The sequence below is a fragment of the Nicotiana tabacum genome, chromosome 4 (genome assembly GCF_000715075.1).
Source record: "Nicotiana tabacum cultivar K326 chromosome 4, ASM71507v2, whole genome shotgun sequence".
NCBI lineage: Eukaryota > Viridiplantae > Streptophyta > Magnoliopsida > Solanales > Solanaceae > Nicotiana > Nicotiana tabacum.
The window spans coordinates 146,564,853-146,636,941 of NC_134083.1; the positions used below are offsets into that span (position 1 = coordinate 146,564,853).

General features: G+C 35.8%; 1 protein-coding gene and 1 long non-coding RNA gene across 2 annotated transcripts; both read right to left on the reverse strand.

Moving 5' to 3' along the window:
- Positions 1–3,495: 3,495 nt before the first annotated feature.
- LOC107802833 (uncharacterized) lies at positions 3,496–4,911 on the reverse strand. Its single transcript, XR_012708404.1, has 2 exons — positions 4,532–4,911; positions 3,496–3,640 (listed from the first exon to the last, which is right to left on the reverse strand). It is a non-coding gene; the product is annotated as an uncharacterized LOC107802833 (long non-coding RNA).
- Positions 4,912–18,889: 13,978 nt separating this feature from the next.
- LOC142180166 (uncharacterized) lies at positions 18,890–23,759 on the reverse strand. The gene is made up of 7 exons (XM_075251107.1): positions 23,703–23,759; positions 21,680–22,442; positions 21,498–21,604; positions 20,764–21,341; positions 19,864–20,074; positions 19,565–19,684; positions 18,890–19,360 (listed from the first exon to the last, which is right to left on the reverse strand). Exons 1-7 carry the CDS (start codon positions 23,757–23,759, stop codon positions 18,890–18,892), a joined length of 2,307 nt encoding a protein of 768 aa, XP_075107208.1.
- Positions 23,760–72,089: the final 48,330 nt, after the last annotated feature.

Sequence of the window (72,089 nt, forward strand, 5' to 3'; positions counted from 1 at the left end):
GAAAGTCTCTCTTGGGCAAGGATTGTATTGGGGATCATTTGGTTGGGGGATTATATGGAACTTGATAAGAACGGGCATTTCTGGAAAGTGGATCTCGGTTTTGTGTATAATGCAGTGGCCGTATGTAAGGTTGCACGTTCATCATTGCATAGGGAGGCGGTGCAACGGCCTGTGATGTGGCTTTAAAGGTAGCATAACTCAAGATTCGACCCGTTTTTTTAAAAATCATTTTCGATCATCTCCCCAATTTTGATAGCATCGGCGAACGGATTACCCATAGCGGACATCGTGTTCTGGAAGTAATCCGCCTCTTGGGCCTATTGGAAGACCGTAACCATTTCTGCTTCGTCCATATGAGTCTTTACGAAGGCGGCTTGTTTGCGCCATTTGACAGCATATTCACGAAAACTTTTCGCCGTTTTCTTTGTCAAACTGGACATAGAGTTCTCTTTTTTTTTCTTTTCTTTTCTTTTTTTTCTTTTTTTTTTCTTTTTGTTTTCTTTGTTATTTTTGTCACACTTTTTTTTTTCTTCTCTCTTTTTTTCCAGTTTATTTGATGCAATGATCGAATCTGATGGGGATTTCCTACGTATCATGACGCCGCATGAATCAGATCTTGCGTAGTTCAGGAAGATTGGGAATAGACTGGCCCATTTTTCATTTTCTTTTCTTCTTTTTATTTATAAAGATTTTTAAATATATTTTTTGAGTTTTTTTTCTTTTTTATGGAATTTTGAATTTTTTTTTTTTTAAAAAAAGGAATTCTAAAGAAGGAAGAAAATATTTTGGATTTTGATTTGAAGATTCTTTTTGTTCTTTTTTTTCGAATGAAAGGCTTCGGAAAAGAAGAAAAATATTTTTGGATTTAATTTTTTTTTTTTTGAATTTTCTAAGGAAAGAATTCTAGAGAGGGAATCAAGGAAAGGGAAACTATTTTTGAATTTTTTTTAAAAAAAATTGGGGCCGAAACCGATGAGGTTTGCCTACGTATCTCATATTCGGTGAGAATCAGACCCGCGTAGTTCGGTGGATGAGAAATAAAAAGGTAAACTAACTCTTTTTTTTTTCATATACAATTAATCCGACAAAATCTCCTATCAAAGAAAATCTTTTCAGTTTTTTTTTTGATTTTTTTTTTGGATTTGGAGAAAGAATGACTTCTAAAGAAGAAAAAAAATATTTTTGAATTTTGAATTTTGTTGAAAGAAAATATTTTTTTGGATTTTGATTTTTTTTTTAAAAAAAATTTTGGGAGAAAGACTTTTTTTTTTTAAAAAAGAAGAAAATATTTTTGGATTTTTGGTCTCAAAAAAAGAAACTTCTAAAGAAGCAATTAAAGGAAGATATCTTTTTGGATTTTTGAAAATTGGGGGCCGAAACCGATGAGCTTTGCCTACGTATCTCACATCCGGTGAGAATCAGAACCGCGTAGTTCGGTCAAACCCACTATTTTTTATTATTATTATTATTATTTTTATAAAAATTAATCTTTAAAAACCATATGCACTAGACCGCATCATTTTTTTCTCTGTTCATTCAACTAATTTATGCTGAAGTTGGTCGACATGCAAACTTCCCAAATAATGCAACAAGTAGCACATAACATGACATAATGGTCTCAACAAGGCACCTGTCCTAAAACAGAACTCGGCCCCTGCATCGAGCGATGCTAAGTCAAATGCACATGATGCAAATAAAGCGTAGCCTACTCGGGATATTCATTACTTGTGGCTTGTTCTTCTAAGTTTGTAAATCCTAAAGGAGATGGTATCTAGACCTGGCTTACCCGGGCGGATAACCCGAGCCGAGGAGTGTCAAGTGTCACCAGTAGTAGAACAACACTGGCTAGCTAACGGCTCTCCCGCCTAAACACGTGTGACTAAATCCTTCACTAGAAGCTGTTAGGCTAACTGGCTATATTTCAAGACAGAAATTTTGTGATGCTGGTAGGCAAACACAACATAACTAATTATCAGAAGTCTCAGAGGGATGCGAGAGAAGATACAATTTATATGTATAGTTCAACAATATCAAAACGGTAAAAACTAGACAAGTAATACATTAGGCCCAAATAAATCACAATATATACAAAAATTAATAAAGCCAAATAAAGTCAATGTACAAGCTCGAATTCTTGAAGTCCCCAGCAGAGTCGCCAGAACTGTCACACCCCTTTGTTTTACCCGCAAAATAATATTGTGTGGATTAAAGGGTTTTTCCAATTAAAGTGACAAAATTGAGTACGGATTATTTTATTTATAGAGTCGCCACTTAGAATTGATTTTGTTGGTGTTCTAAGTCACCTTTTATTTGAATCCCTAATCAAAGGAAGATTTGACTCTATTATTATTGGTCTGCAAAAATAAAGTCCGGGTAAGGAATTCTGTTAACCGGGGAGAAGGTGTAAGGCATTCCCTGAATCCCGTGGTTCTAGCACGGTCGCTTTAATTGACTAAAATTTGGCTTGAATTAGTTTTGGATAAAGTGTGTATTATTTGCCTTAAGTTACTATTGTCTAGTGATGCTTAATAATTAATAATTTTGGCCTAGGAGCGTGCAAGCACACAAAGTCCTTATTTGATTATATGTATTAAAACAAAGAACGTGTCGGTACACATGGTTTAAATACAATTAATATTGAAAAGTCAAGGAGCGGGAATGCACACATGACTACTTTATTAAAAATAAAATCGACCAAGGACCGTGTATGAACACATGGTCTACATCTCAAACGTGCCTAAAATTGCCTATCGCTTAAATTAATTAAAAAGCGCTTCTTTTTTATTTATTACTTGTTCGACTGAAAAAAAAATATTATTATTAAAAACAATTTTCACTAATGCAAGACATTAAACCTGGGTAAGCTTATGTTAAGCTTTCATGGTATTGGGCCACTTATTTTATTTAACAAAAGATAATTTATTGGTTTTAAAAAAAATGCCCATCTTACTTTCTATTGTTATTGGGCCTACAAATTTTAGCTTACTTGGCCCATGTTGCTTAAGAGGCTCGATGACCAAGACAACTCAAAATAACAAGTATTCTTCTAAGCCCAAATTGCTTCTTACATTGATGTCCAAACTAAAAATTATTTTTTTCATAAAAGAAACTTACATGCTAATTATTATCTTTTATCTTTTTAACCAACTATTTCTTAAGGACTAACATAATATTTCTACTCATCTACACCAATCATGGCACTAATCAAACTACACTCATTAACAACATAAAAACCACGACTAAATATAAAAACTATAAAAAACGGTAATACTTCAATGCTAAAGAGAATAACTATATTAAGTATAATATTATGTTGACTATAATTCAAAGCATCAAAACATTTGAAGCTAGAAGTTTTTCTTAGATAATTATACATGAACCATGAAAGTAACTCACGGAAAAGAGCCCAAACTAAACAAACATGGTTAAAAGTGGGGGTTTTATCTTTTTCTTGAACTAAGTAATCTTAACATAATGCAATTTCAATCACATATATAAAGAAGAAAACGATAATTTAACTAATTTTTAACAGATTTACATGATGATAACACTAATATAACATTCATCTTGAAACAAAATCAGATCTAATATGTTCCATCAACCAAACCGGGACCAAATCCTTCTTATTATTATCAAGAATCTGCAATATAAGAATTTGAAAGTTACCTGGTTTGTAGAATAATAAAATACAGCAGTGCAACAACAAAAAACTCGACAGCAAATACAGTAGAAACAACAGTAACTCAAGTGTTAAGACAACCCAGAAAACTCAACAAAGATGCTTGAAACTGGTAGCTATCAACTTCACAAATTGCCTAAGGGATCTTTCTATTTTTCTCGAGGTTTTTGCACTCAAATAATCCTCACAAAACTCTGAAATTTTAGCTTGTTATATGTATTAAGCTGCTGATTTTTCTCAAATATATATGTCTTTAAGCAACTCTCCAAGATGTGTCTCAGTATAAGATAGAGTGTGTAATAGAGTGTCCCTTTTTTTCAGTCAGTAAAGAGCCCTTTAAATAGGCCAATAAATCAGATTTTTTTGGACAGATTTTGGTTCACCAAAAGTCTGTCCAAAAGACTGACTTTGTGTGCTAAACACTGTTCAAAAGCTGTCAAAAAGTATTGTACTTGTCACCACACAATGACTTTTGAGTTTTTCACTCCAAAGTCTTTGCACAGTAAAAACAACCAAACTTGTACTATTCCTTCTTTAATTTCAGCTTTTATCAACACAAAAATTCAAATACTCAAATCCAATAAAAACAAATTCACTAAGCACTTGAAACTTCTACCATAAACTATCATGACTAAGCAAATAGCTATTTCAAAACTAATGAATAACTAATTACCAGTGATTAATAACTATGAACGACTAAGTAACATATATTAAATACAACTAATAATAAAAATATAAATAATAATAATAATAAAAATAAATAAATAAAAAAAATCAGAAATTATGCTAGACATAAACTAAATACAATACAATTAGAAAAAATAGATAAAGGAAATGAGAATAGGGGTATACCAATTGAGGGTGTTCGGGGTGGTCGCCGGAATTTAGCCGGATTTTTAGTTGCCGGATTTTCGAGATGGAGTTGACATCAATAGGTAGGTCTTGATGAGTTCTATCTGTTGATGTAGGTATTGTGGGGGTGGTAGTGGCCGGAACTTCAAGATTTTGGGCAAAAAAGTGGCGGCTAAAGTTTCCTAGATCTAAAATTCAAGGCGTTTGAGGGGGTTTTGAAGGATTTGGTTTGGAGATATGGAAAGAGGAGGTTGTAGAGATTACATGGTGTGAATTTGGGGGTGTTTGGAGATTGGCCGCCGCCGGTGGGTGATTTCCGGCGGCGGCGGAGAGAAGAGAGAGAGAGAGAAGAGAGAAAGAGTTATGGGGGAAATGAGAGAATTTTTCAGATTTTTGAGGCTTTAAATACCTCTTGAGAGATCAAATATGGACCATTAGATCAAGGGGTGATCAATGGGTGAGATTTGATCTTGGGTCACTTAATGAAACGACGTAGTTTTGAGGCAAAACTACGTCGTTTCGGACCCTTTCAAGGGCAGCCCCTTATCTTGCACTTTTGGCCACTTTCTCTTTCAAATTTGGCCCAATTTCTTTCTTAATCCTACTTATTAAACTAAATTTACACAAACAAATAAATTAATTAAGTAACTTATTCAAATGATCAATTAACTATATTAATTCACCAATTGAATAGTTAGTTAATTCCTAAAATGCACAAATAAAGAAAGAGCTATTTTTTGGTATTTTTATGATAGGAAATATGCAATCAAAGACACAAAAATTAAAAAATATAATTAAAGCAACAAAACACTAATGACTTTAGGAGGTGTTAAAATAGTACAAAAATTAGGTATTCACACCCAAACTTATCACATCGTATGACTTCTAGTAGTTCCCTTACTAGCCACGTATATCAAGCCCACCTTATATCACCGCATGCATTTCAACACCATGACCTTATATCACCGCATGTGTATCAATATCACAATATTTTACACATCGCACCTCAAGTGCCCAAATATCACAGCATAACACAACTTGCACCTCAAGTGCTCAAATATCACAACATACTATAAATTGCACCTCAAGTACTCAATTATCACAACATATCACAAATTGTACCTCAAGTGCTCAAATATCACGAAACATTACAAATTGCACATCAAAATCTCAAATATCACAACATCTAATAAATTGTACCTCAAGTGCTCAAATATTACAACTTGTCAGAGAAATCAATAATATATTATTTTCCACAATAAGGAGTCCATGGCTCGACCATGATGTGCACAAAATCTTAATAAAATATATCCGGAAGTGAACAACTCAATAGAATAATATTTCACAATTTAACACTTTTTCTCAATATGATCTACAACCTTTATAACTCAATACCAATTTCAACAACATGAACTGGAAAGTAAGTCATCAAGGAACAACGCCTTCTTTAATCCAAATTTTTGGCAAATAGATTAATGCCTTCTTTAAAACTTATTTAAATAAATTATTTGCAGATGGAAAATCCATAATGTAATTATTTCCAGGAAATATCAACTCAACAGGCACACGGAATTCACATAAAAAATCAAGGTAGCAATCACACCAAATTATCATATAAAACAAATTTGACAACCAAAGAATGAGGCATGACAAATAAGGATTAATAAGTGACAACAATTTTCAATGTAATACATAAAAATGCCTAAGACTTTAAAGCAATATAATTTGCACATATAAGCCCGAGTATGTACTCGTCACATCGAGTACACGGCTTTCACATTATACAAATGGCACATACGACTCAATGCCTAAGGGGTAATTTCCCCACTCAAGGTTAGGTAAGATACTTACATTTTTGAAGTTATGCCGATATTCCAAAATTGTCTTCTTGCTTGAATTGACCTCCGGACAGCTTAAATCTATCCAAATTAATTGTATAACTTCATTAAAATTTATCGGAAATAATTCTGAGTAATATAACGTCGACTTAAAATTTCTCATTAAAAGGTCAACTGAATGTCAACGCGGGGCCCGCCTCTCGAAACCCGATAGAATTTTTACGAAATCGAAACACTCATTCCGATACGAGTCCAACCATACTAGTTTCACTCAAATCCGACTCCGAATCGATATTCAAATCTCAAAAATTTATTTTTATGAAATTTCTACAAATTTTCCCAAATTTTCATCTCAAAATACTAATTAAATGATGAAAACAACAATGAATTCGTGTAATATAGCCAAAATCGAGTTAGAATCACTTACCCCGATGATTTTCTTGAAAACCCCACAAAAAACAAACCGAGCTCTCTAGGTCCAAAAATGAAAAATGAGATGAAACTTCGTTTATATGGTACCACATCTGACCTCTAAAGTGCACATTTTTTGTGCGGTCCGCACATCCCAGGTTCTGCGGCCGCAACCCAAATTGTGCGGTCGCAGTTCAGCAACATCTACACTATCAGTCTTTAGTAAATTGATCGTAACTTTCTATATAAATGTCCAAATGATGATTTATTTAACTTTCTGAAAACTAGACTTAAAGGGGTACAACTTTCTATTTTGGATCATCTCCAAATTCCTTGTAGATTAAAAGATATAAGCTTCCGAAGTCAGACCATCGAACCTGCAGATTCTCCTTTTTGCGGCCGCAAGTGAATTTCTACGATCCGCATGAGGCTTTGCCTCAGCACTCCAAAATGTGCCCCCCCCCCCCCCCCCGCACTTCTACTGTTCCCAAAACATCATTAGAGTCCGAAATGCCCAAACTCGTTCAAAACTCACCCGAAACATACCCGAGGCACTCGGGACCTCAACCAAACATACCAACAAGTCCTAAAAGATAACGCGGAGCTGCTCGAGGCCTCAAACTACATCAAACAACATCGAAACTACGAATCGCACCACAAATCGAACTCATAAATTTCTAAATCTTCCAACTTCCAAAACTCGTGCCGAAACATATCACATCAATCCGGAATGACTTTAAATTTTGCACACAAGTCATAAATGACATAATGGACCTGTTCCAATTTCCGAAATCGAATTTCAACCCCGATATCAATAAAGTCAACTCTCAGGTCAAACTTTCTAAAAATCTTCCATTTTCCAACTTTCGCCAAAATGCGTCAAATTGTCCTACGGACTTCCAAATTCAAATTTGGACATACGCCTAAGTCTGAAATTACCAGACAAAGCTATTAATATCATCAAAATCCTATTCTAGAGTCGTTTGCTCAAAAGTCAAACTCCGGTCAACTCTTTTCATTTAAACTTCAAAAATAAGGATTGTTCTTTCAATTTAATTCTGAACCTTCCAAAAACCAAACTCGACCGCACACGCAAGTCATAATATATATTACCAAGTTACTCGGGACCTTAAGTCGCTGAACGAAATGTTAATTCTCAAAATGACAAGTCGGGTCGTTACACCCGGTAGCTTACATTGGGGTGATCAAGAATATGTATGACGGTGCTAAGAATAGGGTGAGGACAGTGGGAGGAGACTCGAATTTTTTTGATGGAGTTGCACCAGGGATCAGCTCTTAGCCTTTTTTTTTGCTCTGCAATGGATGTGCTGACGCGATACATCCAACGAGAGGTGCCTTGGTATATGTTATTTGCAGATGGCATATTGCTGATTGACGAGACGCGTTGGGGGGTTTACGTTAGGCTAGAGGTGTGGAGACAGCCCTAGAGTATAAAGGTTTCAAGTTGAGTAGGCCGAAAACAGAATACTTGGAGTGCAAGTTCAGTGTTAGGATGCATGAAGCTGATGTAAAAGTGAAGCTTGATACACAAGTCATCCCCAAGAGAGAGAGTTTTAAATACCTTTGTTCCGTAATACAAGGTAATGGAGAGATTGACGAGGATATTACTCATCGTATTGGAGCGGGGTAGATAAAATGGAAACTCGCATCTGGTGTTTTGTGTTTTAGGAATGTACCATCAAGTCTTAAGGGAAAGTTCTACATGGCGGTAGTTAGACCGGCAATGTTGTATGGAGCCGAGTGTTGGCCAGTCAAGAAGTCCAAGTCCATAAAATAAAAGTAGCGGAAATGAGGATGTTGGGATGGATGTGTGGGTATACCAGGAGAGATAAGATTAGAAATGAAGTTATTAGAGACAAGGTGGGCATGGCTCTTGTGGAAGGCAAGTTGCGGGAATCGAGGTTGAAATGGTTCAGGGCATGTGAAGAGGAAAGACATTGATGCCCCAGTTAGGAGGTGTGAGAGGTGAAACATGGCGGGTGAGATGAGGTGTTGAGAGAGGCCTAAGAAGTACAATGGAGGGGTGGCAAGACATGGCGTTACTTCAGTTTACCAAGGACATGACCCTCGATAGGAAGGTGTGGAGGTCGAGTATTAGGATTAACATCTGTTAAAATTTTAGTGATTTTATATATATATATATATATATATATATATATATATATATATATATATATATATATATATATATATATGAATTTATTTATTTTTTAATTTTGTGTCAAAAGCATATTAGTTGTATGCATAGTATATATACATGACAAGGGACTAGAGCACCGACTATCAAACGTATGCTATTTTCACTCTCTTAATTAACATTACATCTATTTTTTTAAACTTATGCTTTTTGTTGAGAAAATGGAGGTTTAGGGTTTTGGAAAGGTTGTTTCGCCGTAAATATGGAGATGCAGGGGCAGTTTTAACTTTCTAAGTAAGTCGCCTGATGAAACAGCGACCTACACTGAGGCTTCTTTTCCCACAACGGGAGACGGTGACGCGAGAAGCATAATAAAGATTTATTTTTGGTCTTAATTCTGATGGTTTATTTATCAATCTTTTTCCTAAAACAGATGGATAATCAATTCCGATTAGAGATGATTAATAATTTTAAAACTTTAATACACTACTTAGGACAAAAACTATTATGTAAGATATATTTTCATAATTAAATATATTATTTCCTTGAAAGATTTTCACATATATTTCTATTCTATTGGACAAAACTTTTTCATCTAGTATAAAGTTTAAGATTTGAAGAATACGTATTAAAATATAAGTTTTTATTTTGACAATATTTTCTGTAGCGTGCTAAAGTGTACAGGGAGTGCAATTATCATGAATATTGAAATACTTGGTTGAGATGAAACCATGAAAGGTAATGGATAGACGAAATTTTCATGTAGAACTAAGAACATGGCCAAATAAAGACAAAGTGACTACGTTACTCGTACCTGGGCTGTAAATAGATTTTTAAAAACTGACTAAATCGATTGAATCGTATCGTACCGAATCGATTTTTAGGTTTCTTTTAATAATATCGTAGTTGTTTATATAAATCTATAACCGTACCGATAATTATGGTAGATTTTTATTTTATGAAAATAAACCGAAAAAATACCGAACCGTACCGAATAAATTTACATGTAAAAAATATAAGTATTTATTTTAACACTTAAAAATAATAAAGCATTAAATTTTTCCTTCGGCGTTGGAATTACGAAAAACAATTACAAGCCACAGGTAACTAAACTCAAAATTCTAATTCTCAAACCTATATTATGCTACTCCTATTGAAACAAAATTATTTTCAGCATATTCACTAGCAAGATACAAGGTATTCTAGCGATTATGAGTAGCAAACGACAATATGTTGAATATGTTTCCTCTCGCATGATTTAGATTTATCTTTTTGAATATTTAATCTTCTGTAGACTTTATTCTTGAGTCCCGATTTGGTTAAAATCATTCCACTCGTGTGATTTATATTTTTTTTTTGTATTTGTTTAGTTTCTTTTATGCTGCTGTAAAATAGTTGATGGATCTATATTCTCACCATCTTTTATGTTTTCTTAACTTATCACCCTTTAAACAGTAAAAGTGTCTAGAGAGTTTACTTAAGTCGTATAAAAGTACGAATGTTATTGCATTCTACTTCTACTAGTGAATTTTACAAGACATTTAAAAAAATATCAAAAATTAACCGAAACGATATCGAAGAGAAACTGATATGGTTGGGATGATTTCGAAAAGTCTAATTTTGGTTATACATAATAGAATAACCGAAAAATTGATATGTACAAATTTTATAAAATAACCAAGCGAACCGAACCATTGACACCCGTACTCGTACCTACCTAACTTGGCTGCTTCTTTGATTGCTTCCTCTAATGAAAAAGGATAGTGAAACTTAAATATTTGTGTTTGTGTCAACTCTTTTTAGATAAGGTTTCTCCTCTGGAGTTTTCAGTTCTGTCACCTAAAGATACTTATTTTTGTACTAATCATATTAAGGTAGGCCGATGCATAAAGTATTTCGTGTTCACATAGGGTTCAAAAAAAGACTACATCCTAATAGATGTAATGTAGAAAGCAGAGACGGATCCAAGATGTAAACTCTATGGGTTCAACTTTTAAAGTTTTTAGTATTGAACTCATTATACCCTTAAAGTAATGAGTTTATATCTACAATTTGTTGGGGGATCTGAACCCCTCTCCCATAGCTTGCTGAATATAATTTTTCCCTCCTAGATAAAATTTTATAAATTTCTCTAACAACAAAAGAAATTAAAAGAATGAGTGTTCTCGTTTTCTCACCAAATAGGCACCTCATCAATTCATTCATCAGTTCTGAGTTGATTCATTACAAAAAAAAAGATGTTATGCATTCACGCATTACTTATAGAAAATTAGTAGTTGTCTAAATTTAAAAAGAATTCTCTAAAACAACTGAGTAACTTTTGTTAGCATGTTGTGTTCAAAACAAAAAACCAGAAATATCCGAAATAAATTGGAAAACAAATAAATGGAAACATTAAATATTTTCTGCCCCACAAAATTTACTGTATGTCCTTAAGAAATTTAATTCTCTTACTGTTGCCTAAGGTTTAGATTAATTCCTCCTTAGAACGGAATACATTGTTGCCCAAGTTTCACATTTTATGCAAGAAAAGCACTCAGACTTAACTTCTTCAACATATTATTTGGATGGGGTTTATAAGAAGTTCCTTCTTGACCATAAAACAGGAATTAGCCATAGTTGCAACTTCTTTTTTTTCAAGTTTCTGTATATTTCATCAACAGTATCCCATTCTTGAATGGCTCTTTAATTGTACCAAATATAATTAGCTTCGCCACTCAAAATCCATTTAATGGCACAAATGCCTCAAGTAATTGACTGAAATATTCCTAGTTTCGTATACTTCTTTCCAATTGGAAAAGGGAGAAGAAAATAATTAAGTATAGTTTCTAAAAAAACGACGCGTCAACCTCTTTATATATAATTATGGCAATTGTATTCTCAGAAAACATATTGCTAATTTGCCCGTTTTGAGTTGAAGTATTCACTCATAGCCAGGTAACTTTCTTTCTTTCTTTTCTTTTTCACGTTGTTAATATTGAAGCTTTATTTCGTTTCAAATCTGGTAGAACGGATTATATTGGAAAATAATATATTAATTTCTTTTTCCCATAAGAGTAATACATGTTCTTGAAATTATGTAATAGTAGACATTCTTGAAGTTTAAATATAGTTCTCAATATGAAGTTTGTATTAATTCTCAACTTTTCTTTTCCTGGACTTTGGAGTTTGTATTTTATTAAGGCACAATAATATTGCTCTTCTTTAAATTGTATTGTTTTTTCCCCAATTAATTTTATGTGTTTTGGATTAATTGGAGATTATTTCTTTGAAATTTGTCAATAAGGAATAAAATTCTAATTTCTTGTGCTGATTGTTTCGTTATGGCTGATTTTTGTGAATTCTAATATTTATTTATAATTACCAGAAAGCAGCATCCACTCTTCACAAAAATGCTGACAGTATATGAATGTCTAGTTTTAGAGAAAGAAATTTAGATATTTGATGCCCTTTTTAAAATTAGAATTCTCAATCACCGATTTTCTTTTCTTGTTTTTCTAGCCATTAGGCAACATTACCGACTCTGTTTTTTCTTTTGACTATACTAAGCAGAAAATCAAGGTTATTTTCAGAAACTTCATTATAGTGTATGCTTTTTTTTCTTCTATTTAATTGTATATGTATGTTTTCTTGAACAGGCAAATTCAAATGGGAAGATCAAAAATCAACATGGAACTTATTCAGGATCACAAGACAAGGAAATCCACTTTCCAGAAAAGGAAAGCTTGCTTAATAAAGAAAATCTCAGAGCTCTCAATACTTTGTGATATCAAAGCATGCATGATAATATATGAAGGTAATAATTGTGAAGAAATTTGGCCAAATGATCCAAACGAAGTTCAAGAGCTAATAAATCTGTACAAAAACCAACCAATAGAAGACAGGAGTAAAAGAGAAAACAGCTTGTGTAGCTTCTTAGAAAATGAAAAGAAAAAGGCTGAGATTAAAATGGCAAAGTTGAAGACAAAAATCAAGACAGAAAAATACCCAACTTGGGATTCAAGATTCAACTATTTATCTGAAAAAGAATTACGAAATCTTGCTGGGGTTCTTGAGAAAAAGATGGAGAATGCAAAGGGAAAATCTGAATTCTTGAAAAGTAGTAGGAATATTAATCAAGAAATATGGGACTATCCTGAATTAATGGACAACTTCAACCAAAGTAATCCACAGCCTATTTCTTATATGGATAACCAGTTTTTTCAAGAATTGACAGCTGATTTTGATCAAGTAATTTCAAGCACTGATCATGTGAATTCAATGGGAATTTTGGATAATGGGCAGCTTAGTGTTGGTGACTATCAATTTGGAAATTCAGATTATATAAAGATTGAGGCAGAAAATTGGTTGGTGAATAATGGTATTATTGGTTCAAGTTCAAGAATGCAGCCTATGGAGTTAAATCAGTACTACCCTTTCATATGCAATGGCTCTACTCAAATGCCTTATGGATACTTTCAGTAGATTTTATTTAGATTATTATATGACAAACAATTGAAATGATATTTTTGTATATTTAGTAGTTCCGTCTTTGTATGCTTTAAAAGCAGTTGGAGCAAACAAATTGGGAACTTCTTTTGTTATATTAAATACTGCTTGTAATAGTATATAGCTTTAGTTGCAATCTCTTTTGTAATGATACGTATTAGTTATACATAATATTTCCTTTTTAACAAAAAGAAAAAGAAAAGAAAATAGTAGTTCTCAATATCCGAAACTTGAGGTCTTATTTTCTTCTAGTGCAATATTAGGAATTGCGACAAATTTTTTGAAAGTTTCGTATTGGGAAACTTACCCACTTCCAAAAAGTTTGAGATTAAAACTTTTAAATTAGAATATTAGAGATTACTTTCAAGAATCGCCAATAAGCTTTATATAAACTGAGGACTAAATTCTAGAGGCTTCCATCTCTAATTTTCTCCCTCTATTCTACATTCTAAGTTCAGCAGCGAGCCTCTTTTTTGTATATTTCCTAACTATTTGTAGTTGATAAAATTTGGATTGAGCATGAATCGATGAAAAATTATCTAGGGTTACTGTGGGTCGTTTGAGAGAGAAAGGAAACTTCTATCCTTGTTGATAAAATGAACAAATGAAATATTTGTCTCAATACAATAGCAACCGACCATCTGAAATGGGCCAGCCCGGTTTATATTAAAACTCACCTAACTAGCTAAAGTAATAAATAAATACAAGAGTGGGCTTCAGGCCAAAGTAAAAGAAGAAAGTAAAAATAAGAGGTCCAACCCGCTAAGTAACAACATTTTCATATATCTCAACACCCCCGGGCAAGTTGGAGGGTGAGACAACCCCCAACTTGCGAAGATGCAGATGATGGACAGCTCCACCCAAAGGCTTGGTGAACATGTCAACAAGCTGAGTTGCACTGGAAGTGTGTAGTAGCTAAAGCAGTCCCTCGTTCAACTTGGTGCGAACAAAATGGCAGTCCAATTCAATATATTTGTTGCGCTCATGGAAGACAGGGCTCTTAGCAATGTGAATGGCTGCCTAGTTGTCACAAAACAAACTAATAGGAGAAGAATTTGTAATGCCAAAATTAGAGAGAAGCCTGCAAACCCAAGTAATCTCAACAGTGGCGTTACTCATGGATCTATATTCAGCCTCAACAGAAGACAAGGATACCACAGATTGTTTATTTGACTTCCAACCCACTAGACTTCCCCCAGCAAAATACAAAATTCACTAATAGACTTCCTACTATCTAGGCAAGAACCCCAATCACCATCACAATAAACACTAAGAGAGAGGTCAAAGAAGGTATCATAGAAAACTCTCAAAATCAGGGGTACCCTTGAGATACCTGAGTAAACACAAAGTAGCCTGCATGTGAGGAAAGCAAGGTTTCTGCATAAACTGGCTTAAGTGCTGCACTGCAAAATAAATGTCAGGTTTGGTATGAGTTAAGAAATTGAGTTTACCAACCAGACATCTGTAAGTCTCAGGATTAGGTAAAGGATCACCATGATCAGCCTTCAATTTATCATGCATTTCAAGAGGAGACACCACTAAAGAACAGTCAGATGAGTGAAACTTTGTGAGTAAATCATGCACAAACTTTTTGTCACGACCCAAAATTCACTAGTTGTGATGGCACCTAACTCGACCCGTTAGGCCAGCCAATTAATAGTTAACATAATTCTAATAAAATAAAGGTGATCAACAAATAATATATTTGGATTCCATATAATATTTCAAAAACTGATAGTACAAGTCATGAGCTACTAAGACTGAATTATTATAAAAACTGATATGAAATAAATACAACTTCTGTTTGAAGTGTACATAAACAGGATTCAACTCTAAAACTACCCAGGGACAAGTGGCAGCCACACCCGGAAGGCACGAACATCTTCAGAGTCAGCTCCTGTCATCCACCGCAGCTCCACTCCAACATCTGTACGCAAGGTACAGAAGTGTAGTATGAGTACAACCGACCACATTACCCAATAAGTATCTTGACTAACCTCAGTGAAGTAGTGCCGATGAATTTTAGTTAAAAAATACTCACTGATATAACATGTGCAGTTGACTAACAATAAAAAAAGACTAGAACCTAACAGAAAAGAGTACAAAAAATAAATATACGAAGCAGTAAATGATTACTAGAAGAAATCACGATTAATATTCCTCAATATCACGATCAATCATTTCCTTAGAGCGATAACCAACAAACCACGGTAGTAAATTCATAACTTTCATAGTGTGAAAAATATACTCAAGGTATCAAATCAATGGCACGGCAACACCCTTCGTGCATTCATCTCATCCTCACTAAATATACGTATGACAGTACCAACCAGGTGAAATAAATGCCAATAATAGTAATGACAAAGTGGAAAATACCCCAGTAGCAATAACAAACAAGGCAGTACATATGGACAACGGTAACAGATTAGGTAGAAGGCATAGGAGTAATAACAGCAATTAGAAAAGAAGAACATAAATTTCACTAACTAATATGGTAGAAGACCTAGGTGTAGATATAACAAACAAGGAGGTAAAGCATGGTCTTTATGAGCTAACAAATAGAATGCATGAATAACTAACATAGTAGAAGGTTTATACGAAAGAGCAACAAATAAGAAATGGCATGGATGTACATATGACAACAGGAAGGAAATCATGATATTTGCAACTTAAACAGATAGAAGGCATGGACAACACAACAACAAATGAGATGGAGGACAAAGACCGAACAACAACGACAACCAAATAGAAAACATAGGTGCAACAGTAACAACTCAAGGTAAATGCATAAATGTATACACAAGGAAAAGATATCACATAGTGCATGTCCCTCGTCCTCTCCTGCACGAAAACACCCTTCGTAGAATACATGATAATATTTAAAAAATGATAATGTAAATGAAATGGCACAACATCACCCTTCATACTTTTACTCTCATCCTCACATGATAATGTAAATGATAACATGATAATATAAATGAAATGGCATGGCATCACCCTTCGTGCTTTTACTCTCATCCTCACGTGATAATGTAAATGATAGCATGATAATATAAATTAAATTGTACGGCATCACCTTTCGTGCTTTTACTCCCATCCTCACATGATAATGTAAATAAAATGGCACGGCATCACCCTTCGTGCTTTACAATCTTCCTCACATGATAATGTTTATGCAATGCCACGACATCACCCTTCGTGCTTTACATTCTTCCTCACCAAGCACATGTATATCAATAACAAGTAAGGTAGGAAGCATGAATAACATCAAGGAGAGTGTTTAAGCGAATATTCCAAATGAACATCAATCACAGCTTTCAAGCCAATAACAAATCAATAAACCTCAAGTAATTTATGGTTCAAGTATTTCAACAAGTCTCAAAAAAATGATCTTCAACTCAAGTATAGAATCCAATATCTCAAAAATAACGGTCGTAGCGAGATATTAGTGATTAAGCATAGTGATGACCGAATTTAACATATCACTAGTTTCTTAAAAATCTGTCAAATTTTAATCAAGTTATAATAAGCTAAATCTTGGTTTCTAACATTTAATGTCATAGTCTTAGTAATCTAGAAGTCAAGTAAGACATGAAGCAAGAAGGTCACATAATTCTACAAGGCACAATTAATCGTATAATTTACCCCCAAGCATGATTAACCCTGGAATATGCATATACGCTCGTCACCTTATATATGCATCACCCCCGCATATAGAAAACAATGTTAATTAGTAGAAAAAGTTCTCCCAACAAAGTTAGGCAAGATACTTATCTCAAACAAGCCCAATCAACATACTAGAAGCGCCATCCCGCTCAAATCATCTCCCGAGCGGCTCGAAACTAGCCAAAAGTAACTCAAGAACATCAAATAATGTCAAAGGAAACAAACACAATCTATAAAGGTCGAATCTTTAATTAAAAGCCCAAAGTCAACTTAAAAGTCAACAAAAGTCAACATTGGGCCCTCCTTAGATTCTGAATCCAAGCTTATCCGATCGAAGCCCGAACCAATACAAGCTCACAAGAACAAAAACTGACTCAATCGGAGTCTGATAGCTCAACCAATTCACCAAAACATCGCCCATAGGTGTTCATAACACAAGAGGCCAACCTACACTAGTTGGGTCCCATATCTCCCGAAATACTCCTCCAAAACTCGCAAAATTCGAGTATGTTATTCTCCTAATATAAGAGAACAAAACTCCAAAAGGAATCGAGAAATAAACGCCTCTAACTCATTTTAAATTTTTAAAATTTAGGACATAACCCTAGGTCTTAATTTAAAGAATTAAATATGGTTTCAATTAAAATCATGGATTAAAGTTTAAACCAAGGGAATGAATCAAAGAAAAATATTTAGGTTATGGTTTAGACCTTACCCCATGGAAGAAACTTGAAGAACAACCTTGAATTCTCCCAATCCCAAACTTTCAGGATGAGAAAAACTCTAAGAACATTAATAGCCAAAAATGCCCAACTGTTCTACCTCTTTTCTTGTACCAAACGATCTCGAAACTCTCTTTTGATGCTTCCAATGGATTTCTCGTGAAATTACATTCAAGTTAGGCTTTTGAATCACGCCATTTGACCTTATAATAAAGGAGATATGTTGGTTTCAATATTTAAAAATAGTGCAGATTTTTAAATACGAATTCAGTGGTAATTTCGTAATTAATCTGAAAAATCTGGCAACCCAATTCTTTGTAAAATGACCGTAAATTCTTATACATTATCAAAACTTGATGATTTCAGTTGCTATGATTCCAAAATTATGATACGGATATAATTGTTCAATCAAAAAGAAATTGGAACTTATTTGATTAATGCAGTACCATTTATGCTTAAAGAAACTACGTCGAAACATAAAAAACGAGCGCAACACAATCCAAACCTATCCAAAACCCAGCCGAGCCCCTCGGGATCCCGTCCAAATATACCAACAAGTCCCATAATATAACGCGGACTTACTCGAGGCCTCAAATCACGCATAACAACATCACAACCATGAATCGCACCTCAAATCGAACTTAATGAACTTTTAAACTTTCAACTTTAAAAACACGTGCCGAACCATATCAAATCAGTCTGGAATGACCTCAAATTTTACACAAAAGTCCCAAATAACATAACAAAGCTATTTCAATCCCCGGAACAACAATCTGAACCCGATATCAATAAAGTCAGCTCTCGGTCAAACTTATAAACATTCCAAACCTTCAAATTTTTAACTTTTGCCAAATAGTGCTGAAACCTTCTAGAAACATCCAAATGCAAATTCGGGCATCCGTCCAAATTCAAAATCACTATCCGGACCTAATGAAACTATTCAAACTCCGATCCGAGGCCAAATACACAAAAGTCAAATTTGGTCAACTCTTCCAACTTAAAGCTTCTAAAATGAGAATCATTCTTCCGAATCACCCGAAAACTGAAACCGACGATACACATAAATCATATTACATCATGTGAAGATACTCAAAACTTCAAATAGCTGAATGGAATGTAAATGATCAGAACGACCGGCTAGATCATTACACATTTTCTGATGAAGAAACACACCACCCTTAGAATACAAGACCTCAATGCCCAAGAAATAGTTAAGTTGGCCTAAATACTTAATTTTGAATTGATCGTGGAGGAAAGTTTTCACAGTAGAAATTTCACACAAATCAGTCTCAGTGATGATAATGTCATCAACATAAACCACTAGGATGAACAATGCATTACCAGAACCTCTAGTAAAAAGGGAGTTGTCATTTAAGGAATACATATACCCTCTAGAAGACAATGATTGAGATAACTTGGTATACCGCTGCCTTGAAGATTGTCTCAAACCATATAAAGATTTTTTATCTTGCAAACCAGAGAAGTAGAGGGAGAAGGAGATGGAACTGATTGTGCACCAGCAGAAACAGAAAGACCAGGTCCTCATCTAAGTCTCCATGCAAGAAGGCATTATTAATATCTAGCTAAAATAATGGCCATTTCCTTTTAAAAGCTACAACAATTAAAGTTTTAACAGTATACATTTTAACTACAAGTGAAATGTTTCATGAAAATCTATGCCCACCTCTCACCCCAAGTTTAGCTTTATATCTGTCTATGCTCCCATCAGCTTTGTATTAATTTTGTATACCCATTTGCAGCCAATTGGCTTTTTTCCTTTGGGTAACTCAACTATATCCCAATCCACATTAGCCTCCAATGCCTTAAACGTTTTTCTCATAGGTACCTGCCACTCAGGGACAGTTGCTGCCTGAAAATAAGTATTGGGCTCAAATACATGATGTTCACTAGAAATAAACACAACCGTTGAATTTGCAGACCTTGAGCAATGTGATGGTATGGTGCAAACATAATTCTGCAGGTGAGAAGGAGGATTATGAGGAACCAGGAGAAGGAGGGGAACCAAGGGGAAGAAGGAGAAGTGTTTACAGGTAGCTCATAATCAAGACAGTTAGATGGAAAGGAGTTGTGAAATCCAGAATGTACAGATGGTGGAGCAGGGGAGAAGTAATCAGGGATTGAAGAGGGACTCTTCTTAGCAGAGTGATCAAAACGAGCATAAAATGGTAAATTAGACATGGTAGGAGTAACAAAGTCATATTGAACAAAAGGGAATATATGGTCATGAAATATAACATCTCTGGAAATAAAGTAGGTTTTATTCTATAAATCATACAACTTATAGACTTTCTTTCCAAAATGATATCCAAGAAACACACAAGGAACATCTCTAAGCTGCAGTTTATCTCTATGAGGTTTTAGAACAGTAGAGTAACACAAACATCCAAAAGCTCCAAGATTGGAATATGTTGGGAGTTTGTTATATAAGATCTCATAAGGACTTTTGTCCTTTAATAGACTAGAAGGAAACCTATTTATCAAGTATGTAGCAGTTAGTATGCAATCTCCCTAGATCTAAAAGGGAGACCAGATTGAAAGAGAAGGGCTCTTGCAGTTTTCAGAAGATGTCCGTATTTTCTTTCTACAACTCCATTCTGTTGTGGAGTATGAAGATATGTTGTCTGATGTAATATCTCTTTTTTAGAGAAGAATTTGGACCCAACAGTGTTGGATCCCAACTCTAAGGCATTGTCACTTCTTACATTTTGAATCTTTAATTGAAATTGGGTTTCAGCCATGGCAATGAAAGATTTTAAAAGGTCAAAGGCATTACTTTTGGCTCCCATTAGGTGAGTCCAAGTGGCTCTTGAAAAGTCATCAACAATGGTTATAAAATATTTGGATAATAGATGTAGATGTAGATGTAGAGATTTCTTGAGGAATATCACTGATGTATAGACTTGTGTTAAGACTGAACATTCATAGTACCTTTCTGAGAAGGTGATTATGATGTAAAGTGCTCTATAGGTGTAATTATTTGGTTGATCAATGGTAATATTCACAATGTTACCAAAAATATATTTGGAGCCGGTATATGTAGGTGAGTGATATGGTCCCCAAGAGTCAATGTATATTAACTGAAAAGGTTTTTTGGTTTGTATACTGCTATCAAGAAATGGTAATCTAGTTTGCCTGGCTAGTGGACATATTGGGCAAGAAAAAAATTGCTTAGAAGATAACTGTGACCCAAGCATATAAATATGTTTCATTGTAGAGAAAGGGATATGCCCAAGTCTATAATGCCAAACCACATCTATTTTATTGATGTTATTCAGATTTGCATCAGTATTTACATGTGTCTCATCAGAAATAACAACATTTACATTTGTAACATTCTTTACATTTTCATATATCTCAGAAAAAGCACAAACAGTGGGAACAACATGAGAATTAACAGTACAAGAAGAGCAGGATGTGGTACTGGCAGAAGCAAATGGAGCTAGGAGAAGCTTGTAAAGGTTGTGGTCCAGTTTACCAAGAACCAGAGGCATCTTCAAAGAAGAGGCCTGTATAGCACAAAGAGTTCTGGTAAACAGAACAATCTCATTGTATTGATCTAACAACTTATGAACAGAGATGAGATTATATTGAAAAGAAGGAAACTAAAGAACATGATGAATTATGAAATTTGGAAATAAAGTCAAAGATCCTACTAAGTGAACCTTGACCTTGTAACCATTTGGGAGGGAAACCAGATAAGGCACAGGTAGTGTTTGTAGATTAACGAGTAAGTCTTTATGTGAGGCTATGTGATCAGAGGCTCCAGAGTCTATAATCCAAATAAAACTATCTACTTGTAAAAGTATGCATGACTAGAGCAAAACACTTTCTGATAACAGCTTACCAGCAAAGTTAGCAGAAGCCATAAGAGTGGGAGTAAAGGAAGAGTCAGAAGAAAGATGGGACTGTTGCAGTAATATCATCAACTGGGAGAATTGATCTTGTGTCAGACCAGGATCCATTGAAATATTACCTGACTCAGAAGGCTTGACAGACTCAGGACCCATAGTAGGAACCACAGTAGCAGGAGGCCTCGGAGAATTCACTTCAACATGAGCTGCAGTTTTTCTACTGCCAGACCCCTTTGTGAACATGAAATTAGTAGGATACCCATGCAGTTTATAACACTTATCAATAGTGTGACCTGGCTTCTTACAGTATTTGCAGATAGGGGATTTCTGAACATAAAAATTAACTCTGGAAGGAAACCCCTGTTTAGACACCTCAACATTGAAAGAAGCAGATGTAGGGAGAAACTGAGGAGAAGTAGAGACATGCCTTTGCTTCTCATCTGACAACAGTATACTATAGACAGTGCTCACAGAAGGAAATGGTTTAATCATGAATATGTTGCTTCTAGTCTGTACATATGTATCATTAAGACCCATCAAAAATTGATACACCTTTTGGACATCATCATCCATCTGATAGTCTGATTTAAAACCACAGTTGCTGTAAGCCCTGGCTCTACTAATTGACAAGGTATCAATATCATCCCACAACTGCTTGATCTTATTAAAATAGGAGGCAATATCAAGTGAACCTTGTGAGATGTGAGCTAGTTCTATCTTAAGCTCAAACACTTTTGCAGCATCTGCTGACCATATCTTTCCTCCAACTCACTCCACATATCTTTAGCAAGTTCAGAGTACTTAATACTACGAGCAATATCTTTGGACAAGGAGTTATTTAACCATGAGACGACTAAATCAGTACACCTCTACCACTGTCTCGCTAAAGGAGAACTGTCAGGAGGTTTGACTAAGGATCCATTAATGAAATCCAACTTATTTCTAACAGACAAAGCCACAAGGATAGTTCGTCTCCAACTCCCATATCAAGTACCATCAAAAGGGGCAGAAACTAATAAGGACCCCAACACATCAGACGAATGTACATAGAGGGGATGTCAGGGGTGGCTATAATCATCTTCATGAAATGCAGAACGAGAGGTTGTAGGGCGAGAAGTAGGCAACACAGATGGGAAAGTATTATCATTTGGCATTTTGTACACAAATAGCAGAGAATGCTACACATGCAATCTAAAAAACAAAGAGAAATATCTAGGGTTACCAATTTCCTTCGCAACCGGAAGGAACAACGACCTTGTATAGAAGAGTGAATGACGAAGACACGAACGAACCCTAGCTGAATGTACAACAGTAGAAATCACCAAAACCCTAGGTTCATGAAACCCCACAGAATTACCGAATAAGTTCGGTTAATCAGCAACTCAAGCAAACACCACCAGGAAACACGCTAATCCAGACGCCACTACCGGAGAAACTCGTCGAAAATCGTCAAAGAAATGGACGACAGCGAAACAACCAAAACTCCGGTGAAATTACACGAGGGTAACATCTAATACCATGATAAAGTTTGGATTGAGCATGAATCGATGAAAAGTTATCTAGGGTTACTGTGGGTCATTGAGAGAGAAAGGAAGCTTCTATCCTTTTGTTAAAATATACAAATGAAATATCTGTCTCAATACAATAGCAACCGACCATCTGAAATGGGCCAACCCAGTTTATATTAAAACCCACCTAACTAGCTAAAGTAATGAATAAATACAAGATTGGGCATCTGGGCTCAAAGTAAAAGAAGAAGGAAATTTTACCTCCTATAGCAAAGGTTGACACCTTATTTATTATAAATAAATACCCTTTTAAAAAATTATCTTCTATAGCTACCTTTTAATTTTTATAGCAAAATATCTATTTATGGTCACCTCCTACCGTTAAGCCATTAAATACGTTGTATATTATTTTTCTCTCTCCTTCTTTCAGATTTTTCTCTCACAAAATTACCGTATTTGATGTAAATTTCTCTCTCCACGATCTCTCTCTCCAGTTTCTCTCACTTACATCGCCATTCTCTTCCCCATTCTCAGAAACCACGATTCTCCACTTCTTCATCTGCATTGTCTCTCTTAATTTTCTATATTGTTTGCTCCAAATAGTTATGGTAAGTATTTAAGTTGTTAGATTTTCGTTTGTACTGTGTTTCTTCTATTTATCTCTACTAATTTTTTATAAATAATCACCATTATTATGCTTTCAATAGAAAACTTGAAATTTCCTCTCCAATGGCTGATTCAACATCCCAGAAGAGGGTTAGTAGAGGAATACCCACCAAAGCACTCAATTTCGATGGGCCCTCTTTCTCTTTGCAAATTACTCAAGCGGAATTGAATGCAGTTTCAGCAGCAAATATAGTTGCAGAGAGGATAACAAAAATACACAATGACACATCGAAAGAAGCCCAAGTTGAGAAATCTTCGAAAGAATCAATACTTCCTGATGCGAAAAAGAGAAGAAAACTTATGGATGATGCTTCAGGTGTTAAGGGAAATGAGGTCGATGAAAGAACTAGCTCGGATACACGGGACGAAAAGGTAATTGTCGATGCATCTATATGTATTTGAGTCTGCATACATTGAGTATTACCTTCTACAATGGATTTCTCTTATTGCATGTTAATGTATTTATATGTATTCTGTAGTACATACATTGCTTTCTCTTCTCGTATGTTGATGTATTTATATATATGTTGATGTATTTATATGTATTCAATAGTGCCTTTAATGACTTGCACTTATTACAGTGACTTTTGTATGTTGTATTTATATGTATTTAGATGTATTTTAGTTCATTCCACATCTTTTTAAAATACACTAGTTATTGTATTTATATATATTTAGATGTATTTTAGTTCATTCAACAACTTTTTTAAATACACTAGTTGTTCTAGTTTTAGTTATGTCTTCCATCTAAGTGTTTTCATATGTTGTTGTATTTATATATATGTTGATGTATTTATATGTAATCAATAGTTCCTTCACTGATTTGTACTCAAGCCAAATGAATTTTGTTGTATTTAGAACAACAGTCATTGTCATAACTCTCATTTTTTGTGCTAATTATCAATATATTATGTTTTCAAAACATGAATGAGTTATGTATTCCAAATAATTGTATTTAACTATATTTTCACTCATTTATTAAAACTTTGTAATTTTTGTTGTATGCAGGAAATTGAACTATTTGTTAAACACCCGTCTATTTTATCACCGCATATCAGTTCCTACACTAACACAGACATAGTCTTCGACTTCAAAGAAAAACTTACTCCAGAGCAGTACAAAATATTTGGTACTACTTGTTTTGGAAGTTTCCTCGATATGAAGCGGTGTTAGGTCCAATATCAATTGTTCAGGTGCTTCATGGTTCTGCAGTTAGAAGGAAGTCATGATGATTCGTTTTCAATATACGTCAATGGTACAACATTATCCTTTTCAATTTGTATACAGCGATATTGACTTCTATAATCAGTTTCTTCAACATACAATACCTGTATATATAAAGTTTATTCAATGAAGTTTGTTTTTCTTGATTTCATTCAATGTACCGACGCTATGTATTAAATTTTATATATAGCATATTGATGTCATATTTTACTACTTGAGAACAAAGGGCAAGTACAACCAAACCACCACATTCAAATTCTGATACAGAAAGTAATGCAAGTGTAGCCAAAGAAGAGGATGTGGTATGTGAGTACATAAGGGGCTACAGATTGCTAGCTAATGTGCATTGCATACGGTTGACAATGTCTTGATACCAGTCAACTTGAAGGACAAACTTCATTGGATATTGGCAGTTGTCTCATTCAAGGAGAGATGTATCAAAGTATATGACTCATATAGATCAGCAGGTCATGATGCCTATGTGGATTCTGAGATAGATAAGCTTGCTAAGATTGTTCCTCGTTATCTATCGATCAGTGATTTTTACAGAGATAAGCAAGGTATAGATTGGTCTCGTGACTCAGCATACAATGACAAGGCACAAACTGATCCCTTTGATGTTGTTTTCATTTCGAATCTGCCTCAACAAAAGGTTGTGAGCATGTATGTATTCAATCCTATTTCTTGTATCATTTATAACACTAATAATATGAATTATATTTAATTGTGTCAATCTACATTTTCAGGAATTGTGGGTTGCATGTCGCGGCATACACAGAGTATCTGAGCACTTTTGGTTTGGTTCCACAAATAATATTTGATGCCAATTTACTCCGTCAAAGATATGGTGCCCTCCTTTGGTTCTATTCTATGCGGAAGATAGACGCTGATGCCATAAGCGAGAATGAAGCACCCTCAAAGATTGTTAGGCAAATCACAGATTCGGATATTTCTGTGAAGATAGTTTTACAATAGTTTTCTGTGAAGATGTATTTTGAAGATGGTTTCTATGAAGATAGTTTTTTGAACATAGTTTTGTGTGAAGAATAGTCTTATGTGAAGATAGTTTTTGAAGCTTATTAAAGAATACATGATGGTTTTAGTCAAACTATTTTATTTTTAGAATACATAACTTTGTTGTCTATAAGATGTTGCTGAAGGAATACACAACAGCCTCTAAGTTTTGTTGTCTTCATTTTATTCAATTTAACTAAAGCTTCAATGTGTTTCACTGAATTATCCAGCCTCTAAGTTATGTATTCAGCAGGATATATTCAGTGTTGTCCAGTATGTATTCTTATGTATTCAGATATATTTTTAATTAATATCAGTTATGTAATTCCCATATATGTTCACTTGTAAATTTGTAATGCAAGTCATGTATTCATTTTATGCAGTGTATTCACTGTAGTTATTGTTTTCTATGTTTTCAATTTATTCACTGTATTTTCATTGTATTAATTGTATTTCTCTGTATTCCCTGTATTTCAATGTTTTCACTGTATTTATTGTCTTATACTTTTTCAATCTATTCACTGTATTTGGCTATATACAATGTAATTCTATAAATTTAATAAATTAAAGTCACTATATAATTTAACACAGTGTATTCAGACGTATTCTATATTAAAAGAAATACAGTTACATTCTATATTCACGGTTTTTGTGACTGTTTTTTCTGTTGCTCGTTGAATTCTATGTATTCTGAATACATAAGAATACATACTGGACAACACTGAATATATGGATTCATATATATATATATATATATATATATATGTGTGTGTGTGTGTGTGTGTGTGTGTGTGTGTGTGTGTATTTAAGTATATGTGCAGTATGTATAGTTATGTATTGCACTTTGATGACCTGCTCTACCTCATTTATGTATATATAAATCAATTTGTAAATATATCACTAAAAAATATTTTTAGTGATCTGAAATTAACAAATTTGATACACCAATATATCAAAATGTAATATAAAACTTTAGAAAATAAGTGACATATTGTAATTGCAGTATTTGAATACAGAACATGAACTAATTTCTACGTGGAGCATTTCTACAAGTACGCTTATTATGTCCTCCCTGTCCACATATACTACACGAATGTTGATTTTTCTTCTGAAACAATTCACTGAACGGCTTATCGCGCTTCTTCTTTGGCCTTCCAGGAGGTCTTTTCCATTTGGATAGTAAGACGACTTCCTCTAATATATGTGCTGGTATATTTCATTCACTTCTGTCGGGCAGTGGATACACCGGCACCTCGTATGTCATTACAACAGTTTTTGATTTGCAATACTCCGAGCAATAATCTTCCGTCATTAGAAACTTGCTTTTCAAGATAGCCCAAGTATGTGAGCATGGTAATTCGTCAACTTGGAACCGCCTACAACTGCACTTTTTCTCTAAGAGGCAAACGGTGTAATGCCTTCCTTCATCGTTCACCATATGCAAGTGTTCAGTCGATGGTACAACTTACATTAAACAGAGAAATATAAGTATTATTGACATAATAAATATCTCAAAGAATATACGTATTAATTACAGAATACGTGTGTTCAATAAAAACAGTTTAACTGCATGTATTAATATATTATATGTATGTATGAAATACAATGACATACAGTGAAATACAATAAAATGTATGGAATATAGCGAATACAGACTATATTAAGAATGACAGACTATTGAAGATGAACACATTTAAATAAGGAATACAGTAATATACATTAAAATACAGTGTATCTGCTATAAAGTGCATCTAATTTGAAACAAAACTATTGAATACAAACAATGAAGTGCAAATGTATAATCAATTAATGTATACATATAATAGCCAGTTTTATTCCATTTCATACAACAGAATACATGCACAAGTGCTATAATACAATGAGCATGCAATATGTTAATAGTAGAAATTGTATAAGAAATAAATACATGTTACACCAGTTCTAAATACATGATGCAAGGACTTGAAGCAAAAACAAAAAAAACTTACAGTCATACATGTAGACATTGCCTCATTCAAAGTAAGCATCTCCTGGAATTTTTCCCAAGCGTTGTGTAGGTGTGTGAAGTTTTTTTCCGATTGCTGCAATTCCAACATCCAAACATCTTCCTAACTTCTTCTAGGAAGTCATATATTGGCAATTCTCTTGCTGATACAAGTGCAATATTTATTGATTCAGCAATATTTGACGTCATGGTCCATCCCCAATTAACAAGTGCATACAACCTAGCCCACTTTTCGTACCCAGTTAATTCCAAGTATTCTTTCACCCGAATATCTACCTTCTCCACCTTTTCCATTAGACTATCAAATTCATCCTGAGTGTATGCTTTTTCTATCTAGAAGTATATCTCGCTCAACTTTGAATGACTCTTTTTGAATTTCTTATATACGTTGTTCCATAGATGCCATATACAAGCAAGATGGGGTACCGTAGGATACACTCTCGATACAGATTTGATGATACTCTCATTCCTATCTGAAACGATGCACATGTTTTCCCTCTCACCATATGCTTCCTTGAATTGCTCAAAGAACCACGACCAAGCAGCATCGTTCTCTGAATCAACAACACCATATGCTAGCGGCATAATATGACCTGTAAATACAATTACATACATATATAAAAAAATCATTCAATATGTATTATGCAGTAGCATTAACAAATTTTAGTATAATCCATATATATATATTTAACAGATTCACCTACACCATCCAACATGCTAGCCGAGACAAATGTCCCTGTGTATGCTAATTTTAGGTGGCTGCCATCCACAACCACGATGGGTCTACCGTGATCGAACCCCTTCATAAAAGCATACAATGATAAATACAAATACAGAAACTCATTTTTTGGTGACTTTACCATTCTAATATGTGAACCAGGATATGTCATATACAGTGTATATAAGTACCCTGGCAATTTATTGTATGAATCAGCCAGTTCACCTCTCAAAAAATTCATTGCCTTACTATTTTGGGTAGTTTCTTGTTGAAATTTGTTGAGGGGGGAGGGGATTACCATTGTAGAGATTTGTAGTCAATTTTTCATAATAGGTGTTTGAACAAATTTCCAAGAGACTTATGTCATGAGAATCCTTCTAATTATTATCCAATTTTACCTATCTTCCTATAGATTTACATTTCTAGAGGTGTTGGGACGTTGTAGTAACTTAAGGAAAGCTCGAGATATGTATGTTGGCTAAAACTTCTCTCTTAGAATTTAATTCCATGATGTTTCCATAAGTTTCAAGTATGGTTAGCCCAGGTTCCTCATTCATATGTTTCTAGGTGTTCCTAATAAATTCGATTATCCCAAGTAATCAATGTGTCGAAAGATGTATGTACCCAAAACATGTTCGAATTACTCTATCTCATCATGATCTCCTTAGGGAATGTGTTCAAGTATGGTTTATGTGTTAAAGCGTTATAACTTCAATTTATGTTTCCAATGAAAGTCCATTATGCTTAACTTGGAAAGAATAATAAATGCGCCTAATACCACTAATGCTCATATTTATACTTAAGGCCTTGATTTCAAATTCTCTCATTTTTAATAATATATAAAGATGCTTGAAAGAGAAAGAAGTGAGTTGGGGATATAAAGTGTGGCCACCGTGCCAATAATGAAAGTTATACTTATGGCCAATGAGATGAATGATGTGTGAAATATTTTGAAATGAGCCTTGAATCAACTATTCCAAATTTACTCTGAAAATAGAATTGCCTAAAGGCTTATGTACTCAAGTCGTGTTAAAATATGGTTGTTTCAACTAATACCTATGATTTGAACCAATGTTTTAGTCGTAAGTCACTATCCTCTCTTTTATAAACATCTCCAATGTGATTTGAGTTCTTACATACTCAATTGCTAGAAGCCTTAAATCTCCATTCACAATCCTCTGAAATACATAATAATGTATAGCTGCAAATACATTTATGTAATACATACGATCAGTTATGTATGGATATGAAATATAAACAGAAACTACAACTGATTTCTCTACCTACAACATGGCATTTTCATTTGGCAACAAAATTGCCTATATGGAAACATACAGTGAAATACAATATTTCTTTCTTGAGTACACTATAACTTTTTTTTTAATACATATGAACAAAGTGTTACATATGTATACATGATTACAGAATACACTCATATACATGTTAATACATTGATACACATGTATACATGATTACAGAATACACTTATATACATACGAATACAGTGTACTTGCTATAATTGTTTCAGCAAACTCGGGTACAACAACACTAATACATGAAAAATGTAACAAAGGAAATCAGAAAACTCGGGTACAACAACACTAATACATGAAAAATATAACGAAGGAAATCATATATTATCAAATATATATTATACAGGCTGTATTTTTTAAAAAATTTCCATGAATACGTTATACAAAAATTTAGAATACATATTAATACAATTTTATAAAACCTGTTGTTCAAAATGTTGTAAGTTAGAACCCCCAAACCTGATAACATTAGACCTATCAATTCGGAATTGAAATCTTTCAGCAATTGCATAATGTTCCATCACCGCTTTCAATGTGGCCTTATCCTTATATACTTGTCCAGCCATGACCTCTCTTTGGTTAGTTTTTGAAATGATCAAATCCCTTTCTAATTCGAACACATCAATTGGTTCACCTGAATTGACTGATTCAAGAGCAAGTATATCAGTTGTATCAAATTTACTCACCCCATCTGTTTCGTCAATTCGCATTAGGTCGCCTTGAATTAAACTATCTTCAGCTACAACTTCTTTGTCCATTGTTGTTATACACAAATGATATATCCCGAATTCTCTGTTCTCTTTTTTCAACTCTACATACACCCTGTAACCCATGTCATTGTGTATTTCAATTAGCGTGCAATTTTCTTCAACTTTGTATTCAATTTTAATTGACTGTGAGCTCAAATCTATGGTAAGTTGCTTCGAAATTGATGCAACCAAATCATTGTACGTCGCATACTCCTTTATCAGTATCCCCTCAATCGAATAATCGACATAGTTATTCTCACTGTTCCACTTGCCAGAATGACGAAGTAGCACTGTTAAACTTGCCATCTGTAAAATCGAATTGCAGTCTATTTCTGTATATACTTGTATGAATTTCGAACAATATACGCATGCCAGAAATTCCACGAAATTTACCAAAAAAAAAAGGAAGGATTCAATATCTGGAGATTGCTCTGTTTTGTGGCGCTTTTCGACTGCAAATCTTTTCTAAAACTAGAATACAAGTTTTGCGTGTTATAATTGAGTTTGTTGAGTTATATTAGGAGTCTATCGCATTAATTGATTCACTTACCGTTTTTAAACAGCTTAAGGGACCTTTTTTACGCTAATTTACGTTATTGTATTCGCTAATACATATGAATACAGTCTATGCGTTAGCTGTAACTCCTTTTTTTCGCCTACTTTTCTATTGTATTCATGAATACATTAGATTAAATATATCGAATACACTCTATAACAAGTTAAAACATAGCTATAGGAAGTAATTGAGTAAATAGTAGCTATAGCAAGCTAATGACCGCTAAACAATAGTGGTTTCTGAAAATTTCTGAAAGAAGAAACTAAAAATAAGAGGCCCAAACCGCTAAGTAACAACATTTTCATATATCTCAACAGTAGTACCAAATCACATAAGAAATTAAAAGGTGGGAAAATGCAAATACTACCTTTTATAAAACTAACTTATATACTACACCGACTAAATTGAATACAACATCCTACTTGATCAAACTGGACCAAATAGCAATATAGCATCTTCTTTTTAATATAAAAATTGTATTTAAGTTGTATGATATTGTAGTTGTATTTAAACGGGTAGAAATAATATATGAAAGTTGTAGATAAGTTGTAAATAAGTTGTATAATATATAATTACTATGTATAAATCAAATACAAAATATACAAAAGACATATTGTATAAAATTTGTATAAAAATTATATTTAAGTTGTATGATATTGTAGTTGTATTTAAGCACACACCATTTGAACCAAGACATTTGAAGAACTGGTAGCTGCCTCTATGCCTTTTAGATAGCTGTAGCTAATGGAACCCGTACTTGCTCTAGTCAGCTAGAGAACTTAAAATGTCATGCATTATCTTTTTAAGTATGTCTTTTTGCTGCCTAGTTTCTAGATCGATTCATTTCAATTTCTAGTACCTTTACTGTAGTTAATATTACTTGAACCTTATTTGCTTCGAGAACTATTTTCTACTGAGAATTGTACCTTCCCCAAGATATTTGGCGGCATACAAAAAATTTCTCATATCATTGCCCCAGCAGATGAAGCTGAATTGCCACGTGGAAGAGCTCTGTTGATAATCCAATGGATATAGTCAAGCATGAAGAAAACTTAAGAAAAACTCAGAGGAAGTAATTTAAATCGAAAATTCAAAGAGAAGAAAAGACCTTAGATATCAAGGGTATAGCAAACAGAATCTTGAGAGAAGAGGGGAGAGAGGAAAGAAAAAAGAAAAAAGAGTATAACTAAATCCCTTGATTGAAGGCACTAATAATGGATTGAGAGCCTTTTAAGGTGGATTGTATATATTTTGTAGCTAAAACGTATTTAGGTCGGGTAAATACAAAAACTTGGACATATTTCAGTGATGACCCAAAATGTCATCTTTAAATTTAATAAGTAATTATGTGTTCTAAGACCTCAAAAAGTACCATGTATAATTCCTCGACTTGCGTGCGCAGTCCGTATAATTTTCCGGAAAGTTTTTATGTGAAAAATGGATTAAAATATGAAATAGAGCTTTAAAACTCAAGTGAGTTGACTTTGGTCAACATTTTGAGCAAACGGATCCGGATCAGTATTTTGACAATTCTGGTAGATCCGTATCATGATTTGGGACATGGACGTATACCCGGAATCAAATTCCGAGGTCCCTAACCCGAGATATGAAATTTTGATGAAAAATTAAAAGCTTGAAAGCTTAATAATTTTTAAGAAATTACTGAAGTTGAATTTATTGACCTCGGGTCCGTATTTTGGTTCCGGAGACCAGTATAGGTCCACCATAATATTTATGACTTGTCTTCCAAATTTGGTGAGAATCAGAGTTGATTTGACATGATTCGAACGTCCGGTTGTAAAAATATAAGATTTAAAATTTTCTTAAAAATTTCCTTTGAATTGGTGTCTGATTCGTAGTTCTAGGTGTTATTTTAGCAATTTGATCACGTGAGCAAGTTCGTATGATGTTTTAAGACTTGTGTGCATGTTTGGTTTGGAGCCCCGAGGGCTCGGGTGAGTTTCGGATAGGATACAGGATGATTTTGAACTTAGAAAATCTGGTTTAGCTACAACTTCAGGCTTCTGGTATTTCCTTCATCGCGTTCGCGAATGTACTCTCACGAACGCGAAGAGCAAAATGGGCTGGCTGAATTATCCTTCTTCGCGAACGCGAAGATTGGGTCGCGAACGCGAATCTATGGGGACTTTACCCTTCGCGCACGCGATCAGCTCAACACGAACGCGAAACTTTAGAGGCCTGGGGGAGGGGTCAGTTGTCCTTCTATGCGAACGCGAGCACTGGCACGCGAACGCGAAGGCCAGGGGGAAAAAGCCTTTGCGAACGCGAAGGAGGACTCGCGAACGCGAAAACCATGGGCTGCTATTCATCGCGAACGCGACAGGCCCTTTGCGAACGCGAAGAAGGCCTGACGCCTGTGACTTAAAACACAACTAAAACGAGATTTTTCCCATTTTTCACAAACCCTCAATTATAACTCGGCTTAGGGGCGATTTCTAAGAAGTTTTTCACGATTTTGAAATGGGTAAGTGTTCTTTATCATATAGTTATTGTATTTCATAAATCTAAGTCTATATTCATCATTTATTTCGGATTTAGACGGAAGAAATTAGAATTTTTGTAAAACTTTCCAAAAACGAAAAGTTAAGATTTGAAGGTCCATTTGATATCGAAATTGGACAATTTTGTATGGTTGAACTCGTAGCGGAACGGGTGTCCGAATTTTACGAGTTTTTTAGGGATTTGATACGTGGATCCCACTGTCGAATATTTTAATGAATTTCGGATTTTTATCATGAAGATTTGTAAATTCATATGGAATTAATTCCTATGATTAGTATTGAATATATCGAATTGTTTGTGAATAGATTTGAAGCTTTCGGAGACAAATTTAAAAGGAAAAGTTGTGGTTGAATAATTGATTGAAAATTGCAAATCGAGGTAAGTGTCGTGGTTAACTTTGACTTGACGGAATAGAACCCTTAAATTATTTGTTATGTGAAATGCATGTGAATGATGTATAGGCGAGGTGACGAGTGTCTATACGTCGTCAAATTAATTATTTGCATATTTACTTGAAAAATCATAAATTATTTTAAATCATAAATTAATTGTTATAATAATTGTTTCTCTCCTATTCTTTGTCAAATATTAATTCTTGAATTCCTGCATTAATTGGTACATCTTATTTGAATTATGTATATTAATTGCTACTTGATATTTAGCATATCAAATATTAAAATGCCTATTTTCTCCGTGATTCCCATAATAAATTGCTATTTATCCTTATTTGTTTCATAATTAAATCATAATTATTGTATGCTTGCTGTCTTATAGTTTTATATTAATTGTTGCATTTATTGGGGAAATTTCTTCTATAAGAATTGATTGAAATGGATATATTGGAGGATCGGGTTGCACACCGCAACAGACTTATTAAAAAGTCCATATTGGAAGATCGGGTTGCACGTCACAACAGACTTATTAAAAAGTCCATATTGGATGATCGGGTTGCATGCCGCAACAGACTTATTAAAAATTTCATATTGGAGGATCGGGTTGCACGCCGCAACAGACTTATTAAAAGTCAATATTGGGGGATCGGATTGCACGCCGCAACAGACTTATTAAAAGTCAATATTGGGGGATCGGATTGCACGCCGCAATAGACTTATTAAAAATCAATATTGGAGGATCGGATTGCATGCCACAACAGACTTATTAAAAAGTCTATATATACTTTATTGAAATAAATATATAACAGAACTGAATGTGAATATATTGTGAGAGCAGGTTGCATGCTGCAACAGAATTGAATGTGAATATGTTGTGAGAGCGGGTTGCACGCTGCAACAGAATTGGTTGAAATAATAATGGATTATGACTGCTGAGTTGGCTTCAATTATTATAAATGAGTTACCTGATTTATTTTTATTATTTGTTGTTGTTATTAATATTGCGTACAGGTTAATATAAGTGAACCGCCTTAGCCTCGTCACTACTTCATCGAGGTTAGGCTCAATACTTACCAGTACATGGGGACGGTTGTACTGATACTACACTTTGCACTTCTTGTACAGATTTTGGAGTTGGTCCTAGCGGCGTACCATAGACTTTCTCGGATTTCAGCTACCAGAGGAGACTTGAGGTATAACTGCATGGCGTCCGCAGTTATGAAATCTCCGTCTATCTTACTTTACCTGTATGCTTATTTTCAGACAGCTTTATTTTATTCAGACCTTTATTTGTATTTATTCTAGAAGTTCGTGCACTTGTGACACCAATTCTGGGATGGTATTTAGACACCGTTATTTTTATGGGTTATTTTACTATATTTTAAAATTTGCTTCCGCATTTGTTTCTTTGATTATTAATAATTTAAAGACTGTTTAAAAATTGGTTAATATTATTCTAACGTTGGCTTGCCTAGTAAGTGAAATGTTAGGCGCCATCACGATCCGAATGTGGAAATTTCGGATCGTGATATTTTCGTAATAAGATTTCAAATAGTATATAAGAACGAAAAAATTCCATGAATAAATACAAGAGTGGACTTCTGGGCTCAAAGTAAAAGAAGAAAGTAAAAATAAGAGGCACAAACCGCCAAGTAACAACATTTTCATATATCTCAACAGTAGTACCAAATCACATAAGAAATTAAAGGGGGAAAAAACGCAAATACTGCCTTTTATAATGAATATAAGCTCTCACCATTTTGAGAACTTCTACTTGTTTTCTTACCCAAGTGATCTTCTACTCTCTCTTGTGTTTCAATTCTTATTTTTTTTCTTTTCTTATTTTTTTTTTTTGAAAAAAGGGATCAAATCTAAGCCAAGGTCTTCTCACTAATTAATTAGCCCCTCGAATATACTAATTGGTTTTGGTTAGATATTCCAAAAGGAAGATAAATAAAATAAACTTTGATCGAGAACTTATACTCAAATTTAGTACTTATGAGGTAAAAAAAAATACTAGCATCGAAGAAATAATCTAGGTGCATTGAGGCCATCTCCAATCATGATGACCCAAAAGGTCATCTTATATTTTAGAACTCGAATATCCGCTCTTAAGCCTTAAAAATCTTATTTTTACCCTCCTCGATTTACGTGCGCAGTCCGGGCAGGTTTCCGGAAAGCTTTTATGTTGAAAATTGATGAAAATAAGAATTTATGCCTTAAAAGTTAATTTTAATTAATTTCGATCAACATTTTTGATAAACGTGCCCGGATCCGTATTTTGATGGTCCCTGTGGGTCCGTATCGAATTATGGGACCTGGGCGTATGCCCGGAATCGAATTCGGAGATCCCTAGCTCAAGTTATGAATTTTTGATGAAAATTAAAAGTCTGAAAATTAATTGTATTTAAGAATTGGTTGATGTTTGGATTGTTAGTGCCGGGTCTGTATTCTGGTTCCGGAGCTCGGTACAGGTTCATTATGATATTTAAGACTTGTCTGTGAAATTTGGTGAGAAACGGAATTGATTTGATGTAATTCGGACGTCCGGTTGAGAAGATATGAACTTTAAAGTATTCTTGAGAATTTCATTTGATTTGGTGTTAAATTTAGAGTTCTAGGTGTTATTTTGGCGATTTGATCGCGCGAACAAGTTTGTATAATATTTTTAGACTTGTGTGCATATTTGGTTTGGAGCCTCGAGGGCTCGGTTGAGTTTCGGATAGGCCACGAGATGTTTTGGACTTTGAAAATCTGGTATTTTGCTCCAGCAGGTGTTCTGGCATGTCCTTCTTCGCGTTCGCGAAGGTACTCTCGCGAATGCGAAGAGTAAACTGGGCAGCTGAAGTTTTCTTCTTCGCGAACGCAAAGCTATGGAGGCATTACCCTTCGCGAACGCGACCAGCTCCTCGCGAACGCATAGTGTTAGGCACACCTGGGGGAAGGTTGGTCGTTCCTTTATCGCGAACGCGAGTAATGCCTCGCGAACGCGAAAGCCAGGGGGAGTAACCATCGCGAACGCGAGCTGGGTCTCGCGAACGCGAAGGCTTGGCAGCCAGTACCCTTCGCGAACGCGACAGTGCTCTCGCGAACGCGATGAACACTGTCGCCTAGCACTTAATAGAATCCAAAAACGGAATTTTAGCCAAAAATTTATTTTTCTCAAAATCAAACGGTGAGAGGCGATTTTTCAAGAGCCATTTCTTCCCCAAATTGTTGGTAAGTGATTCTAAACCATTTTTTTTCAATTACCCATTATATTTTATGAATTATCAACCTAAAATCTAGAGTTTTCATGGTAGAATAAGGGGTTAGGGTAGAAACTAGGGATTCCGGAAATTTGAGGATTTAGACCCCAATTTGAGGTCGGATTCCAAAACTAATTACATATTCGGGCTCGGGGGTGAATGGGTAAATGGATTTTGGTCCGAACCTCGGGTTTTGACCAAGCGAGCCCGGAGTCGATTTTTTGATTTTTTAGAGGAAAATTTGGGAAATCTATAATTATTCATTAAACTTGATTCCTTTAGCAATGTTTGATATTATTGAGTCATTTTTGAATAGATACGAGTGATTTGGAGGTGAATTCCAAAGAAAAAGTTGTGATTGGGAATTAAGTGGCTTTCGGAGCGAGGTAAGTATCGTGTCTAATTTTGGCTTGAGGGAATAGGTATTATGCGTTCATTTGCTACGTGTTTGGTTGTTAAATACGATGTATAGGTGAGGTGACGAGCATCTATGCATTATTGTCGGGTCATAGCATGCGAGTAAAATTTTATTCTTGTCTATTTTGTAGCCTTAAATTCTATTATCCATGCTTAGCAGGTTATTTGAAATGTTGGGTGACTCACATCTGGTTTCACTGAGATTTGATAACTTTCGAATATTGATTCAAGGTTGAGATTACATTGTGCTATTGATTATGGGTACAATATTGGTTTCTTTGTGATACTCTTATCTATCCGTTGTTATTGATTATGTGATTGGTGAGGAGGAGTGTAAAGCACGAAGGGTGATGCCGTGCATGCATTATTTATATTGTGAGGAAGAGTGTAAAGCACGAAGGGTGATGCCGTATATATTATGAGAGGTTTAAAGAACGAAGGGTGATGCCGTGTATATTATGAGAGGTTTAAAGCACGAAGGGTGATGTCGTGCCGTTCTATTTATTTATTTGGTGAGGTTGAGAGTAAAAGCACGAAGGGTGATGCCGTGCAGTTTTTCTTGCTGTTTTAATTGCTCAATTCGTTTAAGGATTTTCGGTTTAATTCTGTCTTTTCATTATTCTCACACTTTATATTGTATTCCCCTACGGTATGTTCCTTTCCCATTATTTCTGCGTTGTTTCTTTATTTACTTTTGTTGCCACTAGCATGATTATACTGTTCAGGTTATATGTGGGTGTCTTGTCCTAGTCTCGTCACTAATTCGTCGAGGTTAGGCTCGACACTTACCAGTACATGGGGTCGGTTGTACTGATGTTGTACTCTGCACTTTCTATGCAGACTTTGATACTGACTCGGGTTGATCGAGATTTTGCTATTGGTCCGCTGTCCGGAGACTCAAGGTAGATTTGTCGGCGTTCACAGACCTTGAAGTCCCCGTCTACTTTTTATGTCACTGTTGTTTTCTTTCATTCAGACAGTTGTATTTCTTTCAGATTATTACTTGTAGTAAATTCTAGAATGCTCGTGAATTGTGATTCCAGATCCGGGTGGTAGTAATTAATACAGTTTTATAATATTCTATACTTATTATATTTCATCTTAGTTAATTATTGTTATTTACTGAATGGAAATAAGGAATTGGTTTAACGATTTTCTAATGTTGGCTTGCCTAGCAAGTGAAATGTTAGGCGCCATCACAGTCCCGTTGGTGGAAAATTTCGGGTCGTGACACCAACCCTCCCCCATTTCCCCATAATGGGAGCAATTTTTGCCATAATGAAGGTCCAACCCTCCCCCATTTTTTCCCCCCAAAATGGGGGATGAATAGTGTTCCTCCAAATATGGGGGTACACTATTCATCTCTCCCATTACTATTCATGCATAGTTTATTATTATTTTATTATTTAACTCTTTTAATTTATCTCTTTATATATACCTAATTATGTTTATGTAATATCTTTATAATATTAATTTTACATCTTAACTTTGGCGTATAATTTTGATAAATTAATTTTCGTGCATTTATTATTTTTATGTAAAATTGTAAGTTAATTTTATTATAAGTTATAATTGTACAAAAGATATATAATCATCTCAAAAAATGAATGGTGTAAATATAAAATATTAGATATTGCTAAAGTTGAAAGGTGCGAATATAAAATATTAGATATAGCATGCATATTTTGGTATGCCCGGCACCAATAATGACATTAATGTTTTAGAGTCATCATATTTGTTTTCCGATCTTGCTGCAGGTACTGCTCCTCCCGCCCATTATGTTATTCAAGGACAAGAATATAATATGGGTGTTATTATTTAGCTAACGATATATATCCAAAATGGTCAACCCTTGTGCAAATTATTCGTGAACCACGTTCGGCAAAGAAGAAATATTTGCGATGAAACAAGAATCATGTCGAAAAAATATTGAACGTGCATTCGGAGTTTTGCAACAAGGTTTTGCAATTGTTGCAGGACCCTCATGTTTTTGGCAAAAAGAAGTGCTACATGATATAATGACTACATGTATTATACTGCACAACATGATAATCGAGAATGAGCGTGATCTTAATGCACCAATTCAAGATGATTTGGAAGGTTCACCTCCAACAGTAGAAATGGCAGTAAATGAAAATCAACGATTTCAAGAATTTTTAGCTCAACATAGAAGAATTAAGGACAAAGATACTCATTTTGCACTTCGTAATACATTGATAGATCATTTATGGGAGAATACTAGAGGTTGACGTTGAATATTTATGTAGTATTTCGAATGAATTTTATCGTTATGTAATATGTATTTAATTAATCTTGTATCACAGTGATTTCACTTTTATTTGAATTATTAGTTAATCTATAATAATTGCTTACAAATTATATTATTTAAAATTTTATGGAATTGTTTTAATGGAAATTAAAAATTAATGAAAATAAAAGATGGAATTTGTTTTATGGAATTTAAAAAAAAAAAATTAAAATGAAAGATAATAATATAATATAGAAGAGAGAGAGAAGAATATAAAAAAGAATATTCTATTTTGGGAGGGAAATGGGAGAATGGTTGGAGTGAGTTGTCCCCAAAATGGAAAAATCCCCATTTTGGGGACCAAAATGGGGGTAAAGGTTGGAGATGCCCTGACAGTATCAAAAGTCTAAAACATGTGAAGAACCAGGAGGTAACCTTTAATGGTTGTGGTGGGATGAATTTGATCCCTCCACCCTTAATCAGAGGTTTTCGATTGTCTTAGAAATGAAAAAAATAATTGCATGGAGCGTTCTTTCTTTAACAGACCTTTTGCAGGGATAATCCGGATTAGTCGAGGCCCAATATAGGTAATGCACATCAGATGAGAAACAAAAAACATAGGAGGTAAAATTAGAGAGAACTATAAAAATAAGCCACAAAAAGACACTGCTTACCACAAATAGCCAAAAAAGTTACCAATGATATACAACATTCAAATATTCTAGGTGAAAAAGAATTGTTTTAATGGTTATGGTTGAAATTCATTGAAAAATTATTGATGATGCAATTTACAAAATTTGAGGAAGACCGGAGGTGATTTAGATTTATTTAGGGTTAAACTTTTTTACCAATGATGGCAATAAATATTTTTTGACAGTAGTTTATGATTACACAATAATGACTTGGACATTTTTACTCAAAAAAATAAATTTGATGTGTGTATTATTTTATAACTCTTGTTAGAACTCAGTTAGACAAGACTGTTAGAATTATTAGAATAGACAATAGAACTGAGTTCATAATCTCAGTATTGTAGTATTTTGTTCAAAATATGAGAATTATTCATCAAAGAATATGTGTCTAATACTCCTTAGTAAAATGAAGTTGCTAAAAAAGTATAGACACATCCTAAAGGTTACTAGAGCTATCAGATTTTAAATAGAAATATCATTCAAATTCTAGGAATATTGTGTATTGGCTGCAGCATAGGATGCCAAGAATAGTAATTGAAAATAAGCCTCTTTATGAGAGACTACATTATAGGAAACCCTCCTACAATCACCTAAAGGTTCTAGATTGTTTATGCAATGCAAAAATTATTCAGTAACATAAAAAATTAATATTAAGAACAAGAACTGCAGTTCGTATGGGATATGCAGAATCTCATAAGGGGTATCTTCTATAAAAGGGGTATCTTCTATACGATATATGTGAAAAGATCTTCTTTATAAAAAGAGATGTATTGTTTAGAGAATACATTCCCTTTCAAGAACAAGAAAACTACTACTATGTCATATCAAGCCTATATAGCAACATCTTCCTCTGAAACTGAACCTATAACCTATTCAGAAGCTGTTAAGGATGCTAGATGAATAGATGCAATGAAGACAAAAATTGAAGCATTAGAATCTAATCATACTTGGAATATAGTATTGTATAGATTAAAATTAGTTTATATTAAATGATCGAATGGTAGTACGGCACGCGTAACCGTAGCTAGGCAGAATATAAATCGAGTAACAATCAGTACCGGGAACAACAGTTGATATTGGTATCGGATGGACCCCGAAGGGAGCACAATCAACGTGAGCAGATCGAAAGTTTGCCATCGGATAATATTTAATGAAGAATATTTTCTGGAATTAAATGGGCAGCCGTTTCAGAGAGTATTTGCATTCATAGCATGCCGTTACATATTCATCAATGGTCCCTTTTATTGTCATTTAAGAGAGGCTCGATCATAGGATCTTGTTTCCCTAGGTCTAGCTATAAATAGCAAGCTCAACAACCGTTGCAAGGACACGAAATTCTTGGCAAAACTTATGCTACATTCTATTCTCAAGCTAAATAAAATAACTTTACTTGTTGTTTTATATTGCTCTTATTTCTGCTCTCGGAGGCATTGCTCCCGAAACGAGGCTTGCCATTTCCTTCGATTTTAATCGCTAAGTATTATTTTTAATATAGTTTATTTATCATGTTTGGATCAAATCAGTTCGCTTGTCTATAAACCATGTAACAAATTCAACTGTACCGTTTTACAGATAAATAGTTTGGTGCCCACTATGGGGCTTAGACAGTTGCGTAATTGAGTTGATCCTTGCATTTATTACTAACTCGTTTGATTCTCTATTCCTTAGCAAGAAATCCAATATGGTAGCTAAGGATGTCAACATCGCACACAACGTTGAGCCACATGAAAGTATGCATCAGCACGAGGATTCAATTAGCGACATCCGCAACGTGGAGGACAAAGAAACCCCGGTCCATGGAGGACAGTATCCCCGACATGTACGGGAGCCAATTCCCGATGACGCAGAAGATGAACGCGTTGCGGAAACAGTAAGGATCTTGAGAGAGCAATAGAAAGCCATCATGGGCCACCTTTCAAAGCATGACCAGGTCAAGACGGAATTGAAGTAAGCATTGTCAGGAGCTTCCAACAATGCAAACGGAAGAGGACCAGTTCCTCCCGGCGTCCTTGCAAATCAGACGGCTCAAAGAGTTGATAACAATACCTCGAGGGGTGAGGTTAGCGTCAACGGTGCCGGGGGGACTAATAACGGAACCGGTAACAAAAACGGTAACGACCCTTCAAAACTGAACTCATGAGATTCATGAGGGAGATCAATGAGCGGATGGATCAGAACGCGAAGGAGTTTCACGCCCGAATGGATCAGATTCCCGGCGCACCACTAGTTTTGAAGGGCCCAAATTTGAAAAAGTATACTCAGTTGCCGTTTAAACCGAGTGCGGCATTGGAGCTAATACCAAAGAGGTTCAAGATGCCGGACATACCAAAATATGACAGGACTTCGGATCCTCAGGAGCACATCACAACTTATACAACGGCGGTGAAAGAAAATGATTTGGCTCAACATGAGATCGAGTCGGTCCTGCTGAAAAACTTTGGAGAAACCCCCACGAAGGGGGACTTGATGTGGTATTCACTCTTACCCAAGCATTCAATAGATTCTTTTGAAATGCTCATAGATTCGTTCACTAAGGCCCATGCCGGGGCCAGAAAGGTCCAGACCAGGAAGGCAGATATATTCAGAATCGCACAGGGTGAGTCTGAATTGCTACGGGTGTTTGTGATCAGATTCCAGAAAGAAAGGATGTTGTTACTGGCCGTACCAGGCGAGTGGGAAACGGAGGCATTCACAAAGTGCTTGAATCTGAGGAGCTTAGACGCATCCCGAAAGCTAAAGGAAAGCCTACTCGAGTTCCAGGCGACCACATGGGCAGATGTTCATAACCGCTATGAGTCAAAAATAAGGATAGAAGATGATCATATCGGGCTCCCGACATCAACCAAGGGGTGGGACCGAGACATAAACCAGGATAACTTCAAAGGTTATTTTGATGTAGACTGGCGATATTCTAAAAGTCGTTTCTTGCCTTATGAGAAAGCCGAGGGATGCAGCAGCAAAGGGTTCAGGTCCTCGGATAGGTTCGCTCCCGATAGAAGAATTGACTATGGATGGAACAACATATCGTTACAAGAAAAAGAGGTATCGGGGGCCCGGGATCGTGCATATCCCAGGTTGTCAGATTATAATTTTAACATCAGCATAGTGTAGTTGGTATTGGCGATGAGAAATATCAAAGAAGCACGATTCTTAAAGCCGATCAGATCTGATCCTAACTAGAGGGATCCTAACTTATGATGCGACTATCATGGGAATCACGGCCACAGAACTGGGGACTGCCGACATCTACGTGATGAGGTAGCAACGCTGTTGAAAAATGGCCATCTCAGGGAGTTCTTGAGCGATCGAGCCAAAAATAATTATGGTCGTAGCCGAGACAACGCGGAACCCTCGAAGATAGGAGAAGACCTTCCTCAGTTGGCTATTAACATGATTTTTGAGGGGAATGAAATCAATGGTGTAACCTTCTCGATGGCCAAGAAGAAAAGGTATCGGTGACCCACAACAAGAGACTCCGGGAAGTCACCGAAGACGACATCACCTTCACAGAGGAAGATGCTAACGGACTTCTTCTCCCGCATAATGATGCCCTGGTAATCTCCCTTAATGTTCTAGATTTCAAGATTAAGCGTGTTTTGGTTGATCCAGGAAGCTCAGCCAACATCATTCAATGGAGAGCGCTGGAACAGGCCAAATTAATCGAAAGTATCATTGTGGCAAAAACGCTCCTCGTCGGGTTCAACCGGGCAAGTGTGACAACCCAAGGAGAGATCCTGCTGCCCACGAACGCCGAAGAGGTAACAAAAACCACCTTATTTGAAGTGGTGGACGGCGACATGGGCTATAGAATAATTCTCGGTAGGCCATGGTTACATGAGATGGAGGCATTACCATCAACGTTTCACCAACTGGTGAAATTTCCGATCCTAGAGGGAATCAAGCAGATAAGAGGAGATCAACTGACAGCAAGAGAAATGAACGCTGTGTTAATTTCCACCATAAAGGGAATGAGTATAATAAATAGCAATTAAAGGAACTGACGTCTGCTTTCATGCCAAGTGAAAATGATAAAGGTGAGGAGTCGTCGTAATCCCACCAAGTACCGAGATACTTTCAGGTACCGTAAGAGACAGACGCAACCAAATCCACGGCAAAAGAACTCGAGCAAGTGACTTTGTTTAAAGAATTCTTGGAAAGGAAGTTTCACTTGGGAACATGACTCAATCCCGAACTCAACTCAGGATTTATTAATTTTCTTAAAGCTAACGTTGATTATTTGCATGGTCGCACTCAGATATGACAAGTATCCCATTAGAAGTGGCCGTGCATAAGCTAAGTCTGGACCCGAGCTTCCCTCTGTCAAGGCAAAAGAAACGCCCAATAGCCAATATCTGAAACAGGTTTGTTAAGGAAAAGGTAACTCGACTACTTGACATCGGTTCAATCCGGGAGGTAAAGTATCCCAAGGAGTTAGCTAATGTAGTTGTGGTTCCGAGAAAGAATAACAAGTTTAGAATATGTATAGATTATAAAGATTTGAACAAGGCGTGCTCTAAAGACTCGTTCCCATTGTCAAACATCGATCAAATGATTGATGCGGTGTCCGTGCACGAGTTAATGAGTTTTATCGATGCCTATTCCCGGTATAACCAAATCAAGATGAACTCGGAGGATCAGGAAAAAACTTCATTCATAACGAACTTTGGCACATATTGTTATAATGTGATGCCCTCCGGGCTTAAAACGCCGAAGCCACTTATTAGAGGCTCGTGAACAAGATATTCGAAAAGCAAATAGGTAAAACAATGGAATTGTATATAGATGACATGTTGGTCAAGTATTTGAATGCATGTGATCTTTAAAGCACCTCCAAGAGACCATCGATATCTTGAGGAAGCATAACATGAAGCTCAACCCGGAAAAATGTGCGTTCGGGGTTGGCTCCAGTAAGTTCTTGGGTTTCTTGGTCTCGCGGAGAGGGATCGAGGTAAATCCCGATAAAATCAAAGCTATCAAAGACATCCCAGATCAGCTTACGAGTGTAAAAGAAGTACAGAGATTAACCGAAAGATTGTCCTCTTTAAGCAGGTTCATCTCTCGATCCTCGAAAAATGTCATCACTTCTTCTCACTTTTGAAGAAGAAGAATAATTTCAAATGGACTCCGGAATGTCAGCAAGCTTTGAAAGACCTAAAACGTTATCTATCAAGCCCCCCTCTACTATCAAAATCGGGGAAGGTGAACAATTGCTAATATACCTAGCGGTCTCAGAAGTAGCGGTAAGTGCCTTTCTAGTCCGAGAGGATGAAGGTATGCAATTTTCTATCTATTACTTTAGTAAAATTTTGTCAGGAACGGAGACTCATTATCCGCATCTCAAAAAGCCGGCCTTAGCTCTCGTAGTCACCTCTCGAAAGTTTAGGCTTTATTTTCAGTACCACCCAATAGCCATTGTGATAACCTTTCCTTTGCGGAATGTTCTTCACAAGCCTCAGTTGTCAGGACAGTTGGCCAAATGGGCAGTTGAAATAAGTGAGTTCGATATTGAATACAAGCCTAAAACTATGAAAGGGGCCGACTTCAGTCATGGGTTATTATCCTTGGCTGCTAAGGAGGCGGTGCTGGTGTCGGAAACGTCATCAGGAGTTTGGACCTTGTTCACGGATGAAGCTTCCAATGTGAAAGGGTCCAGGCTCGGGGTGGTCCTAATCACAACCTCGTGGGAAACCCTGAGGTTGTATAGGTAAAATTAGTTTATATTAAATGATCAAATGGTAGTGCGACACATGGAACCAAATACAAACAAAAGATAAATTGAGTAATAACCAGTACCGGGAACAACAGTTGTCATTGGTATCGGATGGACCCCGAATGGAGCAAAATCAACATGAGCAGATCGAATATTTTCCATCGAATAGCATTTAATGAAGAATATTTCCTGGAATAAAATGGGCAGCCGTTTCAAAGAATATTTGCATTCATAGCATGCCGTTACATATTCATCAATGGCCCCCTTTATTGTCATTTAAGAGGGCTCGATCATAGAATCTTGTTTCCCTAGGTCTAACTATAAATAGCAAGCTCAACAACAATTGCAAGGACACGAAATTCTTGGCAAAACTAATGCTACATTTTATTCTCAAGCTAAATAAAATAACTTTACTTGCTATTTTATATTGCTTTTATGCTCTCGGAGACATTGCTCCCGGAACTAGGCTTGTCATATCCTTCGATTTTAATCGCTAAGTCTTATTTTTAATCTAGTTTATTTATCATTTTTGGATCAAATCAGTTCGCTTGTCTATAAACCATGTAACAAATTCAACTTTGTCGTTTTACGGATAAACAAGTATCACTTCTTGAAAAGAATGCCTATTGGATGCAAATGGATATACAAAATAAAATATAAAGCTATAGGAAAATTGAAAGGTGTAAAGTAAGACTTGCAGCAAAAGAAAGGTGAAAAGAAAGGTGTAAATTGAAAGATGTATATAATGCAATTTTTTCAAGATGTCATTTATGATAAAATACATATGAAACTGACACAAAGATTCAAAAGTGAGGGGAGAGTAAATATGTGTGTAGATTCATTAAATCCTTGTTTGGAGTAAAACAAGCTCCAAGACAATACAGTGCTAAGCTAACTGAGGCCTTGATAAAGTCTTCAAATAGAGTAAACTTGATCATTCTCTTTTTATCATGAAAATAATAGAATGAACTACCACGGTATTAGTCTATAAAGATGATATGTTGATAACCTGGGATAGCCTAATGTTTATTGAAGAAACAAAGACTGCACAGCAACAAGCCTTCAAGATGAAGGATTTTAGAGCATTAAAATATTTTTTGGCATTGAATTTGCTAGATCTAAATAAAGAAATTTAATGCATCAAAGAAAATATGTATGAGAACTCATTTCAAAACTAGGTCTTGGAGCTGTAACTCCTTTAGACCCTAATGCTAAGCTCACAGCCAAGGAGTATGATGATTACATTAAAGGGGCAAATTATTCATAAGATGAACCATTATCTAATTTGAGATTATATCAAAGGTTGATAGACAAGTTGTTGTATTTAACCATGATAAAGCCTGGCATATGTTTTAATATTCAAACACTAAGCTAATTTCTTCATCAATCAAAGAGATCACAAATGAAGGCTTCACTTAGAATTGTGAAATATATGAAAAACCAACTAGGATAAGGTGTCTTACTGTCAAGTAGCAATAAGAATACCATCACTGCCTAATGTGATGCAGACTAAGCTGCCCACCCATACTCTAGGAACTCTGTAGTACAATATTTGATTAAGATTGGAGATTTCTTAGTTTCCTAAAAATCCAAGAAATAAACTACTGTGTCTAGAAGTTCATCAGAAGCTGCATACAGAAGCATAACAACCACAATAGCGAACTCCTTATATCCTTTTATAATGAAAACTTATACTTATCTGATACCTGACGAAACTTATCTGGCTACAGGGGTTGATACAAAAAAAAGAGATTGAAGTCAGGGGCAGATCTATATATAAGGGACGGGGTGGTACGCCACCCGCAAGCTTTGGCCGAGACTATGCAATAGTATGTATACATGCATGTATATATAGAAGAAATGCATACAAATATTTTAATTGGCACCCTCAGTAACAAAAAGACTCAAGGTGCCACTCGCAAGGCAGTGTCATTTTCACCCCAATGGTGGGGGTTCAAATCTGTTTCTTCTTTCTCTTTACTTAATTGCTCTTTTTTGTTTATTAGTACGCCATATTGACTTTTTCTTTGATCTTATTAGTTAATTTTAAAAAAAATTCTCCTTTCTTTTTTCTTTAACCATTTAACGGGAAATATTTAAAAAATCATTCACAAATCTATTCAAAGAAATCCCTATTGTTGCATTTTTCTAACTCCCCCGTGATTTATCAATAGATAATGAAAAATTAATCGTTTCCTCAAGGACCACAACTTTGGTAATCTATTTGCAGAAACCAAAAAAAAATCCTTGAATAAGTTATTATTTTAATCAGTGATAAAAGTTTATTTTGTTGTCAGATTTATTTAAAGTAGGACAATTGTATATAATATTGAGTGAGTTAATTTTCATAAAAAATATAAATTGAAAAATGTCTGTAAACTTACTTCATGTTTAGAGTGCTTATTAGTATAATTTTTTGCCTTAAGTATCTAAATATAAAGTGATAACGAGCCTTTCTCTTTGTACAAAATGCATAATCTAGTTGAAATTTTATGCTTTTTTCAAGTTATCATAATTATTACGTAATCTTTTTGGTCGATCGATTTGTTTATATTAACTCCAAAGACGAATAACCCGAACCGAAATTTAAATAGACCAAACCGATTAAAGTTATACCTTATTTAGACAATATAAATTGTAATATGACTACGTTAAAAAAATTTGGCACCCGGAACCTCTAAATTTTGGATCTGTCTCTGATTGAGGTTAAGCTACCTATTGGCATCTACATTGATAGTAAAGCATCTATACATATTGAAGTTAATCATGTATATACATGAGAGTACAAAGCACATTGAAATCGACTATCATTTTATAATGGAAAAGATAATGCAAAGACTAATAGCAACAAAGTATATTTCCACCCGAGATCAACTTGCTGATGTACTTACCAAAAGACTTAACAGAGTTCAACATAATTATCTGAGTTCCAAGCTTGGGGTTTGTAACATCTTTGAACTATGTAGCTTGAGGGGGGACGTTAAGAAAGGTGTAACTTAGTCAAGGGCAATTTGATTCTTTTACATATTCTCGGATTAACTGAAATTAGATAGGTAGTTAAGTTGATTAGGAAGCTCATAATCAAACTATATGTATTCATTGTACACATTCTTTACAAGCTAATAAATAATAACAGGTCAACACATATTTACTCTTAATTAGAACCACTATACAAAGTTACATCAATTTACCATATATTGATATTATTTTAATATTAATATCTCAGTAGGTGTGAGAGGTAAAAACGGTGTAGGTACTTTGGTCGATGGGGAACTTAGGAAGCCGGTGATAGAGATTAGGAGGGTGAAAAATAGGTTGATGGCTAATAAGCTAGTTGTGCATGAGCTTACTTTCAACGTTGTTAGTGCTTATGCGTATCATGCGGGCTTGGATGAGAAGGTCAAGTGGCACTTCTGAGAGGATTTGGATGGGCTTGCGCGAGGTATTCCATATACGGAGAAACTATTCATATGAGGAGATTTCAATGGTCATATCGGGACAACCTCTAGGGGGTATGATGATGTGCATGGCTACTTTGGTTTTGGAGATAGAAATGAAGGTGGAACTTCGTTGTTGGATTTCGCTAGAGCCTTCGATTTGGTGATAGCAAACTCGACTTTCCAGAAGAAGGAAAAGCACTTGATCACCATTTAGAGTACATTAGCCTAGACTTAGATTAATTAAATACTTCTTACGAAGCGTCACAAGAGTATATGCACGGACTGCAAGGTTATCCCGAGGGAGAGCCTCAAGACCTAACATAAATTATTGATTATGGACATGAGGATTAAGATGAAGAGAAAGAAGAGGGATGTGTGTGGTCAACCTAGGATCAGGTGAGGGGCCTTGACTAAGGAAAGCTTAGGAGTTGGGGGAGGAGTTATTGGCTATAGGGACCTAGAAGAGTAATGGGGACGCGAGTAACATGGGGACCACGACACCAAACAACATCAAAGAAGCGAGTGGAGAGGTGTTAGGGGTCTCAAAGGTGTACTTTGATGGTCGCCAAGAGGACTGATGGTAGAGTGACGAGGTCTAAAAAAAAGTAGAAGCCAAGAAGATAGCATATCTAAAGTTAGTAGAGACCATAGAGGAGAAGGAGAAGAGGACGAGTAAGGAGTGGTATAATAAGGCTAAGAAGGAGGAAAAGCTAGCAGTTATAAAGGCTAAGACTGCAACATTTTGACGTTTGTATGAAGAACTTAGAAAAAAAGGCAAGGACAAGAAACTATACAGGCTAGCCAAGGTGAGAGAGAGAGAGTGAGAGAGAGAGAGAGAGAGAGAGAGAGAGAGAGAAAGGCTCGTGACCTGATCAAGTAAAGTGTATCAAAGATGAGGAAGGTAAAGTACTGATGGAGGAGGCACATATTAGAAGAAGATGGTAGACCTACTTCCACGAACTTCTGAACAAAGAGGGGATATGAATATTGTGCTGGGTGACCAGGACTTTGGATATTGTAGGCATATAAAGGTTGAGGAGGTTGAGGGAGCTATTTCTAAGATGAGTAGGGGAGAGTAGTCGGGCCAGACGAAATCCTAGTGAAATTTTAGAAGAACGCGGGTAGGACAAGCTTGGAGTGGCTTACCGAATTGTTTGATGTTATTTTTAAGACAAAGAAGAGGCCCGAGGAATGGAGGTGGAGCACGATAATTTCACTGTACAAGAACAAGGGAGACATACTAAATTGTAACAACTATAGGGGTATGAAGTTGTTAAGCCACACTATAAAAGTTTGGGAGAAGATGGTGGAAATAAGGATGAGAATGAGCATGTCAATTTTTGAGAGTCGGTTTGGATTCATGCCAGGGCATTAGACGACGGAGGCCATCCACCTTATTAGGAGATTGGTGAAACTATATAGGGGGAGGAAGATGGAGCTATATATGGTGTTTATTGACCTAGAGAAAGCTTACGACAGTCCCTATAACATATACTAGGGTGATTAAGAACTTGTATGATGGAGTTAAGACTCAAGTTAGGACGGTAGGAGGAAACTCGTAACATTTCCTAGTGGTGATGGGGTTGCACTAGGGATCAACTTTTAGCCCGTTTTTATTTGCCATAACGATGGATGTATTGATGTGACACATTAAAGGGGAGGTGCCTTGGTGCATATTATTTGTAGATGACATTGTACTAATTAACAAGACAAGAGGTGGGGTCAACGCGAGGCTAGAGATTTGGAGACAAACCCTAGAGTCTCAAGGTATCAAGTTAAGCAGGACTAAAACAGAAATGTGGAGTACAGTTTCAATGACGAAACTCATAAAGCGGACGAGGATGTAATGCTTGATACATAAGTCATCCCCAAGAGAGAGAGCGTCAAGTACTTTGGATCAGTAATTCAAGGTAATGAAATATTGACGAGGATGTCACATATCATATAAGAGCAGGGTGGATAAAATGGAGGCTCAATTTCGGTGTTTTATGTGATAAGAATGTGCTGCCTAGACTTAAAGATAAGTTCTACAGTGTGTTAATTAGACCGACTATGTTGTATGAGGCAGAGTGTTGTCCAGTCAAGAACTCCCATGTCCACAAGATAAAAGAAGTATAGATGATGATGCTAAGATGTATGTGTATGTATACTAAGAGAGGTAAGATTAAGAAAGACGTTATCCGAGACACATTAGGAGTAGCCCTAGTGGAGGGCAAGATGAGGGAAGTTATAACGAACTGACCGGTCGTTTTGAGCTCTAGCACATCATTTAGCAGTTTGAGACCCTAAGCAGCTTCACTTCAGGTATTATGACTTGTACGCATGGTCGGAATTTAATTTCGGGGAGTTCGGAGTTGATTTGAAAAACAATTCTAATTTCAGAAGCCTTAAGTTGGAGGAATTGACTAAAGGGTGATTGTTTTGAGTAAATTGACCTCGGAATCAGGATTTGAAGGTTCCAACAGGTTCGTATGATGGTTTTAGACTTGGGCGTATATCCGGATCGGGTTTTGGATGACCCGGGAGCATTTCGGCGCCTATTGTGGAAATTGGCATTTTGGAAGAATTTCATAAAAAATGGGTTGAGGCGTATTTCGATGTTATCGATGTCCGTTTGGGATTTCAAGTCTGGAAATAGCTCTGTATGGTGATTCTGGTATTGGGAGCGCATCCGGAAGTGGATTTGGAGGTCTGTAGGTCACTTCGGGGTCATTTGGAGAAAGTTAAAAATTTGAAGGTTTTTGAAAAGTTTGATCGGGAGTGAACTTTGTGATATCAGGATCGATTCCGATTCCGAAAGTTGGAGTAGGTCCGTAATGTCAAATGTGACTTGTGTGCAAAATTTGAGGTCAATCGGACGTGATTTGAAAGGTTTTGGCATCGAATGTATAAGTTTGAAGTTCTAAAGCTCATTAAGCTTGAATTGGGGGTGTGATTCATGATTTCAATGCTGTTTGGCGTGATTTGAGGGTTCGAGCGAGTCCGTTTTATGATTCCAAACTTGTTGGCATGTTCGGGCCCGACCACGGGGGCCTCGAGTGGCGATCGAACGAGGCTCGAACCAAGTTGGAAATTGGGAGCAACAACTGAAGCTCCTAGTTGATGTCATAATCGCACCTGCGCTTGGACAGCCATAGGTGCGAGCTCGCAGGTATGAGCTATGAGCCGCATAAGCGAAAGAGTGAGGGCAGCCCAGCCACCGCAGGTGCGGAAGTTTTGGCGCACCTGGGTGACCGCAGGTGCGAGTGCAGTAATCGCAAGAGCGGATGGGCTCGAAGAAGCGGTCCTTTTGTCCGCAGATGTGGAGCTTGTCCAGGTAAGGGAAATGCGCACCTGCGAGGACTTTATCGCAGGTGCGGGACCGCAGATGCGGCCAAGGCACCGCAAATGCGAAAAATCGCAGGGCAGAATCATTTTAAGAGCGGGATTTGGTTCTTCTTCTCTCATTTTTCACTTGGTTGGGGCAATTTTGGAGAGCTTCAAGGAGGGATTTTCATCATCTATGTCAAGGTAAGTGATTCCCGCGTATTGTGAGTTAAATACAAGATTTATACATGGATTCAAGCATGAAAATTTGTAAAAATTTGGGATTTTGAATAAAAATCTAGAAATTGGTATTCTTGAATTTTGATCACGAATTTGGGCATGAAATAGATAATATATATTATATAATTGAGTTCGTAGTGCTATGGGTAGTGTTTTTCTTCGAAGTTTTTTGAAATTCGGGCACGTGGGCCCGAGGGTCGCTTTATCGATTTTTCGAACTGAGTTGGAAATTGTTATAAATTGATTAATTATGAGTATTAGTGTATATTTTGATTGGGTTACATCTTATTTGACTAGTTTTGGATCGGCGGTCATCGGTTTGAGGTGTTAGGGCGGTGTTGGAGCCGGTTTTGAAATATCGGAGTGAGGTAAGTCTCTTGTCTAACTCTGTAAGGGGAAAAATACCCCTAGGTGTTGTATGTTGATGTGTGTTACTGTTGTGGGGGATATGTACGCGCGAGGTGACGAGAGCCAGTACGCAGCTACATTCATGTTATTGTCCAGGTAGACTTAGGTTCACATCATGTTATAACTGCACTATTTGAGCATTTTCTCGCCTATTAAATTCCTCTGTTTTACATTCCTACTTGAGACTAGACTTGCTATTGTAAAGACTTCACGAGTTCACGATTAGTCACCGAATAACTTTACTCCTCCTACGACATTTTTTCGTGATATAGATATACTTTATTGAAAGGTTTTTATTAAACAAATTATAACTCACACGTTTATTAGTGAGTGGGGTCAAGGACATGTCAAAGCTTCTTATTCTAATGGGATTGGGATGGCCCGAATCGGCAGGATTATGTATTTCACTCTTATGGGATTGGGCTGATCGCCTCGGTATGATTTATGTACCACACTCTCATAGGAGCGGGTCTTTCGCCTCGGCAGTTTAATAGATGCAACTATGGTTCGTGCAGTTCGACCCTCGGTAGTGCACAGTTTAAATTTTTATGTTGGATCGGGCCGTACGCCTCGGCTTTTCCTATATCATATCCTCATGGAGTCGTGTGTAATCTTTGGCAAGAAGCTAGTGTATCTTTGAGTTTTCCCGATTTGAGTTATGACAATCTATCTGATGAGATCCACTATATCTATATATATACTCTGGTTAAGGAGGGAATTTCTAATAGAGAGCTTGAGTTCCTCATAAAGAGGGGGATATGTACCACCTGATTCATACTTGTTTATCTCACTTAATTACTCTGCCTCATATTTACTTACCTCTTTACTGTACTTTATATTATTGGACCACTAGTGAGTGTCGATGTCTACCCATCATCACTACTTCTCCGGGGTTAGGCTAGATACTTACTGGGTACACATTGATTACGTACTCATACTATACTTGCTGCACATTTTTGTACAGGTACATATGTGACTAATGGCCTTGTGAGAGCAGAGGCGTGTATGCACGCGGGGACTTACGTGAGCTGCTTTCCATATTATGACCCGCAGCCAACAGAGTCTCCTTCAGAGTTATTTGTATTTTTTCCTGTCTAAGTTGTATTCCGGACAGATATTGTACTTTATTTTTACTTCTTAGTTATTGCTCATGCACTTGTGACACCGGGTTTTGGGGTGATTATAGGTTGTTCTGTATTGAAATTGTTAGGAAAATTATTACTTACACTGTGAATTCCATATTTTACTATTTAATCTAAGGAAAATATGATTTCAAAAATATTAAAATGAGAACCAAATCAAGTATTTATTTTTGGCTTGCCTGACGGCGGTGTTCGGCGCCATCATGGCCTTTAATGGATTTTGGGTCGTGACAATATGGTATCAGAGCGCTAGGTTCACTTATGTCTCACGAGTCATGAGCGAGTCTAATAGAGTCTTGCGGATCGGTACAGAGACGTATGTACTTATCTTCGAGAGGCTACAAGGCTGTTAGGAGCACTTCCTTTCTTGATTCCTCATCGTGCGAATTGATACTTTTGAGGCTTGTGCTTTTATTTCTTTCTTATTCAATCTTATGCGATATGAAACGCTTGTTATAGATTGAGAATCGAGGAATTGTCATGGTACTACAGAGGTGGTGCAGAATATCTCTGCCTACGTGTTTGATTGGGTTATTATCGTCGCCTTGTGGAAGGACGTCCTGTCGTTTCAGCTCAACATCAGTATTTCCTATGGTTGTGAGATTTGACATTGATTGTTATGATGATTCGTGCGTTATTATCGCACCGTGTTTGTGTAATGGTAGGATGCATGTCTATGCGTCGAGGCAGTGAATGACTTGAAAGGAGGTTTTACTCAGTGCATGATTCAGAGGCTCGGTGTTTTATTTCCAGCACAGGAAAGGCAATCGGTCTATGAGTGTTTGGGTTGATGGAGTAACGAGACTTGGTATTTAAGTGTGATGGAGTTCTCAATTATGATGTGGTGTCATCTCCCTTGTTAAACGCGTTAAGGTTCACCAGTGTTATGGTCTTCTTCAATTCGCCTTTGGGGCAAGGTATTATGGAATAATGCCGGGGAAGCGGCTGTTCGAGATCGCGGTGTGCAGTGGTTCAGGATCGAATCGGTGTTCCTAGTGTTGATGGTTCGAGAAGGATGATCTTCAAAGAGGCTTTAAAGTTGGTAGCGATCTATTGGTTCAAGTGCTATAGAGACGGATTTTGATTTAAGGCAACAACTTGGCAGCGGAGGATGAGGAAGGACATGTGGAAGGTGTCTTGTGGTGGTTAAATTTCTGGAAGGCCAAGTGTGAGAAGCGAAAGTCGAGTAGTTGCTTAAAGGATAGGGTTTGACCAAAGTGGGAGAGTGGCAGAGTATCATATTGGTTCTATAGTAGGATAGTTGCACGCCTTGGGGAAATTTTAGAGTGATTTGGGATTTATGGTGGACAGTGACTGGGTCTACGGGCTATTTTGGAATATTGGCTGGTATACTGAGGAAGATTGGATACGACAGAAAAGAGTTGCTTGATATGAAGAGGGATGCAACATGACTTCGGATTTGAAATGTATTATTGTACCTTTAGTTGATGTCAATGGGGAGTGAACAAACTTGTACAGCTAGTGAATGAGCACGGGATCAAGATAGTTTACTGATTTTGTGGTGTTGACGGAGCTTCAACGAAGAATTCTACTGGCTTTCCAGTAAGAGGTCAAATATGTGAATGTGGCTAGTGATTCAGAATGTTCACGAAATGTTTAACAGGAGGATTTTGAGAAATTTGGCAGGTCGATTGTGCTGGCTCATGACTATAAGGAAGGAGTAATATTGGTGGGTTTCGGGGTTATGTAATTGTAGCTTCAAGCTAAGTGGGAGAGCCTCACCGTCTACGATTTGATTGCATGGTTTCCTACTTGTAAGGTTTCTGGTTATCGGCATATTAGTGGGTTATTACGCCCAAGGAAAGAAAACATCAGTGGTAATTTGAGCAAAGGATTTGAGGAATATGTGCTATACTTGGGCCTTATCAGTTCATGTTCAATTTTGAGAAGACTCAGAGTTTCCGCTTCTGGTGGAAGTAATGTACAAAGGGAAAGAATTCAGTTGGGTGCTTCTTTGATAGAATGTTTACGTGCTGGCAGAGCGCTAGAGTTTAGCTTATACTCGGGACCAAGACAGAGTGGGTGACTCTCAACAGTGGTCCTGGTGGGTTCAAGAATTTGAGTATAATGCCTAAGAACTTGGAATGTTCTATGTTATCATTGGGTATGCGGTGCAGTACTAAAGGAAGGGAATAAATAGCTTTGGATTCACAGAAAGTCTTACAAAATGGGTGTACCAGTTGGCTATGCTATTGAGCGCTTAAGGAGAATATGAGACGGTTCATGGGTATTGAGACGATGTGGTCTCGTGGATTGGGTCGCTGGGGATGAGTGTTATTGGGTTTCGTTACGTTAATGAATGGAACTATTATTGTTTCTAAGGCAAGTTGAGAATAAATTAGAAGTTGAGGATCAAGGTTGCAGTTGATGTCGACAAGAATGTCAAGAGCTCGGATGAGCAGGGAAGAATTCAGATGTTTAGAGTAAGATGGTATTGTCTTTAGCGTCACCTGAGATCGGTGTCATATGGAAGAGGCTTTGTGTATTGACTTGCAGATTTTTGACCCACTCTACAGAATTAGAACGACTGGTGGTATGGATGTGCGGACCTTGCTACCTGAGTGTAATGGTCGTGGGAGCATGCCCCACGGGGAGATTTGTATAAGTGTGATATGTCAGTCACTTAATTGTTAAAGATTGAGACCAAATGTGGAGGTCATGGTAATATCGCAAGTGCGAGAGTTTATGCCTGAGAGGCATTCTATTCCTTGGGCTATGGACCATGTGAGTTTGTTTCGGATTTGACAGCCGTTCTTATGAGTTGTGAATAGGTCATTGTGGGTCCTTGAAGGGTTATTAGCCCAGTGCGGTACGATTAGAATCGGCTTGAGGTCCGTGGATGGATCTAAATGTGAATGTGGGATCTATATCAGGCCGGATGTGTTCATTTCAGCATAGCGTTGTTTTCAGAGGGATCTTCGGGCCTTGGATGATATTTCTGTTATCGGCCCTTCCGTGTAGTCTCTATTGTGCCATGTGGATTATGAGGCGGTTTGATTATTCGCACTCGTATTGAGATCCCTTATAATTTGTGGTGTTATGTGAGCAGCATGACTCTTGAGATACAGATCATGTATCGCACCTTAGTTGTGTTTGAGTTTTATAGCGCGCGACGCTACCCGTCTCCCCAGGATTTGTATTATGCACTTGGCGTGCTTATGATTGATATTCGGGCATTTCGCGAGTATAAGCGTTACGGCTCGATATGTGTTTTCTTTAGATTATTATGTGTGGATCGGGTGGCACGCCGCCACGGGTATATGGTTGGATCGGGTGGCACGCCGCAACGGATATGTTGTTTGGATCAGGTGTCACGCCGCCACGGGTATCATGGTTGGATCGGATTGCACGCCGCAACGATATCATGTGTGGATCGGGTTGCATGCCGCAACAGTGTGTTATTGAGTACGGTTTCCCATATCTATTATTGTGTATTTTGCTTCTCATTTTCTGAGGAAGGTTCATGACATCTTTTCGGTTGTTTAAATTAGTTACAAGGGTTGAGTAGATCTTTCCAAAGTTTGTTTCCTTATGTATCACATTCGAGTTTGTAGATTGTTGGCACATTGTGGCATCATATGAGACTTTTGGCAGTGTCTGAGGTGGCTTATTGCCTGAGCAGCTTGTATTGGGTGAGACGAGATTATTGGACCTGGATTCAGTGCGATCAGATTTATATGAAGCATATTAAAGAGTAGTATTGTTATTCAGTCCGGAATGAGGTAATGGTTCTTGTCGGGAGGAGAGACTCCATAAATTGTGATTTGGCATGTGGCTATGAGTTCTACACATCTTCTCTGTCGTGGCAGTGTTGCGAGAGTTAAAGCAAGGCTTAATTGGTCATGAGGTACACTACGAGCTTCGGTCAGTGGAAATTTTAGTTGTTGTGATTTGTAAAGATTGCCTTGGGCAAATGAGTTACGTGGTGCATGGTAAGAATTCATTAAGGGTATACAATCGTGTTTGGTGCAGTGTGTAGTGATTGATACGGTGTTCGTATGCTGAAACAGGCCTGGTGGAGAATTGCGGATGTTGGAATTTGACTCTAAGGCTTACTTGACTAAATAAAGGGGAAGAACTTCATATTGACTCGAGTTAATGTGCCCAACTGGGTTGTGGTAGCATGGATAGGTGCACGAGTTGTTGAACCGTGATTTCGGACAACTCCAGAGCAGTTCTTAGCACGTTCGAGGACGAACGTACGTTTAAGTGGGAGAGAATGTAACGACCCGACCGATCGTTTTGAACTCTAGCGCGTCATTCAGCATTTTGAGACCCTGAGCAGCTTCACTTCAGGTATTATGACTTGTACGCGTAGTCGGAATTTAATTTAGGGGAGTTCGGAGTTGATTTGGAAAAAAAATTCTAATTTCGGAAGCCTTAAGTTGGAGGAATTGACTAAAGGGTGATTTTTTGAGTAAACAACCTCGGAATCAGGATTCGAATGTTCCAACAGGTTTGTATGATGATTTTGCACTTTGGCGTATGTCCGGATCGGATTTTGGATGACCTGGGAGCGTTTTGGCGCCTATTACGGAAGTTGTCATTTTGGAAGAATTTCATAAAAATTGGGTTGAGGCATATTTCGATGTTATCGATATCCGTTTGGAATTTCGAGTCTGGGAATAGCTCTGTATGGTGATTCTGGTATTGGGAGCGTGTCCGGAAGTGGATTTGGAGGTCCGTAGGTCACTTCGGGGTCATTTGGCGAAAGTTAGAAATTTGAAGGGTTTTGAAAAGTTTGCCCGGGAGTGGACTTTGTGATATCGGGGTCGGATTCCAATTCCGAAAGTTGAAATAGGTCCGTAATGTCGAATGTGACTTGTGTGCAAAATTTGAGGTCAATCAGACATGATTTGAAAGGTTTTGGCATCGAATGTAGAAGTTTGAAGTTCTAAAGTTCATTAAGCTTGGATTGGGGTGCGATTCATGATTTCAATGTTGTTTGGCATGATTTGAGGGTTCGAGCATGTCCGTTTTATTATTCCAAACTTGTTGGTATGTTCGGGTGGGGCCCCGGGGGTCCCGAGTAGCGATCGGACAAGGCTCAGACCAAGTTGGAAATTGGGAGCAACAGCTGAAGCTCCCAGTTGCTGTCATAATCGCACCTGCGCTTGGTCAGCCGCAGGTGCGAGCTATGAGCCGCAGAACCAAAAGAGTGAGGGCAGCCCAGCCATCACAGGTGCGGAAGTTTTGGCGCACCTGCGTGACCGCAGGTGCAAGAGCAGTAGTCGCAGGAGCGGATGGGCTCGCAGAAGCGGTCCCTTTTGTCCGCAGATGCGGAGCTTGGCCAGGTAAGGGAAATGCGCACCTGCGAGGATTTTTTCGTAGGTGCGGGACCGCAGATGCGGCCAAGGCACCGCAGGTGGAAAAAATCGCTGGGCAGAATCGTATTAAGAGCGGGATTTGGCTCTTCTTCTCTCATTTTTCACTTGGTTGGGGCGAATTTAGAGAGCTTCAAGGAGGGATTTTCATCATCTATGTCAAGGTAAGTGATTCTCGCGTATTGTGAGTTAATAACAAGATTTATACATGGATTCAAGCATAAAAATTTGTAGAAATTTGAGATTTTGAAGAAAAACCTAGAAATTGGTATTCTTGAATTTTGATCAGGAATTTGGGCATGAAATTGAGAATAAATTATATAATTGAATTTGTAGTGCTATGGGTAGTGTTTGTCTTCGAAAAGTTTTGGAATCCGGGCACGTGGGCCCGAGGGTTGCTTTATCGATTTTTCGAGCGGAGTTGGAAATTGTTATAAATTGATTAATTATGAGTATTAGAGTATATTTTGATTGGGTTGCATCTTATTTGACTGGTTTTGGATCGGCGGTCACCGGTTTGAGGTGTTAGGGCAGTGTTGGAGCCAGTTTTGGAACATCGGAGTGAGGTAAGTCTCCTGTCTAACTCTGTGAGGGGAAAAATACCCCTAGGTGTTGTATGTTGATGTGTGCTACTGTTATGGGGGATATGTACGCGCGAGGTGACGAGAGCCAGTACGCAGCTACATTCATGTTATTGTCCAGGTAGACTTAGGTTCACATCATGTTATAACTGCACTATTTGAGCATTTTCTCGCCTATTAAATTCCTCTGTTTTACATTCCTACTTGAGACTAGACTTGCTATTGCTATTGTACTTCACGATTTCACGATTAGTCACCGAATAACTTTACTCCTCCTACGGCATTTTTCCGTGATATATATATATACTTCATTGAAAGGTTTTTGTTAAAGAAATTACAACTCACACGTTTATTTGTGAGTGGGGTCAAGGACCCGTCAAAGCTTCTTATTCTAATGGGATCAGGCCATTCGCCTCTGCATGATTATGTATTTCGCGTCGGTAGGATTATGTATTTCACTCTTATGAGATCGGGCCGATCGCCTCGGCAGGATTTATGTACCACACTCTCATGGGAGTGGGTCGTTCACCTCGGCAGTTTAATAGATGCATCTATGGTTCGTGCCGTTCGACCCTCGGCAGTGCACAGTTTAAATTTTTATGTTGGATCGGGTCGTACACATCGACATTTCCTATATCATATCCTCATAGAATCGTGCGTAATCTTTGGCAAGAAGCCAGTGTATCTGTGAGTTTTCTCGATTTGAGTTATGATAATCTATCTGATGAGATCCACTATATCTATATATATGTTCCGGTTAAGGAGAAAATTTCTAATGGAGAGCTTGAGTTCCTCGTAAATAGGGGGATTTGTACCACCCGATTCATGCTTATTTATCTCACTTATTTACTCTGCCTCATATTTACTTACCTTTTTACTGTAATTGATATTATTGGACTACTAGTGAGTGTCGATGTCGACCCCTCGTCACTACTTCTCCGGGTTAGGCTAGATACTTACTAGGTATACGTTGATTACGTACTCATACTACACTTGCTGCATATTTTTGTGCAGGTACATATGTGACTAGTGGCCTTGTGAGAGTAGAGGCGTGTATACACGCGGGGACTTAACGAGCTGCATTCCATATTACGACCCGCAACCAACAGAGTCTCCTTCAGAGTTATTTGTATTTTTTTCTGTCTAAGTTGTATTCCGGACGGATGTTGTACTTTATTTTTACTTCTTGGTTGATGCTCATGCACTTGTGACACCGGGTTTTGGGGTGATTATGGGTTGTTCTGTATTGAAATTGTTAAGAATATTATTACTTACACTGTGAATTCTATCTTTTACTATTTAATCGAAGAAAAATATAATTTCAAAAATATTAAAATGAGAACCAAATCAAGTATTTATTTTTGGCTTGCCTGACGGCGGTGTCCGGCGCCATCACGACCTTTAATGAATTTTGGGTCGTGACAGAAGCGAGGTTGAGATGGTTCGGTTATGTGAAGAGGAGGGGTACAGATGCTCCAATGATGAGGTGTCAGAGGTTGGCCTTGATGCGTTTGAAGAGAGGTAGAGGTAGGAAGTATTGGGGAGAAGTAATTAGGCAGATATGGCGCAATTTCGGCGTATTGAGGACATGACCCTTGATAGGAGAGTGTAGAGGTCGAGAATTAGGGTAGGAGGTTAGTAGGTAATCGAGTATTTTTCTATGCCATACCTGTAGGTAGTAGTATTAGTTTTGTACTTTCGTTTTCTTAGAGTTCTATTTGTCATACGTTGTTTCTTTCGCTTCAGTTACCTTATTATTTTGTTGTTATGTTACTGCTTATTGATTTCTACACTTTTTTTGTTTTTTCTTGAGCCTAGGGTCTTCGGAAACAACCTCTCTAGCTCCACAAGGTTCGGGTAAAGTTTGCGTACACACTATCCTTTTCAGATCCCACTTGTGGGATTATACTGGGAATATTAGTGTTATATTCTAATACTAATACTTAGTTGCTTACCTTCTAGTATATATACATATAGACAGAGCAATTTAATTTTCGTTGTAAAAAATGGTATAACCCCAATGAATTAAATCCTCTTTTCTTTTAGGAAACTTCTTCAATAATGTATTTGCTACTATTCTTTTCAGTATCTATAAATACATATCGATCGAACTTAAAGTTCTATCATATTTTTGTAATAAAGTAAAAAAAAAAAAAAAGGTAAAAAAATACTCAAATACTTGCTTCAAACTTGTGATGGCAAAGGCTACGTTGATTTTAATTCTTTTGTTTTGCTTATCTTTTGCAATTTCAGTCAGATAGGGAAATCTTTTGAAGGGAAAAAACAAAATCATTCCGATGATGAGATAAAAAAGGCTGAACGCCAAAGTTAGAAATAAAAAAGGCTGAAAGCCAAACTTGTGATTGCGAGCAAACTTTGTTGTTGTATTGCTCCCATACCACCTAGTGCTTATGTATAAAAAATGCAGTTGGTATGATTATTATGTATGGCAAAAATGAATATAATACATATCTTATAGTAATTAATAAGTTTTGATTATTTTTATGAATTTTACTAGTTTTATTACCACCCAAGTCTAGATGAGCTTCTTTTTTGTTTGTTGTATTTCAAGTACTGTATTATTTTTCTTTTTGACTTTTCTCTTTTTGGAGAAAGGGATCAAAAGTTAACGTCATCTCTCAAGTAATTCTAATAACTTTTTTTACCACATCATTTAGCCCACCGAATATATTAATTTGCCTCGGTTAATTACAACAACAATAACAATAAGTATACTTGAATCCCAAGCAAATTAGAATTGGCTATATAAAATCCTCGATGACTATATTGTTCCATTTAAGCTTATTTTATATTTACATTATTCAATAATAATAATAATAAAATATTATAAATACGCTACATTTTTTGCAGCACATAAAGCTAGACTAAACAACTCCTAGAAGACATATAACACATAAACTAAATATAGTATTGTGATTAAAATATTATCCTAACTACTAAGTATCACCTATAGATTTTCTTCTTTTATTGTGTTTTATTTTTTGCTAAATTTGCGTATCTTCCAAAAGATACTGCAGGTATCCGAGACAACTATTTTTAATGTTATTTTAAGTTTATCTGCTTTTTTAAACATCTTCACTCAGCATTTTACACGTACAGATTGATGTATCTGGAGGTCGGCGGACTAAATTTGGGTGCTATTTATACATCATGCCCCTTTATAATTTTAAATTTAAGAAAATAATATTTTTAGATCTCTTACGTATAAAAATAAATCTTTCATTGTAAAAAAAAAAAATAAGATTATAAAACTAAAAATAAATTTGTAAAGAGCCAAAAAATCCAATTAACCCCTAAATTTGCTTGGTTAGATACTTTAGGAAGGATGATAAATATTGTAGACTTTTGGTCAAGAACTTAGAACTGTGTGAGATACTTAAATGGTCAAAAGATTATTTTTAGCCCGTGTCAAATACTATTTATATTTAATAGTTATAAAAATGTATAAAATTTATATTTTGTAAGTATATAACATACACAAATGGTAAAAATTGACTCATTAATTTTAAAAAATTGTCTTGGTATCCACCAGTATTTTAAAAGGCGCTTTCGGGGTGAGCCCTGGGGCGAGGCGCATCAAAAATGTCCTGAGGCGATGGTCTGGGGCGAAAGTCTCAAGAGGCGTACACCCAACAATTCGGGGCGTACGCCCGGGCATTTGAGGTACATTTTTTTAGTGAGGCGTAAGCCCCAGAGACTTTTTCAAATTAAATCAAAAATTATTGAATAAGTCCTTCATATAATACCCTAATTTTCAAAAGTCGGCTTGGTAATTACTCAAAAGTTTTAAAAAGGAACTGAAATGTATTAAATTTAAAAGCCAAGACATTTTTATTGATTGAAGCCCTAATTCATGGTCTTTCCCAATTCTTTATCTTATCCGCTAGTCTGTTAATATCTCCCAAAAGTAATAAATATTCAAATATTTTTTTACAAATACAAAGAGAACTTCATTCTCCTTCATAGCAGCAAGTTCAAAGTTCAAATTGCAGGTTAATCATCATTTTTGTTCCTCCATTAGAAAATTTTATTCTTTTAGACTCAAGTTACATGTGCTTGTAAGTAGCATATAATAGATTATTTTGACTAGGTTTTTGTGGGGATGGAGCGCGCGCGCGTACACACACACTCTCTCTCTCTCACACACACACACATATATAATTTTCTTCAATTTTTATACAATTTTACATGTTTATAAATATTTACTGTAATTATATTATTTTATAAAATATTAAAAATTAAATACTTATAAGACTTATGCCTCGTTGAATAAGATGTAAAACGTCTCATTTACGTCCACGACTTTTAAAACAATGGTATCCACCACTTGTGTCCAATCTTAAATATTACCGTTCAAAGATATACTCTGGTAAAGAGGCTGCTTTTGTCATTATTTGTTAGAAAAATCTTCAAAATGAAGGTATGCAATTGATGAGCTGTGTAATGTATATGGTTGTTGTTAGCCGGCCCTAACATGTCATAGTCTTCGGTCTCACTAAATGCTTTTCTAATTTCAAAAGATTCCTTTAGCATTATCTTCTTCCAATGACTTTATTTGTTTTTGTATTTAAAGGCCCTTGTGGTTTCAAGAAAATCCAATCCCAAAATCTGAGTTTGAGCTCTTATTCATGGATGGATTTGGATGAGATCATAAATTTACTTTGATTTGTCATCTTACACTGATAACACAATCGTCTCTCCTTTTCCCATCTTTCTCTCTGTTTTATTTCTTTTTTAAGAAAGAAGATTTTAATTTATAGTTCAAAGTTTACTGATATTTCAGTAGATTTGCAACTATTGTATTCCTCAAACATTTCTTCTCTATTAACTAATGATAGATCAATTTTCCTTTCCAAAATTTTTCCTTACAGCTGTACCCAGTGCAATATGTCATTCTTACTATACTCTTATTATACCCACGAGAGCGAGGGTTTTGACAACTAAATCAGTGCAACAATGTCAGTACAATATAGATATTATCTCTGTTCGAATGTCTATTTGTCAAAAATAAAGAGGGTGTCATTTGTACCAAGAGGCTGTCTGAAAGAATGTTATTGGATAGATTCGCCAAAGAATATATTGAAAGCCAAAGAAAGATAAATTAGTTTCTGCAAGTCTCCGACCGTGGTTGGAATAATTCCTGAAAGGTTATTCTTCGACAAATCTACTAATGTTATGGCATCCAAATTTTCGAAATCTGTTGGTAAAGAACCAACCGAAAAATTATTGGACAAGTCAAGCACTACAAGATCTTTGAGGCTCCATAAACTCATGGGTATGTTAGTGAGCCTATTTGAATTTAGGTAAATATTTTTCAAAGAGGTAGTAGTATTGCCAATTCAATATGGTATTGAACCGATATTTGATTATTAAGACAAACCAACCAAGCCCAACACCAGCAATTTGCAAAGGCACACCGAGAAAGTAAAACTTGAAGATTCTGTAAATCACATAATGTTCTATCTGTCCCTTAATCTCGGAACGATATAAATAAAATAGTTCAAGAGAATTGGAGAGATTGCCAATGGAATCTGAAAGAACACCATCTCTTTCAAATATCTGAAGTCTGCCAAAGAAGTTAAGATACTTAGGTGCGGAGATGATAAGTTGTTATTGAACAACTTAAACGTTCAAGCTGTCTCAAATTCCCCTAAGAGTTAGGACTCGGGCCACTGAATTTTATAAAAAAAATTTAGGAATTTTTTCCTTTCCATAGAATATTTGAATTTTTTTTTTTATCAAAATTGTCCTAGTTTTGTATATTACCGTTCTAAGCAATGATTACTTACAAATTATATACAATCCATTATTAATGTCTTAAATTAGGGGATTCATTTACACCATTTTCCCTCTCCTCTTTCCTTATTTTTCTGCCTCAATTCAGAAGAGTTGAATTTGTTGGGAATAAATCCCCTACAGAAGTAATATTCACAGTAATAAAAGCGGAATAATCACGTAGCACCGAGATATGGTAATTAGCAAGAAAAAGAGTGACAACAACATCATGATTTTTACGTGAAAAACCCTTTGAATAAGGGAAAAAACCACGGCCCCGAGACGAGCAACTGATATCACTATAGCAAGGAATTTTACACTTTGTAGGTCCGAGTAAATTATTCCAAAGACCATTACAACACTCAAAAGAAATAACCCTTTTTGATATTCTCATCTCATACAATATCGCTCATTCTCTATTTTTCTCACAAACTATTTTCTTGCACCTTGTCTGTGAAACCTCACTCTTTCTTTCTCTCTTTGTTGATGTGTGAAAATGAGATTTGAGGCTCTCCTTTTATAGCCGAAGCCTCACTCTCTAAAGCCTACTATATTTGACAATTTGAACATATTTTTTCTTCTTTTTCTTCAATGTTGACAATTCAACAAAGTTGATTACCAACCCAAAAAAATTTAACAAAGATGGCTATCAAACCAAAAAAAAGTTTCGTTAGGCACATGCCTTTTACTTTGACTTTTGAACGAGATAGAACCCATCAAAATTGCTCTTACCCCCAGCTTTTATGATATACCCAAACAACGTTCAAAACTTTTTGATTCTCATCGTTTTCTCCATTATAGATTCCCCTCTTTTCTCCATTATAGATTCCCCTCTTTTTAATAAGTATATTCACTTATTTTTCCTCCTTACTATTTTGTTCTTTTCTTTTCTATTTTTTCGTTTCTTTGCTCCCAACATGAAGCTTGTTCTTGTGCTATACATCATTAGCACTCTGTCCTTGCATTTCATTCTTGCTTTCTCAATTATATTATTTTTTCTACTAAAGAAATTAACTGTATTATATTTGAATAAACATGTAACATTCAAAAGAATGACAGAGCTAATTAATTGTATTGCATATAATTCTTTCTTGGTTTTTGGTTGATTTTTTTATTCATTAATTACACATTATTTAGTTATTCAAAAACATCATCGTGCGAGATTGTTATTTTCATTTTATTCTACCACTTACTAATGAAATAAAAAAAAACTTCAAGCGATAAATGATATTTTAAGTGACAGCAGCAACATACAAATTTGTATGTTACAATAACATACAAATTAAAAATAAATTCCGTACAAATTTGATACTTATACAACAACATATAAACTAAAAATAAATTTTATATAACTAATTGTATAGTATAAAACTTATTTGTAACTTATTTATAATTTTCATACATTATTTTTACCCCAGTTAAATGCAACTACAACATCATATAGCTTAAATATAATTTTCATACAAATTTTATACAATATATTTTTTGTAAGTATTTTGTATATGAGTCGTATATATTTTGTATATAATGTGTTCATCTTTCTCTCTGAAATCCAATCAAAACTTCCTCTCTTAATACAATTTTGATAAATATCAACAACTTTATGTAAAAGGATAATATTTATAACTTAAATACAAATTTCATACAACGATTAAATATATTGTTACAACAGAATACAACTTAAAATACAATTTATATATAACTTTAATACAATTTCATAAGTATATTGTATGTCATGTGTTTTTCTTCTTCTTCTTCGAGGAGTTTCAATATGGAATTCAGCCAAAAATCAAGTCTAATCTTCACTAAACACCCTCAAAACTGAGATATAAATTCCAAAAAATATTCTCAATTATTTGCAACAACACTCAATCCAAACAAATAATAGTTTTTGAAAACACAAATTCGAATTCAAAGCTTTGAAACTTTTTAAAGGTTGTCAATGGTGGAGAATCAAACACCTTCACAATTTTAATTGACACTTCCAATTCGAACACTAATTGCGCAACATGAAAGGAAATTGTTAAGTTAAAACTCTATATTAAAACAATTAAAATTCATTGATAAAAGAAAGAGGATAAAAAGCAGAAAAAACGAAGGAAGAAAAACTGGAGAAAGAACAAAGAAGGAGAGAAAGAGAGTAGGGATGGAGAAATAACTGATTCCATAAGTAATTCCTAATATAATGAGATACTCAATAATACTAATTTGTATATAATTGGTAAATTGTATATGCACATGTAATTAAGTTAAAACTTGATTAATGATGGTAATAAGTTTCATTTGTAATATAGAAAAATAAGAAAATAATTTCGGTACAAAGAGGGTACTATTTGTACATTATGCCCTTTATAATTTATAATTTAAGAAAATAATTTTTTTAGATTTTTTATATATAAAAAATATATTTTTTATGTGTAAAAGTAAATCTCTAATGTGTAAGAAAAGAAGTAAGAATATAAAACAAAAAATAAGTGGGTAAAGAGTCGCAAAACCAACGGAGAGGCTTCTTTTGTCATTATTTGTGTAGAAAAATCTTCAAAATGAAGATATGCAATTGATGAGCTGAGTAATGTATATGGTTGTTGTTAGCCGGCCCTAATATGTCATAGTCTTCTGTACCCCACTTAAAAAAATGGTGACTCTTCAGTCTCAATAAGAGCTTTTCTAATTTCAAAAGATTCCTTTAGCATTATCTTCTTCCAATGACTTTTTTTTGGTATTAAAAGGCCCTTAAGGTTTCAAGAAAATCCAATCCCAAAATCTGAGTTTGAGCTCTCATCCATGGATGGCTTTGGATGAGAGCATAGATTTACTTTGATTTATCATATAACACAATCGTCTCTCCTTTTCCCATCTTTCTCTCTGTTTTATTTCTTTTTTAAAAGAAGATGTCAATTTATAGTTCAAAGTATACTGATATTTCGGTAGATTTGCAACTATTGTATTCCTTAAACATGTCTTCTCTTTTAACTGAAAAAAGAGCAATTTTCATTTCCAATAAATTTCCTTACATTTGTACCCAGTGCAATTTGTCATTCCTATTACACTCTTGTTATAGTCACGAGAGCGAGGGTTTTGACAATTAAATTGGTAAAACAATTTCAGTACAATATAGACATTATCCTTGCCGAAATGTCTATTTGTCCAAAATAAATAAGCTTTCTACAGAAAGTTTCAGGAAGTATGCAATCAGGTGTCAAGAATAGGCACCTAAGATGCGACCTCCGAAGAGAAAGAGTACAATGTTTGAAATTTTTCTCCAAGCCCAAGATGAATTAATACTTTTTTCTTAGGAATCATTTGTCGAGATCAAGCAGATAGGAGAAATGGTATAAGATGCGATTAAAATGGGCCGAATTATGAGATCGATAGGATATTATGTTTCGTATTCTGAATCGTAGAGTCTATCACTCTTTGACCAGATTGTGTGCCAATACCCCCAGCTACTTCTCATGTCCACCCCAGTTGTGACTGTGTAGACACATTCTGGTACTATGCTATCTCTTTTTCCTTTTTTTTTTTTTTTTTTTTTTGGTACAGACACTTAATTCATTCTGGATAACTTGTTTAGCAACTTTTACTGTGCATAGCTCAAACGCTTGATTTTGAGCCCTTCTTTCACAAACATACCTATTTTGGTTACTTCAATAAAACACCCGCCCATAAATGACAAAAGGTGAGAGTAGTAGTTATCATCTCAGTTACTTCTCATAGGCAAAAGGTGACTATCACTCTTTAACAAGATAGTATGTCAATACCCCCAGTTACCTTTCATGTCGGCTGATATGGGATTTCTAATATATCGGTGTACTATTAGAAAAAAGAGTGAAAAATATATTATGTTAGAATTGATTTATATTTCTCTTCGTAATTAAGTCAACCTTCAACCAAGTGCAACATTCAACTTTCTTGAAGTATGAAGGCCAACTATTAATATTATACCAGTTTAAAAAATATGCATCTAAAATATCTAATTTTGTATGGATTCATGTGTCCTATATTTTTGCCTATAAATCCGCCCCTCCTAAGTCCTAATGCCTCAATTGCAGTATGGGTTCACGTGTCCTAGGATTTTGAGCCCTTCTTTCACATCAATTGCAGTACGATGCACCCTATTTATCAAACTTCCACAACCAAAAGTTTACTTATATAAGGTAAATCGTGCAAATGCATACATAAGGTAGATCGTGTGAAATCCTAGTACGAAGACCAATTACTTCAACAAATATGTTCTGTCATACTTTCCCAACCTTTAGTTACTCAAATTGCATTTGAGCTACAAGATTATAAAGTGTTCAAGTTAGAAGGTGTTATGTCTTTTTGATGAACTGAAAATGTGCTCTATGCCATGTTAATACTAAAGTGCATATGTAATATATACAGTTGCATCCAGTGTAATTTTAGATTTTGGAAGATACAGATTGATGTGGATCTTCAATTTTTCATTTCCTGTTGTTGTATCCTTTTACATTTGTAATGTCAATGAATTATTCTAAGAAATGATCTTTTATCTCTTCTTGCAATTTGAATATCAGAAAATGACATTTAGGTATATTAAAAGGCCTGCTTGCAAAGGAGTTGGGCCAATCAATTAGCATACAACCAATCTAAAAATGACTGGTTTTGGGTTTTGAAATTCAAAAATAGCTCGATTTACTCGTGATAATTGAAAATAGTCGCTGCCTCAAAGTAATCGAAATTTAGCCATTTTTCATGTAAAGATAAATCTGAACGAAAACACTATTCAAAATCCGAAAAATATTCTAGCATATTATACTCGACTTCCAGTATAATATACTGGTCCAACTGGAAGTTCATACACATGTAGTGCTTTAATCTCCAGCATATTATGCTGGAACTTTTCTTGTGTTGGAGTTCCAACATAATATGTTATAAGTTCATACACAGGTGCACTAATCTCCAGTTTATTATGCTGGAACTTTTCGTGTTGTAACAAAATAATAATAATGGCTATTTTTCAAACGTTGGTTATTTTTTAATTATCAGTCGAAAAATTGACTAGTCCCGTGCTATTTTAAGTTTAATAAAAAAGTCTGGACTAAAATACCCTCTAGCCTAAAATAGAACAACTATACAATCTACGGTAAATGGCCAAATATACTCATGTACTTTCGAAAAAAGTTTAAATATATCCTTCG

Coding starts and splice junctions, on each gene's coding strand:
- LOC142180166 (XM_075251107.1), bottom strand. CDS start 23,759: ATGCAGATGAAGAAGTGGAGAATCGTGGTTTCTGAGAATGGGGAAGAG. Junction 20,075..20,763: donor ATAATCACCTTCTCAGAAAG/GTACTATGAATG, acceptor CTTTATTTCCAG/AGATGTTATATTTCATGACC. Junction 19,685..19,863: donor GTCTTGATTATGAGCTACCT/GTAAACACTTCT, acceptor ACTTATTTTCAG/GCAGCAACTGTCCCTGAGTG.